This window comes from Muscardinus avellanarius (assembly GCF_963383645.1).
Source record: "Muscardinus avellanarius genome assembly, chromosome: X".
NCBI classification, from domain to species: Eukaryota; Metazoa; Chordata; class Mammalia; order Rodentia; family Gliridae; genus Muscardinus; species Muscardinus avellanarius.
The window spans coordinates 47834965-47907053 of NC_137792.1; the positions used below are offsets into that span (position 1 = coordinate 47834965).

A 72089-nucleotide genomic window follows, 5' to 3' on the forward strand; every position below is an offset into this window, starting at 1 on the left:
CTTCAACTCCTACTTCCTACCCACCCTCTCCTTCACCCTCACCTCTTTCCCAATCTCTTGCTGGAAAACGCATCCAGCTCTGATCTCCTTTCCTTTCAGCATCCTCCCTGAGAAGACACTGTGACCTCGCTGTCCTTGCTGGTGTCACACGTTTCCATGGAGAGCTGGGAGGGTAAATATCTCTTTCAGTTGCCAGCTTTCTTGTTCTCCCTTTTCTCCATCCTTTTCTTCATAGACAGCCCCCGGCCCCAATGTCCACACCCCTTTTTGCCTCCCCTAGAGAGTTAGCAGAACCCGAGTGGATAAATGACCAAGTCGTAGTGTGCTAGCAAGCCTTTTTTCTGGGACGAACGAGGAACTGAAATTGATTCGAGTTGTACCTGCTGCTGCGGGAGACCGAGAGAGGCAGCCGCCAGGGGCGAGGCCGGTTCTCTCCGCCCAGGGCCCCGCCCCACCCCTTCCTTCTCCCTCCGCCTTCTCAGCCCCACCCTTCTCCACCTCCTCCTACTCTGCTCTCTCCTCTAGCGGCAGCTGGTCCCTTTTAAGGAACTCCACCCTAGGTGGAGTCCTCACCATAGTCACACCTCTCTTCTGGGCCTAGCCCGGCGGAGAAAGACGGAATACTCCACCCACTTATGTTGCCCAGAGATCACTTCAGGTTCTGACCCGTGCGGGGCTCGAGGTCCCCAGCTAGGTGCCTCCAAGAAACCCCACCCCAAAGGACCCGCAAGAGTTGCTGCCGTTTTCCGCCGAAGCCCCTGCCCTGGGCTGGTGTTCTCCTATATGTTTCGACCAATCGTCGGCATTTTCTCCTCCCTTCTTTCTTTTTAGGAAGGCGCTGGGGTGTGCGGCGGCAACCGCGGCGTTGAAGGGATCCTCTTGTGGTATCTCCTCGTGGGGAACGTTCCTGCCTTGAATGATTCCTTCTCCGCCTCAACTTTGTGTTCAAGTAGTGTTTGGGGGCTGGGGGCGGTTTTCTTAGCCCCCTATTCCCGGCCTCTCCTTTTCAAGGGTGTGTGGAGTTCAGAGGATGGGTGGAGAGTGGGCTTGGTCGGAACTGAATTGGTGGAGGTAAAAGGGGAGCTGAGGATCTTCAGCGCTGGCTGTTTAGGCCCAGCGAACCCACTTTATTTTTAGCCGAGGAAAGGCTGCAGGGGGAGGATTCTTTTTCGAAGTCTATACTGCCGGCCCCGATTTTGGGGTTGGATGCTTGAGAGCTTTGTTTTCCTTGTTCTGAGGGTGGCCCAGCTGGGTCTGAATCGACTCCCCTCCCTTTTCGCCTTCCTCCCCATTTTCCAGTCGGGAGAAAAAGGGGAGGTGGGGGACCTAGGAAGAGAAGGCGAGAGCGAGCCGCCTGGCGCGCTGTCAGACAGGGGCGGGTGTGAGGGGAACAGCTGTCTTGCGATCAGCTCAGGAGTATGAACCTCCTGGAGGACGACTTGAGCTCCCGGCACTTCAAGAGTCCTCAGCTAGAGACCAGGGCGGTAAGTGACTCCGGGATTAGAACCCACTCACTCTCCTCTCTTCGGTCTAGATCGCACCCCCTCCCCCCCCCCTGCACACCCACTTCTCTTTGGGTTTTAGAAGTGGAGAGGGCGGGGGCGGGAAGCGGAAGGGTAAGAACACTATGTGGAATCAAATGAAACTCAAGGGAAAATGACTTTGCTAAAGGGTTGAGCAAAGACGGGCTAAGAAGGGGAAGGGGCTATTTTGAGGGGAGCTTCGTGGAAGAAGTGAAAGGGGACAAGAATGGATGGATTTGTCTACTTTAGTTCTCCCTGGCTCAGTGCTCTCGATCCTCCTTAAGCTGTAAGGTTCGTCTTTGACTTAACCTCACACAGCCAAAGTCGCAGCCAGAGAGAACAGGATTCAGAAAACCAAGGATCCCAGGTAACCCCCCTAAGCAGTATCGGATACCTAGAAATGCTTCTAAAAAGGGAGGAGGGGTAAAGGATTAAGGTGGGCAGCCCTGGCGGCTGGGGACCCGGATCTCCAGACCCTAGCTAGGAGCCGCAAGGGAGGAGCTGCTTTGGGCGTGCCAGTTCTTTAAGGAGGGGCTGAGCTTGGTAGGAGGAGGAAGCCCAAGCCTAGGCCCTGCCCTGGCCCTTTAAGACGTGGCCAAGGCTGTGGGTTCTTCTGTGTAGGTGGAAGATTGGGCCAAATTGCTGCGATTGCTGGAGCTAATGGACTTGCTCGGCCACTTGGTGGAGCTGTCTTTTTGTTGATTTTTTGACCCTAAGAATTTTGGGGAAAACAAATCGCATCGAACAGGTAGCCAAAGGAACGGTGTCTTATTTGTTTGTCATTGTCTTTATTGTGAAGGAAAACGTTTACCAGGCATGTATGTCACCATGTGTCATAAAAACTGGACAAAGAATAATCTCTAAGCTTGGATTTTAAACTGACAGAAATTGGGATAATTAGCAGGAAAAAATCTACTTTGAAAGCCTAGAACCACCACTACTTGTGTCAACCCAGACATTGTTTTCTGGTCTATAGAATGCAGATTAATAATTCTATCACCAAAAATATTCAGGTGGATTAAATACCATAATGTATTTGTCAGAAGCTGCTGCTTAGTGTATCTTAGTTTCACTTTTCTTACTCAGTTTGGGACTTTTTCTTTGGAGCACTGCTGATAGAATTAGTACTTTGCTGTCCTTAAAACACCTCACAGATGAAGGGAAAGAAGGTCTGGAAAGATTGAATTGGTTGCTCAGAGGCTGAGTCTAGGACATAGGTTTTATTTATTTCTGATTTAACATTGTCCCACAGAACTTTATCACATCTAAGACAAAATGCCACTAACCTTACTTTTCCTTCATTCTTTGGGCAATTTAGCCAAGACGATATAGCCAACAGGATCTTTGGACAACAGAAACCAGTGACTCATAAAGGATCTCATCCAATTTATTCTTCAGAGTTTTAGGGGAAAACTTATGTGAAGATTGTTAATCTTTGGTAACCACTGGGGACACAGAATGGGCTGAGAATAACGTCTTCAGATTACATAGGGGCAGAAGCGCATAAAACATAGGAAGTGAAGAAATGCAATTTCAAAAGTAAAAGTGATCCAGGTGCCGTGGGGAGTGCCTGTAATCCTAGTATTTGGTAGGCTGAGGCAGGATTATAGGTTAGAAAACAGCCTCAGCAGTGTAGAGTTGAAATACCCCTGGGTTCTATCATCAGTACAAAAAAAAGTGACAAATGTATCTAGGCTTAAGACATTCTTAAGACAAAGTTAATGGTTCTATTTTCAAAGCACTAGGGAGCTATGTATCCCTCTTGCTTAGACATTCAGGATATAGTGGGAAATATTTTTGGGGGGTAGGGAGACATGAAAAAGAGTTACCACTACTACCCCCATTGTTCTAATATATGCGTTTATGGGGTTCTTAGTGCTTCAGCTCTCTGAATTCTAATAACAAACTCAGCCTAGTTATCATTTTTCTTTCCAGATTGTCTGTGTCTGACCCACCAGGGAGATCAACCACTCATGCTTTCTGGCAGGGAGGGGGTTTAATATTATTTGATATATTATTTGTTCATCTTTGCCCTGGATCAGTCGTACTTATGTACTGTATCACCTCACAAGATTGCCTTTGGATACATAATTCATTTAGCAAATATATGTTGACACACTATGTGTTAAGCACTGAGGAATTTTTTAAAAATTCATTTTCTATTTCTTCTGTCTTAAATAAATGTCTTCTTTGTCCTCCCATTCAAACCCCAATCTTCCTTTAAGCCCTGCTTTTGGCCTTAGACTCCACAGCAAGTCTTTATCTCCTCAATTATTCTTTAGGTATCTCTGTCTGTTCTGCTTAGTTGATACTTACCACAAATAAACTGCCTTATAATGTATTTGTTTTGTTGTTTCTCCTAAATAGTATTTATGCTTCCAACATCAATCCTAATATAAATGCCATTTCCTTTTTTTGTATGTGGTAATGGGGATGGAATCCAGGGGCATTCTACCTCCGAGCTATACTCCCAGCCCTATTTTTTATTTTTATCTTAAACAGGGTCTCACTGAGTTGCACAGGGCCTCACTGAGTAGCTGAGGCTGTTGGACAACCACAGTTCTCCCATCTCAGCCTCCCAAATGCTGGGATTACAGGCATGTGCCACCACGCCCTGCTATAGATGCCATTTCTATGAAACCTTCACTGACCCTTGCACGGAGAAATGTTCTTTTGATGTCCCATATCACTTTTCCTAAAAACCATATTACTATTTTTCCTGCATTTTATTTGTATACATATCTAAGTCCCTAGCCTTTCTTCAGACTGGATGGGGAACTTGGTGGCATAGAATTTCAGTGTATCTTTATAGTATTTAGTTAATTGTCTTTCCCATGTATATATTTTGCAGGCTTATATGATTGTCTAGTATGACTATTGTCTAATTAGCAAGAGGAATGTGAATAAATGAATAACATTGTTGGGCTCATTTGTAATGTTGGGCTCATTTGTTAACCAAAAGACATGTGAGACTATGTTTGGCTTCCTTTCTGATTTCTATATATTAATTTTTGGATTAGATTTTATACCCAGAAGTCAGATTTCTGATCTATTATCCCCAACTCAGCTTTATTATCTAGCTCCTTTTCCCTCGTCCCTAAAATGATATGGTAATTTGTGACTATAAATAATGTAAGTAAAGTATTGAACTCAGTGCTTGATGCTGGAGACTACACTCCCAGCCCTTATTTTATTTTGAAAGAAGGCCTTGCTAAGTTGCTGAGAATGGCCATGAACTTGCAATCCAACTTGTTGCAGCCTCCCAAGTACTGAGGTTACACAAATGGTAACACATTGTGCAGCATTGTTCTACAACTTGCTTTGTTTATTTAAAAATATACTCTGGAGATCTTTTTATATATGTACATAAAAATGTTTCATGCTTTTGTGTGACTACATAGCTTTTCAATACGTGGACAAACCATGTCTTATTTAAACAGTTTCATATTGATTGACATTTAGTATATTTCCAAAATACCACTGACTGGGTACCTTTAATGGTTGGTACTGGGAATTGAACCCAGAGGCATTCAACCTTTGAGCCAGTTGCTGAGGCTCTCCTTGTACCTATGGTCCTCCAGTTTCAGTCTCCCAAATACTAGGATTACAGGCATGAAAACCCATGCCTAGACTGGCTGAGTACCTTAACAGAAATTTATTTTTTCACAGTTCTAAAGGCTAGAAGTCTAATATCAAAGTGACAGGATGGTCAGATTCTTATGAGGGCTATTTACTTTGTAGATGATTGCTTTCTTACTATATACTCATATGACCTTCTATATTCAAGTGGAGAGAGAGCTCTCTAGTATCTCTTCTTTTTTGTGGTGCTGGGGATTGAATTCAGGGGAAATCTGCCTCCAAGCTACACCCCAGGCCTATTTTATTATTATTTTTATTTGTAAACAGTCTCACTAAGTTGCTAAGAGCCTTGTTAAGTTGCTGAAAGGCTGTCTTCAAACCTGTGATCCTCTTGCCTCCCAAGTGCTGGGATTACAGATATGCACCACCACAACCCCCAGTCTTGATTGTTTCTTCTTGAAAGACCTTTAAGATCAGAGCCCTGCCCATATGAAGGAAGAGTTTTAATTACTTTTCATTCAGCTTTAGTTATTTTCTTAAAAGCCTTATCTCCTAATATAGTCACATGGGGGAGGGGGTTTAGGGCTTCAACATATGAATCTGGGAAGGGACATAATTCAGTCCATAGCAGTATGTTGATTCGCCCAGTCCCAAACTTTTAAAAAAAATTGGCTGATTGCCAACATTTCTGAATAATATCATTTAGAACTCTAGAATTTCAGTTTCTCTTAAATAATTAGAAGATATTAATATCTCATTTTCTCCTGGAAACAATTGGTGTTACTCCCTTTTAGATAGGGCATGTATTCTCTATTCATCAGTTGCTCACCTGGCCTAGGTTACAACCTGTCTGGCTCTTTTTTTTTTTTTTTTCAGTTCTGGGGATGGAACCCAAGGGCATTCAGCCTCCAAGCTACACCCAAGCTACATTCCCAGCCCTATTTTTTGTTGTTTATTTTGAAACAGGGTCTCACTAAGTTGTGGAGGGCCTCACTGAGTAGCTGAGGCTGTCCGTGAACCATGATCCTCCTGTCTCAGCCTCCTGAATGCTGGGATTACAAGTGTGTGCCACCATGCCCGGCTGGTTCTTGTCTGGCTCTTCTAGACATTGAGTTTATGGCAGCTTTGAAAGCAGTTACCATTATAATTTTCTAATATAGAAAAGCTTGCTTTGCCTTCTGTTCTGAGTACTACTGTCAGAATATCTACCTTAAGACATATTTAAAATTATTCCAAAGCCAGGTGTGATGGTGCAAGCTTATAATCCCAGTAATTTAGGAGGCTGAGACAGGAGGATCACAGGTTTTCAGATACCCTCAGCTACTAGTGAGGCCCTCTGCAACTTAGTGAGACTTCTTTTTCAAAATAAAGAATAAAAATAGGATTGGGGGGTATAGCTCGGGGGTAAAATGCCCCTGGGTTTTACCCCCAGAACCTTAAAATAAACTATTCCAAAATTATTCCATTTTTTATGCATAATCGTTTTCTAGGTACCTACTTAATTCCAAGGCATCATGCTAGAAGGTTAGGTTATAGTGGTGAACAATTTAAGTGGGACCCTTTACTGCAGAGAGTATATAGTCTACTTTTCATCTTATCCAAATTTCCTCTTTGCCTCTTCATTTTTCTGGTACTGGAGATTGACTCCAAGAGCATTCTGTCCCCAAGCTACACACCCAGCAATTTAACTTTATTTGGAAATAGGATCTTGCTAAATTACAGAGGCTGGCCTTGAACTTGCAATCCTACTGTCTTGGCTTCCCAAGTGCTGGGATTACAGCCATACACCATCATACCCAGCTTCCTTCCTGCCTTTTCTTGATTAAACTTATTTTTTCAAGGCCCATTTCATGTCATATCATTATCTTGGGATTTTTTTCTAATTATTCCACTCTCCATAATCTCTTCTCACAGCCTCAAGGCTTCAGAGCTTCAAATTGGAATTTAGGATGACAACATCCATATCTTGTAATTTGTTTTATTTATTTTTTGTATTACTAGGAATGGAACCCAAGTACTTGCACATGTTAGAAAAGTACTCCACCACTGAGCTACAGCCCTAGCTACTCTCCCTTTTTTATGATACTGGGGATTGAACCCAGAGGAATTCTCCTTCTACTGCCAGATCTAATATTGTTTTTGAAAAAGAGTCTTTTGCTCAGTTGCTCAGGCTGGCCTCCAGTCTGCCATCCTCCTGTCTCAGCCTTCTAAGAACTGGGATTGCAGGTGTGTGCCACCATACTTGGCTGCTTTTAAATTTTTTATTTTGAAATAGAGCCTCTCTAAGTCACCCAGGCTGACCTGGAACTTGTGTTCCTGAGTTGCTGGAATTACAGGTGTGTGGTATCATGTCTGGCCATTATCTTGTAATGTTACACTTGATTCTATGTGTGTGTGTGTGTGTGTGTGTGAGAGAGAGAGAGAGAGAGAGAGAGAGAGAGAGAGAGAGAGAGAGGATGAAAATTGAATACATGAGCATTCTACCACTGAGCTATACCTCCAGCACTATATTTTTAAATTTTGAAATAGGGTCTTGCTATGTTATCACGCTCTGGCCACGAACCTGGGGTCCTCTTATCTTAGCTTCCCAAGTACTGGAATTATAGACCTGTAACACCACATCCAGCTTGATTGAAACTCTTGTATGTTTCATTCTATCTCACTACATGGACCTGGAATCTTAAATCCATATATCTGCAAATCACAGGAAAATGAGAAAAGTATACATTGTCTAAAGGGAGCAGCTACTGATCACCTCTAGCTAATTTTTTTTTATTTTTAAATTTTTTTTACTGGTGCATTATAGTCGTATATCTTAGTGGAGTACAAGATGGTAGAGGCATACATGCACATGTCACACAATTAGCCCTTTCCCAATTCCTACCCCATTCTGTCCCTCTTCCCTCCTCATGTTTGGCTTAGTGATTGACTTTGATATATTTGTTAATATACATCCTGCATATTAGGGAATTTCCTATGCCAATATAGACTCCATGTTGTAAGGTCTCTCAACTTATTTCAGAAAAGCAAAAATTAAAAAACGTTTAGCTGGGTGAGGTGGTACGCGCTTGTAATCCCAGTACTTAGGAGGATGATACAAGAGGATCGCAATGTGCAGAAAGCTTCAGCAACTTAATGAGTCCTTCTGCAACTTAGTGAGACCCTATTTCAAAGTAAAGAATGAAAAATAGGGCTAGGGGTATAGCTTAGAGGTAGAATGCCCCTGTGTTCCATCTCCAGTACCAACACACAAAAATTTAAGTATATTTTCTGGTTTGTAAAAAATTTTAGCTAATTATAATTTAATTTTTACTATCAAGATGAGAACTAAGCATGTGCCTTGAAGGGGCTGCCAATTTTCTTCATCTGATCTAGACTGCAAATTCCCTGAGGCCAAGACCAGCGACCAGGAATTTTTGTTTTTTTTTTCCATATGTTATTACCTGTTATTTTCCATATGGTATTATGGAAAATATGGACATCTATTCTTCAATCTAGCTGCAAAAATAAATGATGGTGGCATATTATTGTTCTTTTAGATTACAGACATGTAATTGTTTCCATATATTATCATATGAACACCCTGAATGTATCTTCTCTCTCTCTCTCTCTCTCTCTCTCTCTCTCTCTCTCTCTCTCTCTCTCTCACACACACACACACACACACACACACACACACACACAGTATCTGTCGTAGACTTCTTTTTTTGTGGTAATAGTGATGGAACCCAGGAACTTTCTACCTCCGGGCTACACTCCCAGACCTATTTTTATATTTTATTTGGAAACAGGGTCTTACTAAGTTGCTGAGAGACTCACTAAGTAGCTGAGGTTGGTTTCAATCTTGCACGATACTCCTATCTCAGCCTCCCAAGTGCTAGGATTACAAGTGTGCACCACAACAACCACCCAGCCCAAAGACTTCACTAGTAGGGGCTCTGTAAAAGTTTATTATCAGAAAGTTCTTCAGGTTGACCTTAAAATCCAATAAATAATATAGCAGAACTGCTTTTTCCACATACCTACTATGTGCTTGAGATAATTATCAGACTAAATTTCTTTTCTCCTATTTTGCCAAATGTAGCTACACAAATTCCTCAACCTAGCTCCATTTTTATTATTTTTTAAAAATCGATCCTTTATTTTCCTAGAGTTTCTTATGCCCTTTTTCTGTATTTCTCTTCTTTTTATCATTTCCCATCAAATGCAACCTAACTAACAGGTACTATATCCCCAGAAAGGTCTTCATAAGTTCTGAGCACATATTTAACTTTGATTAGTCAGTAATAATCATCCCAGTTCTTTAGTTTCTTCTTATACTGAGATCTAGTTGTTTCATTTTCAATTAAAATGGAAGGATATGGTGTGAATTTATTCATTTTCTTCATTTTTGTGTTGTACTGGGGATTGAACCCAGGGGTAGTCTACCTCTGAGCTACACCCCCAAACCCTTTTTATTTTTATTTTTACTTTTTATTTATTTATTTTGAAAAGAAATTTTGCTAGTTCACTGAATCTATTTTTGAACCTGTGATTCTCCTGTTGCAGCCTCTCAAGTACTAGGATTACAGGCATGTACCACCATGCTTGGCTCATATTTTTTTAAAAAATGAGTTCTGCCAGGTGTGGTGGCGCACGCTTGTAATCCCCGCGCTTGGAAGGCTGAGACAGGAAGATCGCATGGATTTGAAGCCAGCCTCAGCTACTTAGTGAGGCTCTCAGCAACTTAGTGAGACCCTGTTTCAAAATAAAATATAAAAAAGGTCTGGAAGTATAGCCCGGAGGTAGAAAGCCTCTGGGTTCCACCCCCAGTACCACCAATAAATAAATAAATAAATAAATAAATAAATAAATAAATAAATAAATAAATAAATAAATGAGTTCTGGTATATATATTCTACCTCCAAGCTACAACCCAAACTATTTTTTTCTTTATTTTGAAACAGGGTCTCACTAAGTTGTGGAGGGCCTCACCAAGTAGCTGACACTTGTGGCGAACCTGTGGTATAGATAGATAGATAGATAGATAGATAGATAGATAGATAGATATAGGATATATATATCTTAGTTGTTGCTAAAAGAATAAATAAGCTGCCCCCACTATTTATTTCTTTTGCAGCTAGATCCGAGAATAGATGTTTAGAATGGAATTGGTCACTGCATTAATGGGATTTCCTGGGGTGCTTCAAACTACAATGGTCCAGGACCCTTCTAGGATGAATCAACTTAGTGCCTTTTAGCTCAGGTTCTTCAAGAGGAAGTCTTTGTAGCCAGGCGTGGTGGCGCACGCTTGTAATCCCAGCATTAGGGGAGGCCCAGACTAGAGGATTGTGGTTTGCAGACAGCCTCAGCTAATTAGCGTGGCTTTTTACAACTCCGTGAGACCCTGTTTCAAAATAAAGAATTAAAAAATAGGGCAGGGGGGTAAGCTCGGAGGTCGAATGCCTCTGGGTTCCATCCCCAATACTGCAAAAAAAAAAAAAGAGAGAGAGAGATAGAATGTCTACTTATTACACTAAAAACATAGATTAGGACCATTGTGTGTTACTAATTCTTTTGGTTGTTGTTCTTGTTGCAGTGCACCATGTTTAATGCATTTGTTAAAGGAAGCTGTTCTGTGACATTAGGGTATAAAGTGATGGAAAGGATCACATGAGACTTAACATGATGTTGCAGAGCAATGAGTCTTTGCTGCTGTGGCCTTTTCCTAAACTAATGTCCTGGTGTCATGCTAGAATTGTGATTCCCAAAGGTTTTCTCCTATGATTAACATCACAATTCATGGGAATCCTTTAATGCCTTTTTTTGTGGTACTGGGGTTCCTGGAAGCCCTTCTACCTCCGGGCTACACTCCTAGACCTATTTTATACTTTTTTTAAATTTGGAAACAGGGTCTCTTAAGCCATCCTCCTGTCTCCGCCTACCAAGCGCAGGGATTACAAGCATGAGCCACCACGCCTGGCTTTTAATGCTTTTTGAAAATGTTCAATACTAGAGCTTACTGTGAAGATATAAAACACCCACATAAAGACAGTAATGGTTGCACACGCTTGTAATCTTAGTACTTGAGAGGCTGAGGCAGGAGGACCACAGGTTGGCCACAAGCGTCAGCTACTTGGTGAGGCCCTTCACAACTTAGTGAGACCCTGTTTCAAAATAAAGAATAAAAAATAGTTTGGGTTGTAGCTTGGAGGTAGAATGCCCTTGGGTTCCATCCCCAGTACCACAGAAAAAATACAACTACATTATTGTTATTTTCAACTTTACCAAACTATTCCAAAGTATAGGATAGTAACAAATATTTAAAAGGAGAAAAAGAGCTTTGGTATTAGACATCATACTTGTATTCACATTTCATCTCAGTTACTTACCACTTACATGACTTTAGGATTTCTTAATTTCTCTGAGCTTTTATTTCCTTGTGTGTATAATTTAGATAAATAGTAGTATCTATCTCACAGGATGATTGGGAAAATTAAATATGTTCTATTAGGAATGTCACAGGTATGGAATGATAACATTTCTAGAATTTGCCCTAAATATCCATTGAAAGGAGGCAAGTGAGTTGAAGTATAAATAAAAAAGGATTTTCTATTAGCTGAATATAATTGAAGCTGGAAATAGAAACATTGCAGTGTATCTCTATTTTTGTGTGCATTTTAAATTATAATTTTAATGCCAATGGAATGAGACAGGTTTACCTAGTTATTTTTTGGTGAATTTAATTGTTCTCTACATCAACCCCACTGTTTAAGCAAAGGCTTAGATATATACTATGGATTTTCTATGTCCTCATCATAGAAACAGAATGTTTTAACTGGAAGGTCCCTAAAAAAGGGCTAAGTCATTTGAGTAACTTTTTTAATTTTTATTTTTTTATTGATGCACTGTATTCATACATCATAATGGGATTAAAAAAAAAACTTGTGTAGACATACATGCACACATCTTGAGTAACATTTTGAACAATAGGTAACAATGGAACTTAGTCTAGAATCCAGGTCTCCTAACTCCTAGTTAAATTATTTTCCCTTTGTTTCACACTGCTTTCTTTAATTATATCACTTTTGTATTATTTCCACCAGTTTATTGCATTTACTCTTATTATTTAAACATAAATGTACCTGTTTGGTGATTCTGAGCAAGGGGACTTTTTCTAGAAATCAGAAGTTATCTTTCTGCAATATTTTAAAGTCTGTTCTTTCAGTAGATCCCAGGATCCTGTGGAGTGAGGAGTTATTTCTACTTTATACATTAAATAATAAGACTTGGCCAAGGTCAGCCAATGATTTGGTGATTAAACTGGAACAAAAACTCAGGCCTGGAGTTTATCATCATTCCAATTAGCTTTGATTTTTTTTTCCAGAATGAGGAACTTTAGCACATTTTTTTTGGTGGTACTGTGGGTGAAACCCAGGGGCTTTCCACCTCTGGGCTGTACTCCCAGTCCTTTTTTAAATAATATTTTCTTTGGAAACAGGGTCTCACAAAGTTGCTGAGAGCCTCACTAAGTAGCTGAGGCTGGCTTCGAACCTGTGCGATCCTCCTGTCTCAGCCTCCCAAGTGCGGGGATTACAAGCGTGTGCCACCACACCCGGCTAACTTTAGCACATTTTAAGATTTATCATTCATACATACTTTGGGGTTTTTTGTAGAAAAAAGGACTTAACATCATCTGAGAAGAGGACACATGGCAAAAGTACTAGATGGTATGCAGGTGTTACTGTAGAATGTGAACTCAAATGGAGATATATTCAAAATAAGATAGGCATTGTTACTCTAAATAATTTGTATTTTAAACTTTTGTATCTTAAAATTGTGAGCATTAATTTTGTATAGTATTTTGTGGTTTTCTGACAGAAGTAATCCTTAAAATTTATATAGAGTTTTACATCTTAAAAAAGACTTCTTACATGTATTGTTATGCACGATCTTCTTGTGGACAACCATATGAAGCGACAGGGCTAGACTGATGTATCGCCATTTTGCGTATGAGAAAACCGAGACTTAGAAAAGTCAAATGAATCACCAAAAGTCCTGGGACCCTTTTCTGGTGCACTGTAATAACATATCTTATGATATCATACTATTTCAAGTTTAGCTAGCTGTTGTAGTAATATGCAATTTAATTATTTCTGTCACTGAAATTCACACATGGTATGTACTGTCAGCTTGTGTGTGTGTGTGTGTGTGTGTGTGTGTGTGTGTGTGTGTGTTTGTTTTACTGGGAATTGAGCTCAGGGGCATTCTGCCTCTAAGCTACATCCTTGCCCTATTATTTTTTATTTTGAAACAGGGTTTTGCTAAATTGCTGAGGTTGGCTTTGAACCTGCGATCCTCTTGTTTCAGCCTCCCAAGTACTGGTATTACAAGTTTGTGCCACCACACCCAGGAGCCTTCACTTACTATTGTGGTAATAAGTTCTAGCCTTTAAACTCCTGTTCTTTTTAGCTTCCCAGTTGGTCCTTATTTTCTTTTATCTCATTCCAGGTAAGTTGGAAAGGCAAATTGCAAGGATTTCCTGTCTTGGGGTCACTTCTGAGTACTTGCTGTGATGGTTGGACTAGGTACTTCAGACATCCTCTGGCTTTATCTACGTTGAAACCTTTCAGTGGAAAAGTTGTAAGGAACTGCCTGCTGAGATGCTACAAATGGGATTTCTTTGAGGTTGAGTTTCCTGATGATATCTTGGTGACAGGCATGAGCCTGTTAGAAAGAAAGAGTAGAAACTAGAAGATCTTGCAAATTCCTTTTATTGGATAGTTTGTTCTTACTAATCATTTACTCTTGGCTATGAGAGCTACGTTAAGCAGAAGTTAGCAATCCCCCTGGAATCCAGGTCAAGAAGTATTTGAATTTCTTGTTATATTGCTGTATTATATTCTCAGACTGCTGAGGCTCATTAATATTCCCCCCTCTGCCATTCAGTAGTTGGAGATAAACTACTTAATCACTCTCTGCCTCAGTTTCCTCATTTTAACATGGGGACCTTGGTGTAGCTTGGTGGTAGAATACTGACCTAGCATGTATGATGTGTGAGGCCCTGGTTTTCATCCTTATTACTAAAAGAAAGAAAATAAAATGAGGAAATAATAGTACTTATTACTAGGATTTGAGGGTTAAATGAGTGTGTGTATGTATATGTGTCTAATAGCATTTACTGAATACTTTATTTTGTGTGTGGTACTATGGATTGAACCCAGAAGCATTCTACCTCCAAGCTGTATTCTGGCCTGTTTATATTGTTATTATTATTTTTTTTTGAATGTGTGTGTTTTGAAATGGAGTCTCACTAGGTTGCTGAGAATCTTGCTAAGTTTCTGAAGCTGGTCTTGAACCTATAATCCTCTTGCTTTAGATTCCCAAGTATTAGAATTATAGGTGTGTGCCACCAGGGCTGGCCACTACATAGGTAATATATATATCAGTTATTGTTCTGCTAAAAGAATAGTACTTATTAGTAGGATTCTGAGAGTAAAATGTGTGTGTATATTTGTGTGTGAATGGGATATAGGGATATATATGTATATATATATATATATTATAATTCACTGAATACTAGTTATGTGTCAGGTACCATTTTAAGTGTCAGGTATTTTTCTGAGATATATATATATATACATATATACATATACATATATATGTATGTATATATACATATATGTGTATCTCAGCCTCCTAAGTACTGAGATTAGAGGTGTGTGCCACTGCACAAAGATTATAGTTCTATCACTATTCCATTGTTAATGTCATGATACAGAGTAATTTTAATCATGAAGGTTTTCATAAAGCCACATCCCCACACTATTCTCTATTCCTCTGGAAGATATATAATAAAACTGTCTAAAAATATATATGTACTCTAGTCCTTTAATTATTTTAATAATGCAAATATTGGTATTACTTTTCAAAAAAGGCCCTCTGCAACTTAGTGAGACCCTGTTTCAAAATAAAGAATAAAAAAAATAGGGCTGGGGTGTAACTCAGAGGTCGAATGCCCCCTGGGTTCCATCCCCAGACCTGTAAAAAAAAAAGTTTCTATAATTTTGAAAACCCTGAAATGCAGGCTTTCATTTTTAATAATTTTAAAAATAATTTGGGCCTTAAAATTAGTGATCTGTGGTGTGGGAATAATACGAATGCTGGGTTTTTTTTTGCCTCTTTAAAGCTACATTGAAGCACATAAGGTATTATTATTTGCATTATCCAAATGCTGTATCCTCTAATGCACTAGGATTCTTCCGAGGACTGTGAGAATGTTCCCAGTGCCCTGCTTTCATTTTAGTTGTCAGCTCTAATAACTCCACTTTGCTTTTCCTCCTTAAAGTTCTCACTTCCTATCTAGGCTTTGTTTTCCCTTCTGAGATTGGCCAAAGGGTAGAATGTGATCTTAGTGAGCCACCTCCTTCTGTCCTTTAGATACACTGTTCACTTGTATAAAACAAGTATTTCATTATAGGAAATGCCCCTTGGATAACAAATTTAGGAGCAGGACAAAAGTTATACAATCTTATAAAAGTCCTATAGCCATAGTCTCTGGAATATGGTTTGTTACCCACTAGACATCGACTCAATTCTTCTCGATTTCCTTCTCCAATACTCTTGCTTTAGAGTACGTGTGTGTGTGTGTGTGTGTGTGTGTGTGTGTGTGTGTGTGTGTGTGTTATTGGGGATTGAACACAGAGCTCACGCATATTGGGCTATTGCCTTACCACTGAGCTACATCCCCAGTCCTACCCTTGTCTTTAGGAGAAGCACCAGAAAGTCTAACTCCCAGACACAAAAGCTTGGAGAGTCAACTCAATCAATTATAGTTATTACCTTAAGTGTGTAATTTTCATTTCTTCCTTTTTTTTTTTTTTTTGCTGTACTGGGGATGGAACCCAGGGGCATTGCACCTCCAAGCTACTCCCCCCAGCCCTATTTTTTTTTAGTTTTTTTCTTTTTAAAATAGTATCTCACTGAGTTGTGAAGGGCCTCATTAAGTAGCTGAGGCTGTCTGTAAACTGTGATTCCACCGTCCATGTCTCCCAAATACTGGGATTACAAGCGTGGGCTACCACACCCAGCTTGTAATTTTCATTGCTGATGCATGTATAATTCACAACTCAATGGCCCAGGCTACATGTACTATATCACTTTTGTATATTTCCTTACTTTCCCACACTGGACACTTCTACACATCTGTCTGGCCTCTCCTAAACACTTTGAGCTGCAATTCTAACTCTAGAGAAAAGTAAGAAGCACTTTAAAAAAAATGACCTTTCTGTGTGCACGTGTGCACATGCGCGCACGTGTGTGTGTGTGTGTGTGTGTGTGTGTGTGTGTGTGTGTTATACTGGGGATAGAACCCAGGGGCATTCTACCTCTGAGCTATACCTCCAGCCCTATTTTATTTTTATTTTGAAACGTAGTCTTGCTAGGTTGACAATTGTTGCATTACTTGCTGAAACTATCCTTGAGTCTGTGATCTTCCTGCCTCAGCCTCCCAAGTACAGGATTACAGGTGTGCTCCAGCAGGCCCCACAAGAGCCTTCTTTATGACCTTCTGTGGACCCTAATTCCTTTTCGTTTTCTATTTTTCCTACCTAAATATTAAAGATTCCAAATTTTTATTTTTTTTATTTATTTATTTTTTTTGGTGGTACTGGGGTTCCTGGAAGCCCTTCTTCCTCCGGGCTACACTCCCAGACCTATTTTTTTTTATATTTTTGAAAGGGTCTCTTACGCCAGTACAGCTGGCTTCGAACCTGCGTGATCCTCCTGTCTCCGCCTCCCGAGCGCGGGGATTACAAGCGTGCGCCACCATGCCCGGCCAAAATTTTTAAAAGAGAAGTTTATGCACATTTCTAAGTAATGTTCTCTAAAGTCATTCCTACTAACATTTAGATTGTAGGCGAGATATATCTAATGGCTGTTCCATTTGACTACTTTTTTGGTGAGTGAGCTTTAGCCAGTAATGGCTAAGGTTTTTCTAATTGTCAGTTATCACCTTTATGCCATTTGACTAAAGTATTTGTGATAATAGGTAGGGCAAGAAGTATTTTTTAGGCTTATTTTTCATTTTTATTTTTATTTTATTTTATTTTTTACTTTTATGTGGATCTTATTGAAAATGGCATACATTCAGACTGTGCTTGATGCCCTCTCCTATCCTCCCCCTTGCCCTTCCAACAATGAGTGTCCAGGTTGACCATGCTATATTCATACTTTTACACATATTTGGATGTGGCTCCTCCATTAATCAGCCTCAGCCCTCTTCCTACCCTTCCATTCTAGCTTTGCTGAGGTTTCCCCTCCATTATCTGGAGTCCCTCTGGTATCCCCAGTGCGGCATATTAGAGAGAACTTATGCCCCTTCTCTTTCTGTGCTTGGCTGATCTCACTTAACATAATATTCTCCAGGTCTTTCCATCTTCTTGTGAATGTCATAATTTTGTTCTTCCTTATTTCTAAGTAGAATTCCATTTTGTGTATTCTGCCTAATTTTGCAATCCATTCATCTGTTGATGGAGACATAGGTTGGTTCCATATTTTGCCTATTATGAGTTATGCTTCTATGAACATGGGTATGCATAGGTTACTGTAATTCTCTGATTTCAACACCTTTGGAAAGACACCCAGGAGTGGTATTACCAGATCATATGGTGGATCCATTCACAGTTTTTTAAGGAATCTCCACACTGATATCCATAGTGGCTGAACTAGATTGCACTCCCACTAGCAGTGTAAAAGAGTTCCTCTTGCCCCACATCCTTGCCAGCATTTGTTGTTATTCTTTATGCTTTCCACTCTGATTGGGGTTAAATGGAATGTCAGCATAATTTTGATTTTTGATTATTGCTAGCAAAGCCTTTGAAAATACACAGCTGTTGTTCAGAATACAGCTCTAATCTTCCTCATTCCCATGATCATTCATTCATTCATTTATTGAACATTGGGGCATAGTATGTATGAGATACTCTGCTAAGAGATGGGAAACAGAAACAAAACTAGATAACCTGAGAAGTTTAACAAGTAGTGAAGGAAATAAATAATGCTTCTTTGTGCCAGGTACTATTATATATATATATATATATTTTTTTTTTTGGTGGTGGTACTGGGGTTCCTGGAAGCCCTTCTACCTCCAGGCTACGCTCCCAGACCCATTTTTATATTTTTGAAACAGGGTCTCTTACGCCAGCGTGGCTGGCTTCGAACCTGCGCGATCCTCCTGTCTCCGCCTCCCAAGCGCGGGGATTACAAGCATGCGCCACCACACCTGGCAGCCAGGTACTATTTTAAACACATATTAACTTAATCCTCACAATAACTCTATGAATTGATACTATCCTTCCCATTTTACAGATGAGAAAACAGACACAGGAAGCTAGAAAAACTTTGACTAATGTCGTACTGTTTAGAAGGTGTCATTCTGGGTGTGGTGGTGCATACTTCTAATCCCTGAGCTTGAGAGGCTGAGACAGGAGGAGCACAGGTTTGAGACCAGCTTAAGGAACTTAGTGAGGTCCTCTACAACAAAGTGGGATTCTGTTTTCAAATGAAAAATAAAATAGGGTTAGGTGTGAATCTCAGAGCTAAAATGCCCATGGGTTCCATCACTAGTACCCCCCCCACAGAAGTTGTTGACCCAGGATGTGACCCTAGTTTATTACTCCTGAATTAACACATTTTACCATAGTTGGTAGCATATGGAGTATAATAGAAGGGGAAGTGACTGGAATATGATGAAGGGATAGGTTTAAGAGATATTTTTGCAGGAGAATTTGTTACAACTGATAACCAATTGTCTGAATATTGAGAGAAAAGAGTCAAATGTGAATGACCCTCAGATTTTTAGCTTGATCAACTGGGCTAATGTTGATGCTAGAAATCAAGATTGGAAATACAAGATATGGGACAGGTTTGTGAATTCATTGAGTGAAAAGGACTTGGTTGATACCCAAGAGATAGTCTTCTGGACCAGAGCTCAAAATTCTGAGGTCTAAGGATATAGCTCTGGTAGAGTGCTTACTTAGCAATCATGGAGTCCTGGGCTCAATCCCAAGCCCAGTAATAATGATATGGTGATAATAATAATTGATAACTTTTTTATATTCCAAGAATTGTTTTGAGTGCATTTATATCTATTTACATGGAATATTCACATTGACACCTTTAAGGCAATACATTTCTCCCCTTCTTGGCAGATTAAAAAAAAAACTGAGATTCATAGAGGCCAAAAACTTCGTCGGTGTCATTCTGCTTGTTCAACCTGGTCTTTTCGTAATCCATAGGAATTAAAGAAGGCCTGATAGAAGAATGCTCTTGTAAACCGACCTGGCTAGAAATATGAGGCCTAGCCTAAGGTGTGAATGCAGAGTGATAACTGAATTCTCATCATAATTTTCCTATAGATTGTTCTGGCAGCTGTTGCACAAGCTCTTCTAGCTTTTTGGTGCCCTCCTGTGGACAAGAGTTATCTGACCAAACATTTCATTTCCCGTCCTAGGAATCAGAAAACACTTTGCTATCCTCTATGGCACCTCTAAATTCACTGACATCTGCCATATATAAACTCTGAAATTTTTCTTTCAACTATTTTCCAATTTCTGTACTTGAGAAAACATTTTATTGCAATTTTTCTCTCACTATCATGAAAGACCTTTAGAAATTTATTTTGTACCTACTGTGCATCACACAATATTCTGGGTACTTGGAAAACATCAATGCAAAAAAATAATCAAGGAAACTAGAATTTTCCAAGTTCTGGCTTTTATTGTTTATATATTTTTTTACTATACTGCTTCCATATCCTTACCCCTGAGAAGTCACAGAAACCTTCAATATATGCAAAAGATAGTTAGAAATATCTTGATTCTAGATTATCTTGATTCTAGATAAACAAGCTGAGCCTTACAAAGAAAATGGCCTTGTCAAAAATTATAATATATAGCCAGACATGGTGGTGCATGCTTGTAATTCCAGTACTTGGGAGGCTGAGACAGGAGGATCTCACAGGTTCGAAGCCAGCCCCAGCTACTTAGTGAGGCTCTCAGCAACTTAGTGAGACCCTGCTTCCAAGTAAAATATAAAATAGGTCTGGGAATATAGCCCGGAGGTTTCACCCCCAGTATTATATATATATATATATATATATATATATATATATATACATGTATACATGTGTGTGTGTATGTGTGTGTGTGTGTGTGTGTGTGTGTGTGATATAGTGGAACACTTTGGTATATCCCTGTAATTCCATTTCCAGTATTTGTAAGGCTGAGACAGGAGTATTGCAGATTCAAGGCCAGCATATGGTAACTTAGACCCTTTTTCGAAATACAAAGGGCTTGAGGTATAGCTCAGTGGTAGAATGTCTCTGAGTTTAATCTCCAGTACCACATACATAAAAAATTATAAGATGTAATTTCTGGTCATCAACTCCCAGGTCTGTGCCCTCTGCTACTTTTGCTGTCTCTCCACATGTTGACTGGCCTAGAGCCTAAATTCATAGTAATGTGTCTAGTACAGTTCCTGACACATAGTAATTATGAAATAAATGTTTGGTGACTGAGTGGATGCATATGTGAACAGTTTTACTCATATATCTGGATAAAAGAAAAATCATTAATTTTTAAATAAAGCTAGACATATAGTCCTTTAAAGTATCAAACTTCTCTAATCTTTTACTAGCTTAAGAAGTCTTCCTCATATTTCCCATGGAACTTTCCTTGTGTGTTGCAGCTCTTTAATTAGGAATGATTTCCTGAGTTTCTACCTATAAGTAAAGGAATTGTATTTAAGTTTATCTTTTACTTTTTTGTGTTGCTATGTTATAGCTTTGTATCCCTGCTGATTGTATACTTGTTGTATTTTGGCTACATTAAAAATTAAATGGCTAGCCGGGCGTGGTGGCGCACGCTTGTAATCCCCGCGCTTGGGAGGCGGAGACAGGAGGATCGCGCAGGTTCGAAGCCAGCCATGCTGGCGTAAGAGACCCTGTTTCAAAAATATAAAATAGGTCTGGGAGTGTAGCCCGGAGGAAGAAGGGCTTCCAGGAACCCCAGTACCACCAAAAAAAAAAAAAAAATTAAATGGCTATTGTGATGTGACCTTTAAAATTAGTACCTCTGTGGGTAAATGTATTTGACATCACTAGCAATTCAGATTTATGGACTACTTTTTGAAATGCAGCCAGGTCATAGTCAAGGGAATTAACCATAATTTACTTGGGGATATATAATACGAACTGAAATCTGACCAGTCAAGTAAGCTGTGAATTGGACTTCCTTACCTTATGTTTTCTAGTATGATTGGACTGTAGTTGGGTCAAAGGAAATCTAGCTGAAGTGGAAAATTTGGTAGGTGTTTCTGTTAGAAAAAATTGGGATGGTCTAAGGCAGCCAAATGAGGCTGCTAAGTTTCTTATTTCATAAAAATAACAGTTATCACCAGGCGTGGTGGCGCACGCTTATAATCCCAGCATTCAGGAGGCTGAGACCAGAGGATCATGGTTCGTAGTCATCAGCTACTTAGTGAGGCCCTCTGCAACTCAGTGAGACCTGGTATTCAAAATAAAGAATAAAACAATGACAGGGGGTGTAGTTCGGAGGTATAATGCATCTGGGTTCCATCCCCAGACCCACACACAAAAAAAACCCCACAGTTATCTAAAGAGTAGAGAGGACTATTTTTATTAACCTCACCTGACTTGTAAGTTAAAGAGAGACAGATAAAATTCTTCTTTGGAGAGCTTTGGATTTAATGTATAAACATACTTATGTTTATGGGGAAACATACAGGAGCTTAGAACTCCTTAGAACAAGAACTGGACCAGGAGGAGAGGATTCTGGAAATTATGAAGCTATGCTGATACTCCTAGAAGGTTGTTCTTGTTGAAGAAGTTGAAACATCCATCTGTGCAGAGCTTTGGGGTTGTGAACAGGTATCATTGTTGGGGACAGAGCCATCTTGATGAGTAGAATAAACCAGAAGAATGTTTCAGTGACATATCAGTTATGAAAAAGTATGTTCAGAACACAACAGTTTTAACCATGAGTAAATGGAATGCTGTATATATAGAGTGGGTTAGATCTCGTTTAAAAGTTACCTTTCCCTTAAATGTTTTCCAGATATGGATCAACTCATAAACAACTTGGAGGTCCAACTTAATTCAGAAGGTGGTTCTATGCAAGTATTCAAACAGGTCAGTCATCAGGAAATACGATACAAATATTCAGTCATAAATGTGCTAAATACCTAGTAAACATTTTAAGACAAAGCTCGTTTTTCTTTTGAACAACATGTTTGGGGACTGTGAAGAGATTAAGGAACATAGATTACCACGGTGTATCTGAATGCCTGGGTTTCAGGTTCAAATATGGAGCAGATCTGACTTGTTGGGACCATAGTATACCTTTGATAGACAATAGCAACATTTGTGCACTCTCCCAAATTCCAGATATGTGAAGATTAAATGCATTGTCTTATTGAATCATCACGATAATCGTGTTGAACAGTGTATTATTCAGGGTTTTCCAAGGAAACACAGAGGTGGGGGGATCAGGCCTAGTAAATATAAATATATAGAGAGATTTTAAGATATTGACTCATATGATTAGGGTTATGGAAAGTCTAAAATCTGATGTGATGGGCCAGCAGACTGGAGATTCAGGAGTTGCAGAGTCCAAAAACAGACTGTTGGTAGAATTCTTCTTGCACTGGGGAAATCAGTCTCTGTTTTAGTAAGACCTTCAACTGATTGGATGAAGCTCATCCATATTGTGGAGATTAATGCGTTTGACTAAAAGTCCAGGATGTAAATGTTAGTCATGTCAAAGACAAGCAAGCAGGACTGGGCATGGGGGTGCACACTTGTAATTCCAGCATTCATAAGGCGGAGACCAGAGGATTGCAGTTCGTGGACAGCCTCAGATACTTCACGAGGCCCTTCGCAACTCAGTGAGACCCTGTTTCAAAAAATATTAAATACTATAAAATAGGATTGGGAGGATAGATTGGTGGTAGAATGTCTCTGGGTTCCATCCCCGGTACTGAAAAAAAAAAAAAAAAAAGCAAACAACCACCCACAACAGAAACTAGGATAATGTATGAGCAAATATCCTGCACTGTGGCCCAGATAATTATCACATAAACTTAACCATCATAGTCTAGGATATAGCTCAGTGGTTGAGCATTTGCCTAGCATGTACACATCCTTAGTTTTGAGCCCCAGTACCACAGAAATCTTAGCCATCACTATTTTCAGTGTTCCCATTTGAAAGAAAAGTGGCCTTGACCAGTCTGAACAAGGGTTCAAAACAGATTATCTGGCTTTCACAGCCAAACACTCTATATTGAAGTTGCAACTTATCAGTCATTGCCTAAGTAAAACCCAAATACAGTCAAATTTTAACCTTGAAAATCCTTTAGATCACCTATAAACTAGAGTAGCCAGTTTTGTATATGCTGTACTTAACTGTCAAAATATCTGGGATATATTTACAAGTCATATTTTTTATTTTTTTATTTTTATCATAAACTGTTTGACTCATGGTATATAATTGGATTTAAGTTAAATATGCATATGTGTGAGCCTCTTTTGTAGTGTTTTAATGATAATAAACTCAATTTAATTCCTTGTTTACCTTACCTGTAGCTGTTGCCATTTAGAAACTATTAGCACATCAAAATTTGCTAATTGTTGCAAAACATCTGCTGATTGCTGGAGCTTAGTGATAGTTAATACCAAGAAGAAGCTGTGTTGAAGTAGTGTTAGATACAAAACTATTGTACAAATGTAGTCAAGCATGCATAGCTACTTTATTTTGTAATCTCATTGCACATAAGTATAAATGTAGAACTGTTTTTCCATGCATGTTTTATGTGTACTCAAGTTCTAGAATTTTGCAGACATTTTGAAATTGATTTAGTAGGTAGAAAATTCTGGATAATTGGGTGATCTAAGAACTTTTTTGTTTCCTGCCATTTCCATGATTTGCTCTTTGTTTCTAGTTTCTAATTGTTTCCTAGAAGTAGAATTTCTTGGTCGAAGTGTATCAACAGCTTTAGGATTATTGTTGCACCATATATATCACCCCTAGACACTTTTACTGTTGTGAAAATTTGAGCACACACTTACCCAAGTCTCATATTTTCTTTTACTCCTCTCTCTCCCATTTTTTTCTTTTTTTTTTTTTTTTTTGTACTGAGAATGGAACCCCAGGGGGAAAATACGTCTGAGCTACATCCCCAGCCCTAGTTTTTTTATTCTTTATTTTGAAATAGGGGTCTCACTGAGTTGCAAATGACCTTACTAAGTAGCTGAGTCTGTTGTCATATCACAATCCTCCTGTCTCAGCCTCCTGAATGCTGGGATTACAAGAGTGTGCCTCCACGCCCAGCTCCATTTTCTTTTAAAAGTAAACTGCATTAAGAAACTTCTCTAAATAACTCAGCTTGCATCACCTGCAAATAATGACATTCTCCTACATAACTACTTTAGTATTGTCACACCCATGAAAATGAATGTATTTCTATAATATCTAATTGAGTCACACATTTGTACAAGGTTTTAAGTGCCACCTTTTCTCACATTGAATTTTTTCCCTGCATTATGCCTCAGTCACCTTGACTAATTTGCTCACTCCCACCACTTACCATAGGGCCCAAATTCCAATTTAATTATTCTATAAGACTCCCATTGACAACCCTAATGCTCACAAATTTATGATGCACTTGCACTCCTGGGACTCTCATTTTTCTGTATCATCACTCATGTACCTCTGCTCAGTACTTGTTCTCCATTGTCAACTGCTTCATCTACCTGCCTGTCTATGTACCTACCTACCTATCAACCTACCTTGTCTTCCTAGTGATATTTTTCACCTCAAAAACTTTTATTGTTAATTTAATGCCTTCAAAATGTTATGATGCCCCGGTGTGGTGGTGTATGCCTGTAGTTCCAGTACTTGGGAAGCTGAGACAGGAGGATTGCAGATTTGAAACCAGCCTCAGCAATCTAGTGAGACCTTTAGCAATGTAGTAAGACCCTGTTTCAACATAAAAATTATGGCTGGGGTGTAGCTCAGAGGTAGAATGCCCATGGGCTCAATCCCTAGTACCACAAAAGAAAAAAAAAAAAAGAAAGAAAAAAATTATGATTTTCATGCCATCACTATTATTTACTTATTTTTTAATTAGCTAATATAAGCATAAAATATCTACATCAATTTCTCTGAAGAAATCTGGAAAATTCTGGTTTTGATATGAAGCATTATTATTATTATTATTATTATTATTATTATTATTATTATCATCACTGTACTGGGGATGAAACCCAGGGTCATTCTACTCTGAGCTACACGAAACACTTCCAGCCCTATTTTTTATTCTTTATTTTGAATCAGGGTCTCACTGAGTTGCAGAGGGCCTAAGTAGCTGAGGCTGACCGTGAATCTGCGATCCTCCTGTCTCAGCCTCCCAAATGCTGGGATTACAAGTGTGTGCCACCACACCTGGCTCTGAAGTATTATTAATTTAAAAGTAAGCTCCATCAAGATTGGTGCAGAAAATTACCACAACCTTGATGGTTTAAAACAACAGAAAATGCCGGGCGTGGTGGCGCACGCTTTTAATCCCCGCGCTTGGGAGGCTGAGACAGGAGGATCGCACAGGTTCGAAGCCAGCCTCAGCTACTTAGTGAGGCTCTCAGCAACATAGACCCTGTTTCCAAATAAAATAGAAAATAGGTCTGGGAGGATAGCCCGGAGGTAGAAAGCCTCTGGGTTCCACCCCCAGTACCACAAAAATAAATAAATAAATAAATAAATAAATAAATAAAATAAAACAACAGAAATTTGTTCTCTTACTATTCAAGAGGTAAAAAGTCTAAAATCAAGGAGTTGCCAATGTCACAATTCATTTGGCGGTCTTATTGGAAGATCTGCTGCTTGCTTCTACCTTCTGGTAGATACATGCATTTCTTGTCTTGTAACTCCATTACTCCAGTGTCTGTTGTGTCTTTTGGGCGGGGGGTAACTGGAGATTGAACCCAGGGACATTCTACTTTTAGTCTGTACCCCCAAACCTATTTTATTATTTTTTTTGAAACAGGATTTTGCTAAATTGCTAACAGTCTCACCAAGTTGCTGTGGCTGTCCTTGAACCTGTGATCCTCTTGTCTCAACCTCCCAAGTACTGGGATGACAGACATGTGCCACTGGCTTTCCTGTGTCTTTACATCACATTCTCCTTTTTTCTGTCTTTTTTATGTATCTCTTGTAAAGATATTAGTCACTGAATATAGCTGCCCTCCCAGATAATCCAGGGCAGTGGCATCAAGATCTTTAACTTATTTCTGAAAAGTACCCTTTTCTGAGCAAAGTAATGTTCAGGGATTCTGGGAATTAGAATATGAACAGATGTGTTTTGGAGCTTACCATTCAGACCACCACAATATGTTACATATATTTTTAAAATATGTAATAAGTAAATATGACTCAGCTATACCACTCCTTGGTATATTTCCAAAAGAATTAAAGTCAGAATATTATAGTGATACATGTATACACTGTTTATAGCAACACAATTCATAATAGCCAAATTATGGTACCAACCTCGTTACCCATTAACAGATGAATAGGTTACAAAAATATGGTATTTACAGGCAATGGAATGTTATCTATAAAGAACAACAAAATTATGTCATTTGCAAGAACTGGAGAACGTTATGCTAAGTGAGATTAGCCAGTCACAGTAAGTCAAGGATCATAAGTTTTATATTTAGACACTAGAGAGAAAATTTGAAACAAAAGTGACTTTAGAGAAATGAGGAAAGAGACCAATAGATTAGTGGAAGGGAGGTGGGGGTGTGGGGAGAGGAAAAAATGAGAACTGATAAAAGAAATAATTCAAATAATGATATGTACATATATGAAGGTATGGCTACCAATTTTACTATTATATACAGGAAAAAGACAGGTAGCAGAGAGGAATCTGGAAGGAAACAGGCCAGATGCTCTCTGCATGTATGTCTATATCTGTCTCAACCTCATTAGGATTTGTAGTTAAAATGCACCAATAAAAGTGTAAAAATAGCCGGGCGTGGTGGTGCATGCTTGTAATCTGCGCGCTCGGGAGGCGGAGACAGGAGGATCGTACAGGTTCAAAGCCAGCCTCTCTGGCTTAAGAGACCCTGTTTCCAAACAAAATAAATAATAGGTCTGGGAGTATAGCCTGGAGGTAAAAGGGTTCCATCTCCAGTAACACCAAAAAAATTTAAAAACAAATATATTATTATTAGACTAAAATAATTTCATTTATATATGACCCCCAAATGATCTTAGATGCTTTGAGAAAGGTATTTATTTATTTTTAATATTTTTCAATTTCATAATGTTTTCAATATTTTCAATATTTTCAATATTTTCATGTATCTCACATGAAAATATTTGTATCTCACATGAAAATATTTTCAATATTTTCATGTGAAATACAAAGCAATTAATGAATGAATATGTGCATTTACATACATATATACACATGCATGCATACATATGTACATTTCTGATCTTATTTTCCCTGGATGTGATTGCTACTATCCTAGCTCCTTAAGAGTACCTAGCTCATTATTTTGTACAAATTAATACTTTTTTTGTCCTACAGCACTTTATTGCTATTAAGATGGTTGCAATATGGGAGGGACTTTAAGGAAAAGAGAAGGGAGACCAATAGAATAGTGGGAGGGGACTGGGAGAAAGAGAGAGGAGGGGGAAAAGAGGCTTGAGAAAGAAAACAGACCAATTAATGTTATGTTTGTACATGAATGTATCACTATCAATAATATTAGCATGTATATGGAAGAAGGAGGGGAGGAAATTAGAGTGTGGAGGGAAACATACTAAATCATATTGTGTACATATATGAATGTATCACTTTGAATCTCACTATGATGTGTAACTAAAATGCACCAATAAAAAAAACTATAAACTAAAGGCAAAAGCAAAGGAAAACAAAGGAAAATTTCTCTAGGTTTGGATTATGTCTATTTCCCTCCATTCACTTCTCTTTCCTCTAATATGCAAACACATGATGTCCTTATTGGAGAAGGACTGGAGTTTCAGAGGATTAAACTGACTCTGTGTGACGTAAACAATGAATGTGCAAAATATATGTGTGTATGCACAAACATGTGCACCCAGGCATGAAAATGATTAGTCTAAACCCAGAGCAAAGCTAGAAAAGACCTGTGCACAAAAACAGCTTTCATCTTTCTGGTAGGGAGGAGCCTGGGCTTTATCTTGTTACCATGACAACACTCCTTCCTCTCCTTTCCACCTACTGTGCTGTCTGAAGTATTTTGTTCTTTCATTTTCTTTTTAGTCTTGCCTTCCCACTTTCAAGCTCCACATCAGAGCTGTTTCAGATAAGTGGAATATAGAAATTTTGTTTTTAGCGATTGATTTATCTGACCCTTTTGGACCTGAGACTTTTCTACCTATCATCATCACCAAATGCTCAGGAGCATAAATATTTGTGACATTGACCACCCTTTCTCTGGATTTTGTTCTAGAATTGGGGGGAGGGTCCTAAGTGCCTCTTTCTATCATCTTTGTAATACATAATGAAGAGCATAATTTTTTGCCAACTTAAATAGGCTTAAATGAGTCTGACTAGGATTCTGGAAATGTGAGGTTATTACTATGGAAATTAAAGCTTCTCTTCAATCCACTCTGTATTTTCTTTTCATACACAACCTTTGTCATATGCACAAAAATTCTAGAAAGCTGCAGCTTGGGGTTTTAAAATAGCAAGTGGGGAAAGTAGCTATTCTCTCACTCCCCCTTTTTTTAAAGGAAAGATTGTGATTAACTAAGGCATACTTAAAATATAAAGCCATCCCACAATATCCATGTTAGTTTGCTTTTTCCTGCTACGACAAATACTTGAGAAAAAGCAACTTAAAGGAGGAAAGATTTATTCTGGCTCACAGCTTCTATAGTTTCACTCCATTGCTCAGTTTCAGCAGTGGCTCCATTGCTTTTCAGCCTGTAATGAGGCAGACACATATTGATGGAAGGGGGAGACGGAAGAAAGCTGTTTACTTCATGGTAGCCAGGAAGCAGAGAGAGAAAGGTCCAGGGATGAGATACAGACCCAAAAGCATGCCTTCAAGAACCCATTCCTCCTAGTTCTACCTACTAGATTCCCAATGACCTCTCAAAAGTCCATTCAAATTGGGAATGTATCAATGGATTAATACACTGACAAGGTCAGAGCCCTCATGATTCAATCACTTTCCCCAAACTCCAGTTCTAAACATTGTTCATTTGGAACCAAGAAAGCCTTTAACATATGAGCCTTCAAGGGGCAATCCAGACCCAAGCAATGACAATATTGAAGATGAAAATAAACAGATGACCTAAAGCAGATCCTCCAGATCACACCCTGCACTCCCCTCCCTCCCCTCACATGTTAGTGAGATTGGTCGTGGCACCTACATATATGGACGTTATTTGATCTGTTTCTCTTACCAGTATTTCTACTAAAATGTTTTGATCACATTAAAAAGAGAATTCTCAGTGCATACAAAAATTATTCACTCCATTAGTTTGTAAATTTAGAAAGCTTGTTTTTAGGCCATAAAGCAGTAGCATTAAGATCAACTTTTAGAGATGCTTTGAAGTATAGTCTATTTTCTTGACAAAGCTTGCTTGCAGAAGACAACACTGAAACCCAGAAAATGCTTGCTGGAGGCTAGATTCACTTAGATATAGTAGGAACACTTGAAAGTGACTGTGTGTGTGTGTGTGTGTGTGTGTGTGTGTGTGTGTGTATGTGTATACATACACATACATATACAGAAGAAAAATATAATGATATGCTTTGAGGAAGTTTTTATTATAACACCAAAACCTAAACAAGTAGCCTTCTATCATTTCTATCAAAGCCATATGATGATAGCAGGAAAGTATAATATTTGAAGTCCTGCTGCACTCAAGAGTTTTAAAATTTGTCAGACCACATGTCAGATTTAATTTTAAAAAAGACAACTCAGAATGGTTTTTTGAAGCCAGGCCTTGTAAAATCATAATCTCCTCAAGACAATAAAAGTAATTTATGTGTTCTTCAGTTTCTATATTTTCATTATTTAGTGTCCAGAAAAAAATATGCTCTCAAAAAATGAGTAACTGTAACCGGGCGTGATAGTAATCCCCACACTTGGGAGGCGGAGACAGGAGGATCATGCAGGTTTAAAGCCAGCCTCAGCTGGTTTAAGAGACCCTGTTTCCAAATAAAATACAAAATAGGTATGGGAGTATAACCCGGAGGTAGAAGGGTTCCATCTCTAGTACCACCAAAAAAAAAAAAAAAAAAAAAAAGAGTAACTCAAGATTGAGTACTTTGCTTTTTTGGTGCCTTTACACATTCCCAGCATACTGTAAGAGTTTTATAAATGAAGTAAGAGCAAGAAGACACTGCCTTTCCATACTCCTCATCTCTTCTGAGATCAGGCCCTTATTATCTCTCACTTAAATCTTTAAAACTTTATTTATCACCATAATGTCATTATCGCACCTTAAATTTATTCTTTTGTTGTACTGGGGATTAAATCCAGAGGCATTCTACATTTGAGCTATACTCCCAGCCTGATTTTAGATTGATGAGAATCTCACTAGTTGCTGAGGCTGTCCTTAAGCCTGCGATCCTCCTGTTTCAGCCTCCCAAACACGGGGATTACAGGAGGTGTGCACTGCCATGCCCAGCTATTACATGTTAAGTTTATAATAATTCCTTAATACCATTCAATATCCAGTCAAAAGTCAGATTTCTCCAATTGTCTGATTAATGTCTCACATGATATTTCTACTTGATTCCTTTCTGGTCTTTTTGAATCCAATCTTATTCTTCTTTCACTCTACCTTCATTGAAGACCGAGTCAAATCTCATAAAAATAATTCTGCCCATGTCACTTCATTCTTCCAAAGAATTATGTTCTGTCATCCAACCTTCTCTCATCTTCCAAATATATAAAAATAATAATGGTTCTATTTTATATAAAGGATGAATTTTAAACATTTCTCATAATTTAAAACACCCATAACTCAAATATGTTGATAGAGAATAGAGATTTTTTTAATTTAGTCACTAAAGACATACCACCATCTCCAAAGCCATATTTAAGATCCAGAGTGCTGTTTTGTAATTTTACTCATAGTACAGAATCTCCATGATGTTTGAATTCATGGACTTCTTAGTCATTTTATGTATATAATGATTATTAATGTTTTTAATTATTTAACTGACATATAAAAACATAAAAATTTTACATGATAATGAGTATCATGCAATGTTTCAAAGTATATATACATTGAGTAAGTTCAAATCTGGTTAAACATTATATATATATATATATATATATATATATATATATATATATTATTGGTGCACTATATTCATACATCATAGTGGGATACAAACTTTCGTAGACATACATGCACACATCACCCAGTCAGCCCCCACCCGATTCCCACCCCATTCTCTCCCCATCCCTCCTTCCCATGCTTGGCTTAGTGGTTGACATCTAGTATTATAGCAATTTATCCAAAATTTAAAATGATAATCTCACATAACAGTTTCATTTGAATGATACCAAGCTTTTGATGACTTAAAGATAACATTTCAATATTTCTTTTTGCTTTCTTTCTTACCAGAGAATATTTTTTTCTATTTTTTTAGGTGAAACTATCATATATTTATATATTTATTTTTCAGAAAAAATCTATCCTAATATGGAATATGGATTCTAGATACCCAAAACGATCTTGAAAAAGAACAAAGCTAGAAGATATATATTTTCTGATTTCAAACCATATAAAGCTACAATAATTGAAACAGTGTAGTACTATTCTAAAGGCAGATATATAAACCATTGGAGTTAAGAACAAGCCTAGAGCTAAATTCTTCCCTATATTGTCAAGTTATTTTTGACAAGGACTCCACGAACATTTGGTGGTGGAAATAATAATCTTTTAACTAAATATTGTTGAAAAATTAAAATTACACGGAAAAGAATAAAATTGGACCCTTACCTAATCCCATATACAAGTATTAACTCAAAATAGATAAAAGACCTAAATATAAATCTTAAGACTATAAACTTTTAGGAGAAAATCTGGGTCATAAAACCTCACAACATTGAAACTCGCAGTGATTTCTTGGATATGATTTCAATGGAACAGGCAACAGAAGAGTATACAAACTTCCTAAAAAATAAAAAAAATATTGTATATCTAAAGACAATGTAAACAGAGTTAAAAGTTACTAATAGAATTGGATAAAATATTTCCAAATGCTATATCTGAAGGTATATTAATATTCCAACTAGAAATCCTAAAAATTAACAACAATAAAGGCAAACAATACCATTTAGAGATAGGTAAAAGACTAACATAAATAATGAATCTCCACAGATAACCAATCTTAGTTGTCTGTTGAATGGAGAATCTTGTTTCTCTGGTACTGGTGTGTGTTACCTATTTCTTCTTTGTAGTTAATCTCTTTGAGAATTTTCTCTAGCGCTGGTTTTGAAGACATAAATTCCTTCAGTTTCTGTTTGTCATGGAAGCTTCTTATTTCTCCATCTAATGTCATAGAAAGTTTTGCTGGGTAGGAAATTTTTGGCTGGAAGTTGTTTTCTTTCAGAGTTTGGAATATGTTACTCCAAGCCCTTCTGGCTCTCATGACTTGGTTTGGGAAGTCTGGAGTGATTCTAATTGGTTTGCCTCTGAATGTCACTTGGCCCTTTGCTTTTGTTGCCTTTAAGATTCTCTGCTTGGCTTCCACATTGGTCATTTTGACAATTATGTGGCGTGGGGATCCTCTTCTCCGATCCTGTCTAAAGGGAGTTCTATAAGTTTCCTGGACCTGTGTATCGACCTCTTGCTCTATGTCTGGAAAATTTTCTGCTATTACTTCCTTGAAGAGATTGTTGATCCCTTTGGTTTCACTTTCTTTTCCCTCCTCTATTCCAATTATTCTTAGGTTAGCTCTCTTAAAATGGGCCCATATTTCTTCAATGTCAGATTCCTGCTGTCGGATATTTTTTCCTAGATTAGAAACTATGCGTTCATTTTTGGAATGATCATCTTCTAAGAGAGAGATTCTGTTCTCCATGTGTTCTAATCGGTTGTTTGTGCTTTGAATTGAGGCCTTTACTTCATTAATTGCATCCTTTATCTCTTTTTGGGTCTCTCTGAGTTCTTTTCGAAGCACCTCTATTATTTCTACAGTTATTTTCCTGATTTGATCTTCTAGAAATCTCTGATTTTCTGTTTTATCGGGTTCTGATGTTGTGGGGTTGTGGGCATTCATTGCTCCATTGTTATTCCTCTTTCCCATGATTTCGGAGGTTTGTGCCTTCTCTGGGTTCTTCCCTGGGTCACTACGGCTTCACTTAAGGTGCTCTGGATCTCGAGTCTGTAGTATATCAGACCCCACTACTCCTTTACTGGGTTGTATCACAGAGTCTCCGACCCAGGGAGTCGATAGAGGCTGCTTTAAACTATGGGGGGGTGCCAGGTTGCACGTTGTCCTATGGTGTGATATCTCTGCCACCGCCCCTCCCCCACTGGGTCAAGTCCCAGGAGGTACAGTACTGGGATTTCTCCTCTGTGGCCCGCAATTTGACTCACTGTTCTTGAGTACGCAGATGTAGCTGCACTGGATTCGGTGAATTCTCTGCTGCTGCCGCCGGTGGCATTATGGCGCCAATGCCACGCCCTCGGCCGTGAGGCTGGCGTATTTCTTCTTGGTTTTGATTTCCACTCTGAATCCCTGCAGCGTGTGCTGAGCTCAGCCACTGGGAGCTTTAGATTTTACCTGTGGCAAGAAATCCCGCCTGTCTGTTCCACAGCGGCTCACCTTGGCTTGCTGTAGCCGTCCGGTGAATTCGCCGCTGCCGCCGGCAGTATGGCGCTGCTGCCGCGTCCTGGGGCGTGAGGCCGGTGTATCTCCTCTGTGGCTCTGAGCTCTGTTCTCAGTCCGCTTTCTCTCTGGAGCCTGGTGATTTTTTTGTTTCTCTGGTGATAGTGTTTTCTGGCTATGAAAGGCGCTGATTTTGTGGTAATGGAGATTGGTTTTTAGCGGGGCCCTTAAGCCCCGCTTTTCTCGGTCGCCATCTTCCCGGAAGTCCTATACACACACACACACACACACACACACACACACACACACATACATACATATCCACATATATATGTATATATCCTCAAATATTTATCATTTTTTCCAGTACCTGGAATTGAATCCAAGGGCAATTTACCACTGAGCTATATCCCCAGACCTAATAATTTTTTAAATTTTGAGACAGGCTCTCACCAAGTTGCCAAGGCCAACCTCAGACTTGTAATCTTTCAGCCTCTGCTTCCTAAATCTTTGAGATTAGAGATGTGTGTCACCATGCACAGCAAATATTTACAATTTCTTTATGTTGATAAAACTTTCAAAATCCTTTCTTTTAGAGTTTTGAAATATACATTAGTGTTGTCTATAGTTATCATACTTGCTGGGTGTTGTGATGCATTCCTGTTATCCCAGTACTTGGGAAGCCAAGACTGAAATTTTCCAGGTTCAAGGTCAGCCTCAGCAACTTAGTGAGACCTGTTTCAAAATTAAAAACAAAACAAAACAAAATTAAAAGAGCTCAATATGGCACCAGAAGTCTGTAATCTCAGTACTTGGTAGGCTGAAATAGGAAGATCACAGATTTGAAACCAGCCTCAGCAATTCAGTGAGACCTTCTGCAACTTAGTGATGCCCTATTTCAAATAAAAATGTAAAAGGGTTAGGGGTGTAATCCAAAGGTAGAATGCCACTGAGTCCAAATACTGGTATTAAAAAAATTAAGAAGAGCCTAGAATATATCTCAGAGGTACAATGTCCTTGGATTCAATCCTGTGTATGTGTTTATGTGTGTGCGTGCATGCACATACATGTGCCTGTGTATATATGTGTGGTCAGCATACTTTGCAACAATAGCACAAAACTTTTTGCTCCTAAGTGTAACATAATACCCATTGATCAACCTTTCCTCATCCTCCTCCATACAACCTTTCCTTATCTCTTCTGCTTCCAGTAGTCACTGATCTACCGATCTACTTTCAATTTCTATGAGATCACCTTTTATAAATTCCACATATGAGTGACATCATGTAGTACTTGTCTTTCTGTGCCTGGCTTATTATGTCCATCCCTGTTGCAAATAGCTGGGATTTTATTCTTCTTGTGAATGATTAATATTCCATTGTGAATATGTAGCACATTTTCTTTACCCATTCACCAGCTGATGGAAATGTAGTTTGTTTTCACTTGTTGGCAGTTGTGACTAGTGCCTCAATGAGCATGAGAGTGCAGATGTACTATTGACATACTGATTTTATTTCCTTTGGAAATATATTCAACAGTAGATATTTGTATTTTAAAATATCCCATGATTTAGAAGTGGCACAGTTCACAGTTTTGCATATAATATAACTATAATGCATCAATCATCCCTAAACATTTTTTCTATTATTATAACATCTCTGAAGACAGAAGTATCTTTCTTACCTCTTTCTGCCTAGAAAATTACTATTATTCTCTAAGACTCATCTAAAATGTCACTTTCTTCTTGAATTCTTTTCTGCCTAGATAGAATGAATCATTCCATTTCATTTTTCCAGAATATCTTATATGTCATATCACTTATTAAGCTACTCACATTATTCTATCATTATAGTTAGTATGTTCTTATGAACTCCTTAGGTATAGCCTATTCATATGTCCTGGCTCCAGGCTTGGCATGATGCTTTAGTGGATGTACAGAGTGTTGACTTTAATTAATATTGCAGGATTACTATGAAAATTAAATTGATTTTGATCAATTGCTTGATATATTACCAGTTCATAATGGTATTTACTTTTTCCTTCCTTTTTCTCCTTCAGTGTTTTTTCTCATTTCTTTCAACACCATGTCTTTTTTCCATGATATGAAAATACACTTTTTTTCTTTCACTGCTCACATGCCTCTTTAGATATTGACTCTGCTTTGCATCTCCCAATTGTTTATTTATTTTAGGTCACTGGCCCTGTTCAGATCAGAGATCTCCCTGAGACAGCAGACAGAAGGAATATGACATCTCCATCTCTCCTGGACACCAGCCCCATGGAGAACCCAGCATTGTTTAATGACATCAAGATTGAACCCCCAGAAGAACTTCTGGCTAATGATTTCAGCCTGCCCCAGGTGGAACCAGTTGACCTCTCCTTTCATAAACCCAAGGCTCCTCTCCAGCCTGCTAGCATGTTGCAAGCCCCAATACGTCCTCCCAAGCCACAGTCTGCTCCCCAGTCTCTTGTGGTGTCTACTTCAACAGCTGACACAAGCACTTCAGCAAGCATTCCCACTGTCCTGACTCCAGGCTCGATTCTGGCCTCTTCTCAGGGGACTGGTGGCCAGCAGATCTTACATGTGATTCACACCATCCCCTCAGTCAGTCTGCCAAATAAGATGGGTGGACTGAAGACCATCCCAGTGGTGGTCCAATCTCTGCCCATGGTGTATACCAGTTTGCCTACAGATGGGGGCCCTGCAGCCATTACAGTTCCACTCATTGGAGGAGATGGCAAAAATGCTGGATCAGGTAAGCATCAATATTTCCCTTTTCCTGGGTCTCACCACCCTCCATCTGTTCCCTTTTTTATTCATTCTGTTTCCTATGCCTTTCACCCCTTCTAATCTTTCTGGTACACTGCTTCAAGACTAATCTTTCATAAACATCATTTTATTGTGTTTCCTTAATGTTTAAGAATGGACAATGAATCTCCATTGCTTAGACCATGTTTCTCAAAAGGGTATGCATATCCTTGCATGAAACATTATATATATTCTTAGGGCTCTTAAGTTAGTTGATATTCAATAATTTAAGGTACTATGTATTTAAAATGTCTTTATTTTAGAAAAAAACTATGAAATTCAAATAAAAGAAATCACAAACTTCAAATGTACTTTAACATTACTAAGGTACTCACCCTGGGCCTCTCCGGGAGAATGTGCTTATTCTTCTATGCCATTAGGGATGCTTTGGTGGGAAAGTTGAGAACAACATTTCTATCCCTACCATACTTAACCAACTTTAGTTCCTGCCTCTATCAACACTGTCTCTTTTTCTCTTCCCTACAAAAGCTAGTCTCTTTGAAATATTGATTCCCACCTGAACTATAAATTTTTCAAGAATAAGGCTGTCTAGCCATGTATGGTGGCTCACACCTGTAATCCTGGTACTTGGGAGGTTGAGACAGGAGGATGACAGGTCTGAGGCAAGCCTCTGCAAATTGGTGAGAACCTCAGAAACTTCACAAGACCCTGTTTCAAAATAAAACAATAAAACTAGGGATGGTGTCACATGCATGAAATCTGAGTACTTGGAAGACTAAGACCAGAGTATCTCAGGTTTGAAGCTAGTCTCAGCAATTTAGTGAGGTTCTTGGTATTTTATTTTATTTTATTTTATTTTTTGGTAATACTAAGGGTGGAACCCAGGGGCTTTCTACCTCTGGGCTATGCTCTCAGACCTATTTTATACTTTATTTGGAAACAGGGTCTCACTAAGTTGCTGAAAGCCTTACTAAGTAACTGAGGCTGGCTTCAAACCTGTGTGATTCTCCTGTCTCAGCCTCCCAAGCGCAGGGATTACAAGTGTGCACTACCATGCCCAGCGAGGATCTTCGTATTTTAGAGACACCCTCTTTCAAAATAAAAAGAAAGTCGAGTGTGGTGGCACACGCTTGTAATCCCAGTACTTGAGAGGCTGAGACAGGAGGATCCAGGTTCACAGACAACCTCAGCTACTTAGTAAGGCCTTCTGTAATTTAGTGAGACCCTGTTTCAAAATAAAGAATGCAAAATAGGTCTGGTGGTATGGCTCAGAGATAGAATGCCCCTGGGTTCAATCACCAGTACCAAAAAGAAAAGAAAAAAATTATCTTGTGTGTGTGTATGTATGTGTGTGTGTGTGTGTGTGTGTGTGTGTGTGTATGATACACCTCTCCAAAAACAGTGCTAGTCTCACAACTCATAGTTTGTTGAACAAACTTGCTTGAAAATTTGTCCAGGATAGAATTCACAAGCCATAACCTTCCATTTCATTTAAATAAATATTAAAGTATATTCAGATTTCAGAAAGATATATGTCTCCCCTTTACTACTATCCCCAACAACCCTGATCCCTCCCAGAAGTATATCTATTTTAGTTTGTAATTGAGCTTGATCAACGAAAATTATATGGTCTTAGAAGTACTTCAAGATATTTAGCCTCAGTACATCTGTAGTATTATAATCAGTTTAGTGTGTTGTACCTTAGGAAAGACATTGAGAAATTGGAGTGTAATCAGAATAAACAGGATAATAAGAGATTTCAAACCTATGTCAGATAGAAAGATGATGGTGTTTAGTAGGAAATAAAAAGGCCAAGGGAGGTCTACAATGTTCTTTTGAATAAAAATACCATTATAGGACAGTGTTTAATTATGGTAATAAGTAATAATAAATCTTATTTTTGAGATATTATATTTCTATATAACAGAGGAGAACCAAACCAAGAAAAGCAGGAAACAAATTTCCTGTGTGAAAGTTTTCTGAGGTAATACAATGGGAACATCAAAGAGCTTTGATGCACCAGAGCCACTTTATACTGTATGTATGTATGTATGCATGTATCTATTCGGTACTGGGGATTGAACCCAGGGACACTTTACCTCTGAGCAATAACCCCTAACCCTTTTTGTTTTTGACTTCAAAACAGTGTCTCACTAGGTTGCTGCGAGTCTCATTATGCTGCTGAGGCTGTTCTCGAACCTGCAATCTTCCTGTATATATCTCCCAAGTATCATTATTACAGATGTGCACCACCATATCTGGCTACCAGAGCCACTTAAATATAAATAAAGCTGGGCGTGGTGGCGCACACTTGTAATCCTAGCATTCGGGAGGCTGAGATAGGAGGATCATGATTCGCGGACAGCCTCAGCTTCGTGGTGAGGTCCTCTGCATCTTAGTGAGACCCTGTTTCAAAGTAAAGAATAAAAAGTAGGGCAGGAGGTGTAGCTTGGAGATCAAATGCCCATGGGTTCCATCCCCAGACCCTAAAAAATAAATAAATAAAATAAACTGTAAATGTGTTCATTATAGTTCCAAGCTAAGGACATTAACTCTCTGGTCTCCAAAATGAGGTGCTTAGATCTTAGGAGAGGTACCCAAAACAATTAGAGCACAATATAACATATTACCAATGTTTTAATTTTTCTACCCTTTCCATGTCACGTTTTGTTTTTTATAATGTACACATTTTAGTGAAACATATATGATCAAAAACTATAGAGACAACTGTACCAGCCAAATATTCCCCCCTCATCACCTTACACCTACCCTTAAGTTTCTTCTCTATAGAAAATTTCAAACATTCATTGAATTCAGGAGACTGCTAACCACCTGATTGAGTTTTGTTAGGATTTAAAAGCATTAGTGCTTGATAATAGGAATATATGAGGATTTATCCCAACATAAGTGGAAAGGAAGGGTACTAACATGTGTCAAGGTGCTAGGTACCAGTTTTGTCTCGCTGACTTCAACTTAGTAGCACAATGGCCAAAGGAGATGTTCTAACCTCTGGGATAATCCTAGGAGTTACTTTAGAACAGCAGGGGAATTAGAAAGTTCAGTTCAACAAACACATACTGAATCTGACTTTTTAGCAACCCTTTTTTGTGACAAGGAGATAAGAGAAATTATGCTAAAAATAAAAAGTTATTTTCATCCTTCTACACAAATACATTTCTCCCATTTTCCTTTTTATATTTCTCTGTTTGCTGCCATTTCTCAATATTGGCCAAAACAAGAATTCTGAAAATGATTGCATAGACAAATACATTCATTCTGGCTCGTACTACTCCCTTTTCTTGCTTTTAGTAAAAGTTGACCCCACCTCCATGTCGCCTCTTGAGATTCCAAGTGACAGTGAGGACAGTGCAATTGAAAGTGGATCCTCCGCCTTACAAAGCCTGCAGGGACTGCAGCAAGAGTGAGTACATTTGTGTTTGTTTCAAATGTATGTGTGTGTGTAGTGTGTGTATGTGTGTGTGTGTGTAGGTGTGCACACTCGAGTTCATTTAGATGAAACTGATTATAACACATGATGGTAAATTTTTCAGGACAACAAAATACTGATAAACTGCCTTCCCAGAGAGAGTATATGAGTTGTGTGCATACATGTACATATATGACCATGTTAAGGTAGAGTTTTGTTCTAATTGTAGACTATCACTTTTACCATTGAAAAAAATCTTCAAATTACCCATAAATTATAGTTGTACATTATTTCTCTCTAAAATGGCCTGGTCTTCTTTTTTTGACTTGTCTTCTAATGTTGAAGCTAATTAGAAGTAATTGGCTTGTATTTAGCAATACAACATGTTGTATGAAAAATGTGTTTCTCTAAGCATCAAAATGGCACTTATTAAAGTGAAACTGTTTGAGAACATAACCATTCAAAGAAACATTACCACCTCCCTTGCTTTCTTAGGGATCTGAATTTACTGAATAAAATATACTATTTGAGAGAATTGCTTGCACTATTCCAATTATTTCTTCTCTTGTGGAGCTGGTATTCAATTTGCATAAATTAAAAACCTGTGTGAGGTGCCACTGCTGTGGAAAAGTCTATTTTTTAGTCTCTACTTTAAACTAATTTTTCGGCATTATCTTTCTTTCTTTGATTAGACCAGCAACAATGGCTCAAATGCAAGGAGAAGAGTCACTTGATTTGAAGAGAAGACGAATTCACCAATGCGACTTTGCAGGATGCAGCAAAGTGTACACCAAAAGCTCTCATCTGAAAGCTCACCGCAGAATCCATACAGGTTGGCCCACCTATCTCACCCCCAACACACACAGGCATATGTACACAGTTTTGTGTACACACATACACACACACACAATCTCAGAGCTAGGAGTAAGTTAATTTATACTCATGGGCACAGGCCCTACTCAGGGTTTATATCTTTGTCCTACTCTCCTACTTTAAGACAACTTTTATAAAACCAGTCTAGTAAAACACAAAACACACTGAATTCTGAGATATCATCCCAATTGAACACCTGTTGGTTTTTCTTTGGGAAGCCACAACAATGAAGCAAAAATTAAGCCAGCTAAAAGCCAGGTGTGGTGGTACATGCCTGTAATTCCAGTACTTGGGAGGCTGAAACAGGAGGATCACAGTTTTAAGGCCAGTCTCAGCAACTTAATGAGTCCCTCCCAATTTAATGAGATTCTTGTTTCAAATTTTAAAAAATGTAGAAAGGACTGGAGGTATAGCTTGGAGGTAGAATGACCCTGGCTTCAATCTCCAGTACCCTCCCCCTTGCAAAAAAATATTAAGGTACATAAAATGTTTTCTCTTTTGCTACCACAGTTCTACCAAGTTTGTGTGTATGGTACTGGGATGAAACCCAGGAGCATTGAATCTCCAAGCTACACCCTATACCTATTTTTAATCTTTTAATTTTGAAACAAGGTCTCACTGAGTTGCAAAGGGCCTCCCTAAGTAGCTGGGCTGCCCACCAACCATGATCCTCAGGTCTCTGCCTCCCAAATGCTGGGATTACAAGTATGCACCACCACACCTGGCCTCTACCAGTTTTCTGTTTTTTTTTTGTTTTATGTTTTGGGGTTTTTTTGTGGGTCTGGGGATGAAACCCAGGGGCTTTTGATCTCGAGCGATACCCCCTGCCCTGTTTTTTATTCTTTATTTTGAAACATGGTCTCACTAAGTTACAGAAGGCTGCTATGTATTTGGGGCTCTCTACCAGTTTTAATGAGCATGGAAAAGTAGAAAAGCAATTTTTTAAAATACTCAACAGAATATATTTTCTATTCCAACAGATGTGAATTAAGTCATACTGTACAACTTCAAATAAATACCAGCCTTACATTTTATTAAGTTCTCTGATAAACACTGTAAAGTGAAGCACAATTTGCATGCCCTCTCATCAATGCCTTGGTTTGCTACAGTAGTATAGGAAAGAAGCACATAGCTGCTTTTTTCCCATGAGGGAAACCTTATTTTTTTAAGTATATACACATATTTTATTTATTTATTTTTAAACGCAGAAGGTTAACTCTGACAATCTAAATGCACCTAAGGATATGAGAGAGTGCTAAGCCAATTGATTTCTGAATAGCATTGAGTGGGTCAGCATGAAAACTCGCTTATTCACTTCAGCACGTGCCTCACAGTATATGTATTATACTCTACTGAAATGTTTTATAACTACAATTTTAAATAATAAAAAATAAAAACTCAAAGCAACCGCAAAGAGAATGTACAACTATGTTATGCATAGCACGCCGCCTGTTCTAAGGGGAAGCAGGTGAGCATCTCAGTTTATACAAAAAGCAGGACATAACTATGTGGTTCTCAGTGCATCCTGATGAAGGCAACTTCTGCCTTCAGTTTCTTTGAAAATTTATTATAAGCTAGATGCTAATCAGAAAATATTTTGTGTTTTTTAAAAATTTCTTTCATACATGATAAAGACTTATTGTATTATTTCCCCAAATAGTGGTTTAAGCATCATACAAAGTTAAATTTCAATAGCATGCAGTTATTTATGATTTTTGTATGAAAAATGTAAGGAAGTTTGTTCAAAACCTATGGTTATACTCATTTTTCTTTTTTTTACCACAAACATATTTATAAATGAAAATGTAGCGTCACCATAAACAGCTGAAGCTAGACTATCTACAGACAAAATTAGCAACGAATCTGATGCACTGTAAATTCAAGTCCTCAGGACAACAAAAGTGATTAAGCAAAACCTCAAATAACAATGTTAATGCCATTTACAAAGGAAAAAACTGATACAAAAACATTCAAAACCTGAGCATCACTTGGCATGTAAGGGGAAAAAAATCAAATTAGCTGAAAGGTTCATAAACACAAGGTCTTATTTACATTACACAAAGCTCAGGTGTTAGCCTTAAACGTAACTTTCAAAATACCTTCAGATATATCCAACTCAGGTCACTTTTGCCGATTTGCTGCAGTACAAATCATGTGCAACATCTTTTTGTTCCTTAAGACAAAACAATTCTTCAAACAATACTGCAGGTACATCACTAAACACCATGAGCTCTATCTGAAGGGATTTCTTTAGGAAGAACAGATCTTCCCCCATCTCTTAGTAATTTAAATTTCTTGCCTGCTCTTATATATTCTTTTGTAAATTTTTTTTATTTGTTTCAAAATCACAAATCATTGTGAGCCACCTATCACATAATAACCAGGATGATCAGACGTGCCACTGGTGATTACAAAAACGAAACCAGCAGTGTTTCCCTCATTGATTCCATTCCTTTCATACAAAGATCTCAAAAATATTTTCTACATCATAAATCTTTCTAAATTTTCCAACCACTGCAAATTTCCTGGTAAATTTTTAAATCTTACTAGGTGTCATATGAATAGATTTCTCAAAGTATTCAAGTCAAAATATTTGTTCCAGGACCAGTAAAAAGTTTCTCCAAATTTTCTTTTTTATAAAAATAGATGCTGTTTTAAAACCCACATCAAAGAGTCTCTTATCTCTTTGGCAAGGTACTGCTTTGTGAAAAGTTCTCCAGTATTCTTACAATAAGCATTTATAATGTAGCCCCCTTCCCCAACCCAAATCATAATTACAAAATAAATACTGTTTGTAACTTCATAAATAAAAATGTAAACTTCAAAATACTTAGACATAACAGCAATGCTTCAAATATAAACTCAACACAAAGCTAATCAAAAAAAGGTAAAAAGCGCCGGGCGTGGTGGCGCACGCTTGTAATCCCCGCGCTTGGGAGGCAGAGACAGGAGGATCGCGCAGATTCAAAGCTAGCCGCGCGCGCTGGCTTAGGAGACCCTGTTTCCAAATAAAAATGTAAAAATAGGTCTGGGAGTGTAGCCCGGAGGTAGAAGGGCTTCCAGGAACCCCAGTACCACCAAAAAAAAAAAGGTAAAAAGGGGGGGAAAAGACACAACCAACTAAAGAATTACAACACAAAGCCTCAATATTTACTCACAGGTTCAAGGCAGTTATGTAAAAAGAAATGTCTTCCCTTAGCTGAAACACTTTAAAAGGTCCACCTTCTTCAAAGAAGGTAATAGAATGCAGTGTGACAGGTAAAAACCCTGTACCTCTTGTCCATATTCAATCATAAAAGATATTTAAGAAGTTTTAATTCAAATACTAGCAATAAAAAATCTCACATATTTCTTAGGATGCTAAGTAGTTGTTTTATCCCCATCTCAGCACTGACTTACAAAGACATTTACTAATGTATAAAGTTTCTCTTAACTTGCATTTGTTATATAGTTTTCATATATAAATGGACGAGGACAAGAGCTCATTAGGCTTTGTGCATTTTGTTTGTCCAAAAGGAGACCTGCAGTACTCTGTCTCCCAGACGGTATCCATTGAGGCTACCTCTCGTCATGGCGGCCTCATCATAGTTTGTCATAGTCACAAATCCAGAACCTTTGCATTTATTGGTGTTAAAGTCACGGATGACCTTCACGTTGGTGACAGCTCCAAAAGGCCCAAACATTTGCCACGGGATACTCTCATCTGCCAGGCTGTACACAAATATACACCACCCTGTTCCAGGGTGCCCAGGGATATTAATTCCAGCCAAACTGGTCATTCCGTCAATGGTCATTGGAGAAACTTACTAAAACACTGTGCCTGCTGAGCTAGCGGTCCTGGATACCTTCTGTTTGGAGACTGGTACAGCTTGGAAAGGATGGCCTGATTGGTTTTTTGGCTTGAATTATTATCAAACTTTACAGTGATTGGCTCTGTGGCACCAGGAGGTTTCTGGCCATTTAGGTCTTTGATAGCTTCTTCTGTCTCAATCCACTTGTCAAATTGAATAAACCCTACACCACTTGATATGCCAGTGACCTGGTCAACAAGAATACGAGAAGTAATAATGCACCCATATTGTAAAAACAGCTGTTCCAACTCCTTCTGGGTCATTGTTTTCAGAAGTCCACTGACATATAAGTTGGCATCTCTGATAGAAGCTGAACTTGGGCGAGCATAAGAAGCTTTTATTGTTTTGGTTTGAAGTCTCAATCCATTCAGGGTGTTGATAGCTTTCTCTGCATCCTTGGGGTCAATGTAGTTCACAAAGCCATATTCCAGGCTCTGTCCTGTTATTTTGTCTCTTACAAGCTTACAGGACTCTATTTCACCAATGCTTCCAAACAGACTCTTTAGCTCCTCCTGTGTCATGTTCTGAGGAAGGTAGTTGATGATGAGGTTGGTCTTGCTGTCCTCTGTGTTCCCAGAGTCAACTGGTGACAAGCAGTTGTTGTTTATGGTGGTTGGACCATTGGCTGTGTTATTGCAAGTTGGCCCATTAGACAGTTGTGTTTCCATGGCAGCAATTACCTGCTGTGTGGGGTGCTATACTCTACTTCAAACACAAAGTAGGAAATTCTGCACTCGACTATGCCAGCGCCTGCCGTCAGCCACATCCTCCCAGTGCCCCCACGCAAGCCCAGCAGCGGCCAGCTCTTCTCCGAGGGGGCGTCCCACCGAGGCTCTCGCAGTAAAGCAATTTAATCTAAATGAAATTAAAGCAGAGTTCTGGAGCTTAGCATCATCTACCAACCTCTAATTATTCCTGTTCACATTAGATGAAGGATACACATAAGTAAAGCAGAATTTGGAGAGAATTGTGTCAGGGCATATGCATATGTCTCATTTGAAGAAGGAGAGTTGCCATTCAACTATAGTTGAATATTAGAAAATATCCTAATTGCAGAGAAAAGCAGAAAATTAAGATTATGTGAAATGTTTTAGATTTAGAATGTTGGTGTCTAGTTCAAAACAATTCTCCAGGAATTTAAAGGAACCTCCTTTGAAGCTGGATGCCTCATGTTTGTTATTAATTTGTGCCCTTTGCCTTGGTGACTCTTCAGTAGCAATTTCCAGGTTAGAATTGGGACTCAAAAGCCAGACATGGGGGTACACACCTATATAACTTTAATTCCAGTACATGGGAGACTGAGACAGAAGATGGCAGGTTTGAGGCCATTGCACAGTAATGCAGTAAGACCCTATTTCAAAACAAAAAGAAAAGAAAAGAAAAAAGGTTGGAGGCATAGCTCAGAGGTAGAATTCTCCTGGATTGAATCCCCAGTCATAAACACACACACACACACACACACAGAGAATTGGGATTTCGACACCTTGAACAAGGAACAAGAAAGAGGCTCTCTTCTTTCTTGTAAACATCTCCTGTTTTACATTTACTGTATTAGTACTCTTGTAGAATGGCCTAGAGACTTAGTGGCTGTGTTTTGAGGCTATAAACAGGTGACTGGTGTCTAGGCTGCATTGTCGAAGCATTCTGATAAAACTGTTCTTTTTAGTAATATATTTGGTTGCTTCTCCATGCAGGTGGATGCTGATTCTGCTATTACTAAGTATTTATTTATTTATTAAAAATTGTATTGGTGCATTGTAGTCATACATCTTTATGGGATGCAAGATGGTGGAGACATACATGCACAATTCACCCAATTAGCACTTACCCAATTCTCACCCCATTCCCTCCACCTCCTTCCTTCTCATGCTTGGCTTAGTGATTGACTTTGATATGTATGTTAAAGTACATCATGTGCATTAGAGAAGTTCCCTCTTCCCCCTTCCCATTCCCTCAGTTGGGTCACCTTATTTGCTCATCTACAGAATCTCCTTCGTCATCTAGAGTTCCTCCTATGTCCCATTTTCTCCCTAGCTTTCACATATTAGGGAGAACATCTGATTTTATACTTTTTTGTGACTGACTAATCTCACTTAGCATAATGTCTTCCACTTCCATCCATTTCCCTGTAAATTATGTATGTTTTTCTTTATGACTGAGTAAAATTCCATTGTGTACATAATCCATTCATCTGTTGATGGACATTTTTGCTGGTTCCATAGTTTGGTGATGGTGAATTGTGCAGCTATGAACATAGATACACATACATTAGTTTGGTAGTTCGGTTTCCTTTCTTTTGAGTAGATAACCAGAAGTGGTATTACTGGGTCATATGGTAAGTTCATTACAATTCTTCTGAGGATTCTTTGTAAGTATTTAAATCTAAATTTCAACATGAAAGTCAGAATAGCTTACTGGATTTTGATTTTCCCTTTCATCCACTTTCAAAATTAGTACATGACTAATTTTGTTTCTTCTACACTCCCACCAACTCCCCTCTTCCCATTGTATTATATTGAAGCAAATGCCAAACACCATATCATTTTAGTAAGTAATACTCTGAAATGCATTTTTGATAGACATTTTAAAAAATAACTATAGCCAAACATTGTGGTACATGCTTATAATCCCAGTACTTGGGAGGCTGAGACAGGAGTATGTCAGGTTCACCACTAGCCTCAGCTACTTAATGAGACCTCCCCCACAACTTAATGAGACCGTTTCAAAATAAAGAATAAAAACAAAATAGGGCTGGGGGTATATCTCAGAGGAAAAATGCCCCTGGGTTCAATCCCCAGTAACACACACACACACACACACACACACACACACACACACACACACAAAACATACTATAATTAGCAAATAAAATTTATTATATATAAAATATTTCTAAATATGTAATAAATTTTAATAAATTATGCAAAATAGTATTTAAACAAGGATCATTTCTTGAGTTTAACTAATATTTTTCTTAATTATCTTTTAAATTTTTAATTGCTCTTCCTTTTTTATTTTCTTTGGTGAAGAGCCTGGATCATTTGTCCAATCCAGTGTGACATGTTTTTCTGATTACATCTTCAATGTGTCATTTTAACAAATGCCATGTCCCCTTAATTCTTGAAAAACCATAAGTATATCTGGAAGACTAATCAGATTTAAATTCAGTTTTTGATAACAATATATCATAAAAGGTGCTGTACACTTTCTATTGCATGAAATTAGAAAACACATGCTACTTGGGTGTCTCTGTTCCATGTTAATATTGATTGATGGGCTTCAGTTTCTGATTTATATTTTCTAGATGATTTTAAGGCTAGAAAGAAGATCTGAAGGTTGTTGAACGAATTTGTTTAGTGAGAGGCAATGTGGCATAGTCTAAGCATACATATTACCATAGATGTGTTGAGATAGCATTGACTTCACATGTCCTTTTCTTATTGCAGTCTATTCTCATACTCACAAAGACATCAGATCATATTGGTCACTTATCCACCATCTAGATTTTAAAATTATGTTCCCTGAAGGTATTGAGGCAAAAACGATGAATAGAGAGTTTAGAATACCTGAGTTCTAATCCCAGTTCTCCAATTACATCTCTGAGTTCTCATCTCTTTAATCTCAGGTTTTCTTAGCTGTAAGATGTGGGGTTTGGGCTAGCATAGTTGGGCATATTGAGTGTAATGGTGAGTGGGAAAAGCTTTGAAATGCAATGGTGTGGTGGAAGCCAGTTTTGAGGGGGAGAGACCCTTTAAGAGGCTTACGTAGTAATCTAGGCAAAAATGATCATAGCCTGAGTAGGATGTTGACAGTAGAGGTTAACAGAATGATATATACTGAAGATTGAGGGGACTAGGATGACTCTCAGATTTCTGTTTTGGATTGACTGGATAGATGGAGGTATCATTTACAGAAATGGGTAGCTTGCCAACAATTATACAGATTGTAAGTAGAAACACTTTTTGGAATGAAACTTTGATATGCAATATAGATATTCTATATTTTAGTATTACACACATTTCTTAAGACTAAGGCAGTCACTGAAATGTCTGATCTATTGCTCTCCAAAGACTGCATTTCATTGCTAGGGTTCCTAAAGAGTGATATCCAAACTGAGGATGGTGGTGCATGCATGTAATTTTAGTACTTCTGACACTGAGACAGGAGGATCACAGGTTTGAGGCCAGCATCATGAAGAAACTTAGTGAAACCCTATTTCAAAATAAAATAACAAGTAGGACTGGGGATGTAGCTCAGATGTAGAACATCTCTATGTTAATACTTAGTACCATGGATACAGTACCATTCATGTTATGGTAGGTATTCTTAGAAGAGAGTCATAAAGCTCTTGGTCACCTGAAAAACTCCTCTAGCATGAGTCCTTCATTTTCTCTAAACTTGCAATCATACAAAGCTGGAAATACAGATAAAAGAGTTTCTATCAAACATACTGTAAAGTCCCAAGATTTGTTTTATAATGATATCACCCATGATCAAAATTAATCATTTATTTTAATATTATATTGTTAGTTATTCAACAACAAAAATTGTTTATTTTGAATAACTTTTTATTGGGGGATATAAATATAATGGCCAAGGAGTTGTATTGTGAAACTGCTGTCAGATTTGACATCTCATCTAGGATAAAGCCTGCCAAGTGGTGTGTGCATGTATATCACTATCACTATGAAATGTATGATGATATGAGACTACAATGCACCAATAAAAGTATAAAAAAGAGACTTGATATCTCAGTCTACTACTAATTGCTAAAAGTTATTCACCACCTTTTACTTTTTTTTCCTAATCTAGGAATCGTAGTAGAGTAGCAAACTTAGAATAGTATCTGACATATAGTAAACACTCAATACATTTTAGCCATTATTAATATTCTTTCATTTCCTGTTCCACAGTTACCCCTTATGTTTCTTCTTTTCCTTTTTCTCTCTATTTTTTATAGTACTGGAGTTGGAACCCAGGGGCATTCTACCTCTGAGCTATACCCCCAGCCCTATTTTTTACTCTTTATTTTTGAAACAGGATCTCACTGAGTTGCAAAGGGTCTCCCCAAGTAGCTGAGGCTGTCTGTGAACCACGATCCTCCTGTCACATTCTCCCAAATGCTGGGATTACAAGTGCACGCCACCATGCCTGGCTATGTTTTTTTTTTTTTTTACATCTATTCTTCATGCCTTTGTCTTGCCAACAAATAATTAATTTGATCACTTTGGGTCATTAGCCTCCTATTCATTATATATTATGCCTAGATCATTTAATTACAACTTTGACCAAGTCACTCTTTTTAATTTTATTTTCTATTTTTTTGGCACTGGCAATGGAATTCAGGGATATTCTACCTCTGAGCTACAAATCTAGCCCTTTTCATTTTTAATTTTGACACAGAGCCTCTCTAAGTGCTGAGGGTCTTTCTAAGTTGCTGAGGTTAACCTCAGACCTGTGATCCTTCTGTCACAGCCTCCCGAGTACTGGGATTACAGTACTGGGATTAGTGCTGACTAAGTCACTCTTGAATTAAAAAGATATTTGGTGTTACCCCAGCAAATATCTCATTGCACTGTAGTGTACTGAGAAAGGGAAGGCAATGGGAGGTCTTTGTCCTAGTAGGAAGGAGTATCATTGACACAACCTTACCAGACCCTGATGCCAACTAAGTGGGTCACTCTTTACCTCCTTCTCCACTTATCTAAACCTACCCATGCTTTCTTCTCAATGACTTCATAGTATTCCAGAGATTATTATCTAGCTTTAGAACCTATATCACACTATCTTTGTCTCATAATGTGTGGGTAATATAAATTTGTTTTAACTATGTATGTTTTGTTCTTCAAATTGGATAAATTGGTGGGAGTTAATAGGCTGTGTCTTATAAAGTCAGTTCAAATAAGATCTTGTTCAGTGATAATAAATGGTAGATACTGTGTGTGTGTGTGTGTGTGTGTGTGTGTGTGTGTGTGTGTGTGTGTGTTTGGTGGTACTGGGGTTCCTGGAAACCCTTCTACCTCCGGGCTACACTCCCAGACCTATTTTATATTTTTTTAATTCGGAAACAGGGTCTCTTAAGCCAGCGCAGCTGGCTTCAAACCAGCATGATCATCCTGTCTCTGCCTCCCAAGCGCGGGGATTACAAGCGTACCCACCATGCCCAGCAATGGTAGATACTTTTGAAATAGGAAGCAAGGTTCTTAGATGCTAAGTTCCTGTATAGTCATTTGTGTGCTCTAGCAATGAGCCTCCATCACCACAGGATGTCACTACTTTACAAGTCAAATTTTCTTCATTTGGGTGTAGCAAAGATATGAATTCTCAGGAGAAATTTTTGAGAGATGGCAATAAAATTTATAGGTAAGACATAGATATTGTATACAATTATGTAGAACAAAAAGTAAAAATCATATTTATATACTCTGTATACCCTCTAAAATCTCATTCCCTTCCAAATGCTCTAATAATTTTCTATGTAGCCTTTCAAATCTTTTCTCTTTGTCTGGTATGAGTGTGTGTGTGTGTGTGTGTGTGTGTGTGTGTGTGTGTGTGTGGTCATTGCATAGCTTTTTCCTTTCATTTGATAAACATTTCGTTCGTCATTTTTTGGTCTCAGGACATCAAGCTCTATCTCGCTTGTTTGTTTGTTTATTTATTTATTTATTTATTTATTTTGTGGTACTAAGGGTGGAATCCAGGGGCTTTTCTACCTCCAGGCTATACTCCCAGACCTATTTTATATTTTATTTGAAAACAGGGTCTCAGTAAGTTGCTGAGAGCCTCACTCAGTAGCTGAGGCTGGCTTCGAACCTGTGCAATCCTCCTAACTCAGCCTCCCACAAGCTGGGATTACAAGCGTGCGCCACCATGACCGGCTCTATCTCACGTTTAGTCATTAATGCAGCAATTTCTGAATATCGAAATGAACAGTGATCAACATCTTTAATATCAAAATTGTTGTCTAGGTATGGTCCAAAGATGTGAGTCAGGCTGGATTCTATTCCTTTGTGCATTATCTAAAAGCTATAAAGTTAATTAGTGAATATTTGGGAGAGTTAGTGGATGATAAGTAGTAAGTTTAAAAACATTATGTGCATATCAGATTGCCATTGGAATTTAAAGCAGCAAAAATTTAAATGTCCTGGAAAATTTATAAGGAGAAAGGGAAGCAAAAGCCAGAAGAGATATCATTAGTATACTAATGCATTTTGTATCTTTATCATTGCTTTTTTTATTAAAAATGATACATGCTCATTATAGCAAATAAAAACAAAAGTGTATTAAGAAAGCAAATATTACCCTTACTCCATGATGCTGGGTTTATCTGCAGGGATTATTTATTTATGTTCATTTAACTTACATATTTTTATTGTAAATATCTATCATTGTGATCTTTTTTTTTTTTTGCGGTACTGGGTATGGAACCCAGGGGCATTCTACCTCTGAGCTACACCTCCAGCCCTATTTTTTTATTCTTTACTTTGAAACAGGTCTTATTGCGTTGCAAAGGCCTCACTAAGTAGCTGAGGCTGTCTGTGAACCGCAAACCCCCTGTCTCAGCCTCCCAAATGCTGGGATTACAAGCATGTGCAACCATGCCCAGCTTATTATCATGATCTTGAAGGATTCAACCTGTACAAAAGGATGTAAAATAAAAAAGAAATAGTCCTCTTCCCAACCATCTCCAGTCCTCACTTTCCTCACTGTTAATTTTATAATGATTTACATTTAAGTGTGTTGGTGTTGTCTTTTTCACTATATCTTCTTTTTACATATTTATTTTACTTTGACCAGCCTTCTATTTTTTGTTTTAATCACCTTGCACTTATTAAGTCAGTTAATCTTTACAACTCTATTTCCCAGGGAGAAAACAGATTGAAAAATCAACAGCACAGGAGACATTATCGTTTCCTCCTCCTCCTTTTCCTCCTCTTCCTCTTCCTCCTCCTCTTCTTTCTTTTTCTCTTTCTCCTTCTTCTCCTTCTCCTCCTCCTTTTCTTTGTCCTTCTTCTTTTTGTGGGGCTTGAATCCAGGGGCATTCTATCCCTGAACTATACCCCCAGTCCTGTATTTTATTTCTTAATTTTTAAACAGGCTCTACTAAGTTGCTGAGGGTCTTGCTAAGTTGCTGAGGCTGGCTTTGAATCTGTGAGACTCCTGTTTCAGCCTCCCAAGTACTGAAATTACAGGTATGCAATGCCACACCTGTCAGCCAGGCTTCTATTTTAAAGTAATTTTATTGGTGCTTTGTAATTATATATCATAATAAGATCCTTAGTGATACATTCATACATGGGTGCTACATCACTTGGTCTGTTTCCCTTCCCACACCTTCCTCCTCCCCCTCCTACCTCTCTGTCCATAATCATGAAATTCATAGTTATTAATTCAATATATGTGCATAACAATAATTAGTCATTTTTTCCAGAAACCTCCTTCTCCTCCCCTCCTCTTTCCTCCTACCTTTTCTACAACTCTACTGGTCTCTCTCCTTGGTATTGTCTTTACTCTGAGTATACCAAAGTATAGTAATTAGTGACAATAATATGTTGTATTAATGTTTTTGTACTACTTCTTTCTATTTTATCTCTCTATCTTGATTATATTCTATATATAACCCAGATGCAACATGAAGATTCTCTGAGCATGAAGCTATTGCAAAAAGTTTGGCTGGACGCCCCATGACATTTGAAGCACTTCAGTTTCTGACCTTACACAGAAGGCATGTTAGCTTTAGCTGAGGGATATTTCTACTGAATCATACATTCTTGTATATAGCTCTATATTATACTGTTCTGTGGAAGGTATTCGATAAGAGGATATGGTTACTACAGTGTGGTAGAGTGGAAAGTGTCAAAGACCTAGGTTTGGATCCCACTTTTATTGCTTACTAGCGATTTTTTAAAAAAAAATGTTTTGAATAACCCTGTGAGATGTTTTTACCTCTCCTTTAGTGATGGAAAAACAGACTCAGCCAGGGAATAGTCATTAATATCACACAGTCAGTGTGATAGAGCCAGGACTTTAACAAAGCCATTTCTATTTTACCCTCTTTTTTCTAGCCTGCCCTCTTTTTTTCCATTCTGTCCTTTAGTCCTTCCTTTTGGACTCCTGTAAATAACAACATATAGTGTGATAAGAGTAAATTTTAAGTGTTCTCACCACAAAACATAAGTATGTAAAATGATATTTATTTTAATTGGCTTGACTTAGCCAACCCATAATGTGTGTAATATTTCAAAACATTGCATTGTTCATAATAAATATATAATATTTATTTGTCAAATCAATTAAAAAGGTGAATAAGAACATGCCTCCAAAGTAATCTCCTCTTTGACTCAAGCTTTGGTAGAAGTTACAAATTCTGTTATCTTTCTAGAAGCCAAGCTTTTCCTCTAATTCTCTGTTTTGTCCTATTCCCTTTTCAGGAGAGAAGCCTTATAAGTGCACCTGGGATGGCTGCTCCTGGAAATTCGCTCGTTCAGATGAGCTCACTCGCCATTTCCGCAAGCACACAGGCATCAAGCCCTTCAGGTGTACAGACTGCAACCGCAGCTTTTCTCGCTCTGACCATCTGTCCCTGCACCGCCGGCGCCATGATACCATGTGAGCACCACAAGCCACACTAGAGGAGCTGCGCTGGTCTCTTTCCAGTGTGTGTATGCTGAGGTCAAGACTGTATTTTCCTCTTTGACTTCAGCTTGCCTCTGGGATGGGGTTGGAGCAGCCTACTGAGCCAGGTTGAGAAGACTGGAGAAAAAAATAGATGGTCTCCCATGGGGCTCTTCATATTCCACCTTCACCTCTCCACTGTCCAGACTGCAGTTTTTTCAACCTTGTATGGGTTGAATTCCAGTGCGGCACCCATGGCTGCCCCTCCAATTTCCCCTTCTCTGAAATAGACATTTTTTTCCTACAATAACAAAACAGGAATCAAACTCAAGGCTGTGAACAAACATACGCTGCTTTCTCCCCTATTTTTCTCTTGTTTTCTAGAACTTTTATCCATATATATATATATTTTTAATCAGTACTTAAAGGCAGTTGGTGGTATCCTAAAATGAGTTTTCTCAAGTTCCTAGGTGGAAGGGCATAACAATGTAGCTGATTGGTAAGATTTACAGGGATTGGGGCCCTATGTATAGGGCACATTCTCAGTGAATAAGGTAAATCTCATACCAAACAAAGTTTTATAAATCCAATCCAATTTCTTCTTAAAGTTTGGTTTTCAGACAATGCTGGTGCTTCTTCTTAAGTCCATCAAAAGGAATGAAGGGATCGTCTTGTCCTTCTCCTCTCCCTCCTCCTGCTCCTTTAAGATTCAGGCTTTTGTGGCACAATTACATTCTTTGTTAGGTTAAATTTGGATGGAATATTCAAAGCACACAAAGACAGGTCAGTAAGGAGAAAAATGCCCCAGGAAAATATGTTGGGCAGTGACAAAAACAAGCAAACCTGGGAGGATCCTGAGAATAGAGGGTGACTTACATTTGGACAGAATATCAAATGTGCTGTTAATCACAAACCTCATTCAAATGCCATCCTGTTGAGACAGTGTCTTCAGGGGCTGCACCGTACTGTTTATTCTTTTGTTTACATAAAGCAACTATTCAATATATTACATGGTGAGAAATCACACATTCAGGCCATGTTATACAGAGGTGAGGAAGAAAGGAGTTGTGTTCACTTCATGGCATTATCGGCACTCATTTTTGTGCTTTCAATGGAATATAAGAGGCTTTTTGAAAACTGACAAAAAGCAAAATGATGTTTTACAATTGCTATAAACACCTAAGCCATTTCTTTTAGCCACTACAGCAGGTTGTGTAATACACATTTGGTTGCCCAATCAGACTGTTTCATAATATTTTCTGGGTCATAACACCCCTGTCCTGGCCCTGGACCTCAGATCTACCTCCACATAGCATAATTTCCCTCCCTGGGGTAAGAGGAGGGGGGCTTTGTATCAATTGGATTGAACTCAGCCTCTCTACTAAAGGTCATCTGTATGTTGAATCCCTTTTCCTTAGCAGATACTCAACCAGTTCCCGCTTGAACACTTTAGGTTACTACCTCTTGAGGCTGTCCATTCTCACTAAATCATAGATACCTAGCATCAAGAAGGGATCCTATTAGCGAGCTAGTCTTAACCATCCCTCATATTTTTCAGACAAGACAAATACGGGTCAGATTTTTTCTCCAGATGTTTCCTTGAGGCCTTATAGACCTGCACACTCATTCTCCCAGGGCTCACATAATTAAAACAAATTTTTAAAAAATTATGTGATTGGTTGCAATATTTGTCCAATTTTATGTTATACTTAAGAAAACATTAGACCATTCAAAAATCATTTGCAGTTGATGACATAGTAAGTAAGTGTGCTTGTGGTCATTGCCATCAATTAGGCACACAGTTTTTCTATTTAAACATTTTAAAAAGTCTACATTTGATTTACCTCGTTTCAACTTGAAGTGTCTTTCCACACCATAAACCTTCTGTAAATTGAAGGACCACTTGTATTTTTCAAAATGACATGTAAGTTTTTACTATTGTCATTGTTATTTTGATATAGGCTTTCCCCTGACTTTTGGTGTGCACATTGTAAACTGTCTACTAATTACTACAGCACTAGGAAATATCTAAGGCCAGCCTGTTAATGGGGACCTCTATGCAGCTGTAAGGCAGATTCCTTAAAGTGGATTACCATCATACATAGATTTAAGCTTATAATTGTTTTGTTGGTACAATATTTTAAAATGGAGCCCAAAGGCTTATTCATTTTCTCCACAGTTTGGATCCTAAGATTCCTTTTCCAGAATTCAGAATTGACCTGTGCCCTTCAAATCTCAGGATCTTTTGCATTGGCATATATGACTTATTTATAAATAAAGACTATTAAGTATACTGTTATAACAATCAGGGTGATTAAATTAGGAATCCCCAATACAGGTGTCCCTTATTCTAATTTTTTTCCTGAAAGTAATGAGAAGCTTTATACTTCTTCAGTTGTCATAAGTTAAGCAATTCTAATCCTATTGTCCTCACTTCTTCAAAAAACAAAAAATTAAAACTCTCCAATTACATAAATTTAAGAAATGTGTCATAATTCGTTAAAGGAATTTCACAGAGTACATGGATCCACTTACAGTACAGTACAGAGTTGCTGTACTAAAAGCACATAAAACTTTGCTAGATAGTGAGGTAGAAAGGAACTAAAATACGTCTCTTGCGTAGCATTTGGGATTTAGTTAACTTTGATGTGCTCATACCAGCTAAGCACTTGTAGTGTGATAATTGCTAGGACATGTAAATGGCCTTACTTGAGAGGGTTATATGATGTTATACTTGTAAAATTTAGGAAAAATATGAGGAATGTGAAATGGTTGGGAAGATTAACTGAAGTGTATTATGGGTAAGACAATGATTTATGATAGGAACTTAAACTTTCCATTTTGGAACATGTTCAGATTTACAGAAAAATGGCGAAGATAGTAGAAAGTTCCCATATAATCTACATCAAGTTTCCTCAGTTATTAACATCTTACATTAATATTGTATATTTGTTATAATTAATGAAATATCAATACATTAATATTACCTAAAGTTCACACTTTATTCGGCTTTCCTTAGTTATTACTTAATATCCTTTTTATATTTCAGCATCTCATTTCCACATTACATTTAGTAATTATATCTTCTTAAGATCCTCTTGATTATGGTAGTTTCTCAAGACTTGCCTTGTTTTCAGTAACCATGGCAGTTTTGACGAGTATGTTCTTAAGTTGAGATTTATCTGATTTTTTTTTCATTAAGAAACTGGGGTACTGGGTTTTGGGAAGAAAGACCACAGAGGCCATGTTGTTTCTATCACATGATATTTATATGACTTCCTACTCTTGATGTTAACCCCCATCACCTGGCTGAGATAGCATTTTTCAGGTTTCTCCCATGGATTCTTTTTTTCCCCTGCCTTCCATACTATAATACTCTTTGTAAGGAAATCACTCTGTGTAGCCCACACTTAGGGAGTGGTGATTTATGTACCACATCCTTGATAGCAAGTTTCTACATAAATTATTTAGAATTCTTCTGCATGGGAGGTTTGTCTTTTCTCCAATTATTTATTTATTCCGTCATTTATTTATATCAGCATGAACTCATGGATATTTATCTTATTCCTTAGGTTATAATCCAATGCTAGTTTATTTATTTTATTACTCAAGTTGTTCTGGCCCTTAACCATTGGGAATTCTTTTGAGTTGAATCTCATGTCCTTTTGACATACTCCCATCATTTTTTTTAGCATGTTTTTACTTTCTGGCACTAAAAGATGTTCCAGGCTCATCTTGCATATTTTTTGGCCCACTACTATAATCAGGTATTTTTTCAAGGTTTCTTTTACTGTAGACTTATATCCCAGTATTCTTGTTGCTGCTGGGGTATTGTTGCTTCAAGGCTTTCTTAGCTGACATAACAAGGAAATATGTGTGTACACAAACTTATGTGTATATACATCTATAAATATTTCTGTATGTAATCATCATATCTTTATTTAACTATACATGAGTTCATATTGATGTCTTCAACTCTAATCTATTACCACATGAGTCCCTCTATTTTTCCCTTATCTGTAGCCCCCCCCCATTCCAGTGAGAAACATGGCTCTTACCTTTTGCCATCTTTTTGCTTAATTGCTTGAATCCAGTATATACACATATAACAACCAGTATCTGAATTGTTCACCTGTAAATCCATAGGAACCAACTTTATCAACTAGAACCTAGTGCTTATGTACATGATAGTAATATGTTTAGGATTCCAACAGTTTTTGAAATAAAGTGGTCTGCAACATTCTGGAATTAGAGATTTTTGTGATCTGAATTCTCAGAATCTGGGATCTATACTGCCCCCACCTGGGATCTATACTGCCCCACCCCCAATTTTTTTCTCATGACTATGGTAAATGAAATTCCATTGAGAACTAACCTAACCTTGAATAAACCAAGGGAACTTACTGATCTTCAACAGTGTGCTAATTCCTATATGAGGTACTATGAAGGGATGGACATAAAAGAAACTGGGTGGACCCACTTTAGAGAAACACTTAGCACTGTCTTCTCACTGATAAATATAGCTCTCTGACAACGAGGTGCTACCCTGCGTTGCCTCTCTTCTATCTTTTCCCCATTCTCTTACATGGATGACTTTAGGCAAGTCACATCACCTTTCTGTGCCTCAGTTAACCCATCTGCAAAATGGGGGTCCAAATATCTACCTCACAGGAACGTTGTGAGGCTTCTTATCAATAGATGTTGGCAAAAATGATGAGAGATCTTTACATGAACAACTAAGTATTATAATCATTTCTATGATGATAATTATAATATCCTATATTTACCCTAGGACAAGGAGAGGGTTAGATCTCCTAGGTGATGAAGAGCTAAATTTGAGTCAGTAAGAAAGATAATTGAAGAGTGGCTAGTGGAAGCAATATTATTTCTTTTCTTATTCTTCCTTTCCCTACATTCTTTTTATTACTTACTATAGGATTACCATATGTTTCCTTACTTGAAACAGAACCTAAAGTAATAGGCAAAAACCATTGATTCAAAGATACTTTATCCCTTTCTCCCTCTGTCTGGACCACATTACATGTCACCCTGAGAGAAGCACAAAGACAGTTTCTTAAAGCCTTGTAGTCTTTGGCCAGTTCGTTTTCACCAGTTATATTTTCTCTTTCTCTGCTTACCATACTCTAAACAGTAAAGGTAGAGGAGGGAAGTGGAGTGGGGTGGTTGGGGTGGGTGTGGGTTGGAAATGATTATATAATTGGCAGAATATTTGTTTCTCCAACACTGTTTTTCACTTTCCTTTTCCTTTTTCTGGTGGTGGGTTGGGGTTAGGGGAAGAGATACTATTTTGTTAACTGTTAAACTCTCCTTACCTTCCAGTAGATGTTTCCTAGGGTCAGTACCAGTAGCTGTGTTGGACATTATTACTATGTGGTATGCAGTGCTGTTTTCATTGTATTCTGAAAAAAATGAGGAAGAGAGTCTCTAGTAATGTTTATACCTGTTTTTTGACAGGAGATCACAGCGGGAGAGTAGTGCCAGAAACTGACTCTCTTTTTTGTGTTGGGGAAAGGAGCCTGCAGTGAAGGGATTGATTGGATTTTTGTCATTGTTCATTTGTTTAAAGAAATGATTAAACAGTATATTAAGCTTTAGTCTCTATAAATCTTATGTTTTTGCCTTGTTATTTTAGTGCTTTAGAGCAGCACCCTGGTTTCCCTCTATTTTATACTAGTTCCTTCTCCAGAGGCATGGCTTTGAGCAATCTCTTATATATATGTATATATATAAGTTTGTCATGCATCTGAAGAGCCTCAAGAATTGCTTCAGTTAGCATGACCGCTAAGAGGTTACTCTGTTCTAGCTCAGTGGGACTCTCCCGTTGTGACATCCAGTCAGGGTGTGTGCTTGGGTAATAAGCGATTTGTTCAGTTTGATTATTGTACTTTTTTATTAATAAAAATATTTTAAACTTCAAAAACCATGGCTATTATTTTATGTCTCTTCAACATGGCATGAGTAGATCATTTTCCTTCTAGCTGAGTAAAGCTATGATGAGATTAATAATATTGAATCATGAGGCACCAAAGGAAGTTGGGCTGTCTGAAACAAAATAATAATGTCTCCTGTTTAAGCACACACAGTCTTGGTACTGTATTCAGTCATGCTCATGAGCGGTGCTCCATGAATACCATATGCTATATAAAAGATCTCACATAATAGTGAGATAGAATTGTGGGATACAGACTCCGTTGGCTAGGTTTCTTTACACATCCCTGTTAAGATCATTTTGGCTTTCTTCTTAAGAAGTAAAGAGGAGGAGCTGAGTGTAGTAGTGTATGGCCGTAATCCCAGTATTTGGTAAAGTTAGACAGGAGAACCACAGGTTCAAGGCCAGCTTCATCAGCTTAGCGAGACCCTCTACAACTTAGATTCTTTAAAAATACAAGTCAGGAAGGAAGAGTAGGGGAGAAAGAAGACTGAGTTTCATTAATAGAAAATCTACAATCCAGGCGAGGTGGTGCACGCTTGTAATCCCAGCATTCTGAAGGCTGAGACAAGAAGATCATGGTTCGAGGACAGCCTCAGCTACTTAGGCCCTTTGCAACTCAGTGAGACCCTGTTTCAAAATAAAGAATTAAAAAATGGGGCTGGAGGTATAGCTTGGAAGTAGAATGCCCTTGAGTTCCATCCCCAGTACCAAAAAATAAAAAATAAAAAAAATAAGCCGGGAGTGGTGGTGCATACTTGTAATCCCGGTATTTGGGAGGCTGAGAAAGGAGGATGAAGGTTGGCAGACAGCCTCAGCTACTATTTAGTGAGGTCCTTTGCAAATCAGTGAGACCCTGTTTCAAAATAAAGAATAAAAATGTAGAGCTGGCGGTGTAGCTTGGAGGTAGATTGCCCCTGGGTTCCATCCTCAGTAACGAAAAAAAAAAAAAAAAAAGAAAAAAATAAGGTACATGTGACCATGTGTATACATGTGAACATAAAATTGTTAACCTAGACACTCAGTATCAGGAGGGAAGCAAATAGGGAAGTAGGGGAGCACCAAGTACTGTGTGAATATATGCCAGTGTCAACATGATCCACATTATGATGTGAGACTACAGTGCACCAAGAAAAATAAATGAATGAATAAATACAATGGGGTGGGGTTGTAGCTTGGCAGTAAAACACTCCTGATTATGAAGAAAAAAGAGAAGAAGGAAAAGGAGGGGATGGAAAGAAAGGAAAAGCGGTGGGAAGAAATAGAGGTAGAAAAGGGTTTGGGGAAAACTTTGAATTCCAAAGAAATCTCAATACAAATACCAGCACTGAGTGGAGAATATCAGAAGTTGGTATATGTGAAGATTTTGTCTCTCATAGAAATGTTGAGATAAAAGTAGAAAGAGGGAAATTCTATAAGTAAGACTGAGGGCAAGACCTGGAAAGACAAATTGAAAGTGACTGTTTTCCAGGGATGCCAAAATGGAATTTTCACTATGAATGATAAAAAATGATAAATATCAGGGTTTAGGGGTTTCTGAGAATATTTTACTCACTTATTTTGTGTAAATAAAATGTTTATGTGACAGAACTTCTGATTAATTTATTCCTTCTTATCTCCAACCTATATTGTCCAAACCTACTTATGGAGTTGATATGTGGCGCTCTGTCCCTCCTCACCCGCCCATCAGTGAGTGCTGAGGCAACACTGTCATTGCAGAACTAAATTTATACTCACTGATGTGAATTTTGTACCTGGGGATGGTGACATAGCTGTAGTAGGAACTGCTGGCCCTGCCCTCTCACCTGAAAAGCATGTGGACCGATCCAGTTTGCAGTACATTTATAACATAAGAACCTCAGTCAATGTGCTGGGGGTGGGGGGGTTGCAAGTGTCTACATCATGACGGCAACTTCTCCCTCCAATTGCCTTTAAGCATGATGTACTTGACTTGGGACTACAGGATCTGTGCTAGGGAATCAGTGCTTTCTACCAGACCCTGTCTCACCATTCCTGTATACCAGCCCCAACCCATATCCAGACCAGCCGTGCAGGGTTTTTTTTTTTTTTTTTTTTTTTTTTTTTTTTTTTTTTTTTTTTAGTAATGGATGTACTAATTTACATTCCAACCAACATTGCATGGGAGTTCAATTTTTTTGCATCCTCACCAACATTTTTTATTTTTATTTATTTATTTATTTATTTATTTATTTATTTATTTATTGGTGGTACTGGGGTTCCTGGAAGCCCTTCTACCTCCGGGCTACACTCCCAGACCTATTTTTACATTTTTATATTTGGAAACAGGGTCTCCTAAGCCAACGCGCGCCGCTGGCTTCGAACCTGCGCGATCCTCCTATCTCTGCCTCCCAAGTGCGGGGATTACAAGCGTGCGCCACCACGCCCGGCTCTCACCGACATTTTTTATGTTTTGTCTTTTTGTTGATAGTAGTTTTAACTTGGGTGAAATAGTATCTCATTGTGGTTTTGATTTGTATCTCCCTGATGATTAGTGAAATTAAACATTTTTTTCATGATCTTGTTAGCCATTTTTATGTCTTCTTTTGAAAAGTTACGTGTGTGTGTGTGTGTGTGTGTGTGTGTGTGTGTGTGTGGTACTGGAGGTTGAGCCTAGGGGCATTCTAAAACTGAGTTACACCCCAGCCCTATTTTTTTGTTCTTTACTTTGAAACAGGGTCTCACTCGGTTATAAAGGGCGTAAGTAGCTAAGGCTGGCTGCAAACCTGCAATCCTCCTGTCACAGCCTCCCAAGTACTGAGATTGCAAGTGTGCACCACCATGCCTGGCTTGAGGAGTTTCTGTTTAGTTCTTTAGACAATTTTAAAATTAAATTGTTTGACTTTGTTGTTCAGCTACTAAGTTCCTTGTATATTTTCAATAGCAATATTAATATAATTGTCAAGTTAATAGTTTACATTTTCTCACATTCTGTAGGTCATCTCTTAATTCTACTGATTATTTATTTGACTATATAGAAGTGTCATAGTTTTATATAATCTCATTTCTCTATTTTTGCTTTTGTTGCTTGTGCCTTTTGGGTCCTATTTAATAAATCATTACCTACATTAATGTCTTGAAGTATTTCGCTAAGGTTTTATTATAGTAATTGCAGTTTCAGGCTTAACATTTAGGGGTTTTGTGTGTGTGTGTGTGTGTGTGTGATATTGGGGGTGGAACCCAGGAGCTTTTCTACCTCCGGGCTATACTTCCAGACCCATTTTCTATTTTATTTGGAAACAGGGTCTCACTAAGTTGCTGAGAGCCTCACTAAGTAACTGAGGCTGGCTTCAAACCTGTACAATCCTCCTGTCTCAGCCTCCCAAGTACAGGGATTATAAGCATGTGCCACCATTTAGGTTTTTGAGCCATATGGAGGTGGTTGCTCTGTGTGATGAAAGGAAGGGATCTAATTTCATTCTTATGCATATGCATAATCAATTTTGCTAGAATTATTTATTAGACACACTGGCTTTTCTCCATTGTGTATTCTTGGTGCCCTTGTCAGAATCAGTGGGTTGTATAAATATGGATTAATTTCTGCATTCTCAATTCTTTTCTTTTGATCTGTGCATTTATTTGTATTCCAGTATCATGTTGTTTTAGTTACTATAGGTTTGTTCCATTACTGAATTTTGTTTCCTAAAGTTTTGCCCATGAATATAATTGTTCTGCAATTTTCTCTTTTATATACTATCCTTGTCAGGTTGGGGGGGTCAATAATTCATTGGATTCATAAAACAAATTGGAGACTACTCAAACTTTTCTCTATTTTGGATGAATTTGTGTAAGACTATAGTTATTTATTTCTTTAATATTTCAGAATCCTCATGCAAAGCTAACAAATAACTCAATCAATAAATAGGCAATTGAACTGAGCTAATACTTCTAAAAAGAAGAAATACAAATGACCAACAAATATGTGGAAAAAATGTTCAACATCTTTTCCAGAGGGAAGGTCCCTCAGGTCAGGAAATGCAAATTGAAACTACACTGAGATTTCATGTAACTGCAGTTAGAGTGGCAATCATCAGAGGAATGGATAATGAAAATGTGACACAATGAAATTTTACTCAGCCACAAAGAGGAACTAGATTATGTCATTTGCAGGAAAATGGATGGAACTACAGAATATTTTGCTAAGTGAGATCAGCTGGTCTCACAAAGTCAGGAGTTAAATGTTTAGTCTCTTTTTTTTTTGGGGGGGGGGGTCTGGGGATGGAACCCAGGGGCATTTGACCTCTGAGCTACACTCCCTGCCCTATTTTTTATTCTTTATTTTGAAACCAGGTCTCACTGAGTTGCAGAGGGCCTCACTAAGTAGCTGAGGCTGTCCGCGAACCGCGAACCTCCAGGTCTCAGCCTCCCGAATGCTAGGATTACAAGCATGCGCCACCACACCCGGCTAAATATTTGTTTCATATGTGGAAGCTAAAGATAAAATAGGAAACAAAAAGGGCCTTTAGAAAATTGAGAGAGACCAGTAGAATGGTGGAAAGAGCTAGGGGACTGGGTGGGGAGAAGAAAAGGAAGACTTGATTAAAGAAACTGTTCAAATTGTGCTAGGCCTATGTATGAAGGTGTCACTAACAATCTCACTATTATGTACAGGGAGGGGTGGGTAGCTGGATGGGACCTGCAGAGAAGTACACCAAGACCTGTGTGCAGGTTTGTTTGTATAAATTTGAGCCTCACTAAGATGTATAACTACAATGCCCCAATAAAAGTATAAAAGAGAAATGCTGGCAAGGATGTGGGGAAATAAGAACTCTTATACTTCGTTGGTGGGATTGTAAATTAATACAATCATTATGGAGATCATTAGGGAGATTCCGCAAACACTAGGAATATATATTTCTTCATATGTATTCCAAAGTTTCTTCAAAAAACCAGGAATATTACCATATGACCTAGGTATTCCACTCCATGATGTTTTTCCAAAAGAATTAAATTCAGAATAATATAGTGATACATGCTTACCCATATTTATAACAGCACAATTCACAATTCAGCCTAATTATGGAACCAACCTAGGTGCCCACTAAAAAAATGGGTAACAAACATGGTATATATGCACATTGAAATGTTACTTATAGAGAAGAACAAAATAATAGTAGAAGGTTTTTTATGTACTAACTTAATTTTTTAGTTTTTTGTAACTTTTTGAGTCAATTTTGATATGATATATTATGGTAATTTTCTGATTTCACTTAAATTTAAAATTGACTGACAGCATAAAGCGGGTAATTGCCTCATTATTTCGATAATTTATTTTGAACATTTTAAACCTTGCTGAGTAGAATTATGTCATCTGCAGGAAAATGGAGTGACCTCAAGAACATTTTGTTACGTGAGATTAGCCAGTCACAGAAACTGAAGGGTCATATGATTTCTCTCATATGTGGAAACTAGGGAGTAATAGAGATTCAAGAAGGACTTTGAGTAATGGAAGAGAAACCCCAATGGAGTGAGAGCGGTGGTCTAGGGTAGGCTGGAGCGGGGGAGAATTAATGAAGGAAACACTTTCATTGACATTATGTATATATATGAGAATACTAATGCCAACCTCAATAACCTGTATGATAAAGGAGGGGAATGGGGAGGGAGCTGGGGGAAAGCTCACCAAGGGCATATACGCACAGTGCATGTATGTCACTATCACTCTGAAACATAATGTGAGATTCGAATGCACCAATAAAAGTATAAAAAGTTCTTATATGTACAATATTACATATTAGAATTTTAAATTATAAAATAAAATATTAATTAAAAAGAGAAATTTAAACCTATAGAAAATTTAAATGATTACAATGGACACCCATATACTCTACATCTAGATTTAACAATGGTGAACATTTTGTCATGTACCCTATATGTTACATGCACACACACACACACACACACACACACACACAACCACAGAATATATTTTAACCATTTAGAATTGACTTGAATAGCTCATGACAACTCACACTAAGTATTTCAGTATAACATTTAAAAAGTATACTCTCCTAAGACTGGGGATGTAGCACAGTGGTAACAAACTTGTCTAGCATGTGCAAATCCTTGGGTTCAATCCCCAAAACCATATACACATACAAGTTGAATCCATTAGTAAATTAATAAAATAAAAATAAAACTCCAAGTATTAAAAATATATTATCCTATGTAACCATAATATTGTTTCAAAGTTAAGGCAACACATTTTCATAATTTTACCAACAATAAGTTCATATTGCAAAGTATCCAACTATACCTAGAATATCTTTGTTTTTGGTATTGGGGATTGAACTCTACCACTAAAGTAATCTTCAGCCCTTTTTGATTTTTTTTTTTGAGAGTCTTGCTAAATTGCTGAGGCTAGCCTAAAATTTATGATTCTCTTCCCTTAGCCTCCCAAGTTGCTTGGATTTTAGGCATACACCACTGCATCCAGCCCACTAGAATATCTTTTATAGTCTTTGTTTTAGAACCTAGAACCCAAAGAAGTTTTATGCATTCCATTTGGTTATGTCTCTGTAGTATTTAATATATTTATCCTGATATTTTTATTTAAAAAATTGAAATGAAATGTTCAGGCCAGTTATCTCACAGAATGTTCCACCTTACTGGTTTTTCTGATTATTTTATTACAAAGGCAATCAGATAAAATCATTTTGGTAAATCTTACATTAGTTACAGTGTGTACTTCAAATGTCATCTTACCATGAGGTACATTTTGCTAGTTTTGATCACAAGGTTAACTAACTTCTCAAGATCTTTCTTTTGTGAAAGTACATTTTCACTATGTAATTTGCAATAAATCAATGGAATGAATATCCTGTCCTCCATCATTTTTCTCTAGGATAAATGTTCAAAAGTACTATATCTGAGAGGAATGATAAGTACCCACTAAGATTTTAATCTCAGTTTTATGTTTGTTTTTAATGTGTAGACATTTCTTTTGGTTTTTCTATACATCTGCTTGGAGTGTGTGTGTGTGTGTGTGTGTGTGTGTGTGTGTGTGTGTGTGTTATATTGGGGGTTGAACCCAGGGACATTCTATTTCTGAGCCATTTTACTTTATTTTTTTAATTAATTACTTTATTTATTTATTTTGTGGCACTGGGGTTCCTGGAAACCCTTCTACCTCCGGGCTACACTCCCAGACCTATTTTTTTATATTTTTATTTGGAAACAAGGTCTCTTAAGGCAGCGCGGGTGGCTTCGAACCTGCGAGATCCTCCTGTCTCCGCCTCCCAAGCACAGGGATTACAAGCGTGCGCCACTACGCCAGGCTTATTTTGTATTTTGAAACAGGATCTCACTAAGTTGTTGGGGGCTTTGCTAAGTCGCTGTCCTTGAACCTGTGATCCTCCTGTCACAGCCTCCCAGGTACTGGAATTATAGGCATGCACCACCATGCCTGGCTTGCTTGGTCATTCTTTATAGCATACTATTTATTTCAGATATTTTCAAATTTATATTTTATTTCTTAAATGTAGCAGAGATAGTCATTTTATATTTCATATCTCAGAATTTCAATATCAGAAGTATTTCTGGGTTTTTCTCTGCTATCAGTTTGTTTATGACAGTTTTTCCTCATTGATTCTTATTTCCCTATGACCCGTTTATTTTTATGGTTACCAAACACTTTTTTGAAGATTTATTTATAGGATTTTTTAAGATTTAGGATTATAGAAAGGCCTTCCAAAGTAAATTGATATTTGCTTCTGTCAAGTCCCTTGAATGTAGGACAACAGCTTGAGACATTTGGGGCCACCTAGATGCTGGGAATTTGGGCTGAAATCCTCACAATGCTTGCCTTAATTTATCAGATCTCATAGTTGGCTTTAGCCACTGTGTTGCTTAGCAACCAGGCAACTTTCTTTGAAGTCCTTTGAAAACAGGTATAGGTTGGCTATGTTTCTTTTTTGTCCTTTTGATGAATTATAGCTCTTAGTGTTCCAAATTTTAGAGAACAGGGTTTCCTATTAGAATTCCTATCTTGTATGGACCTTGAACTTTGTCTTCTGTTCCACTGGCCTCGATCCCATGAAACCACCATTCAGTGAGCAAAAGTGACTTCAGTGTTCCTTTTATCCATATGGATTCCCACATTTCCTATATTTTTGGCCTGATAAATATATATTGATTTGACATCTCTTTGTAATTTAAGAATAATTGGCATTTTATTTGTTTCCAGCATAAGGCTTAGTATGGATATCTAGACTGCTATTTTGCTGGATTTGGAAGACATATGTAGGTACTGCCCCTCTAGCATGCATTATGATTAAAGTCTTGGTCCTCATTGTGGTGGTGTTGAGAGGTGGCAGAACATTTGGAAGGTGGGGCCTAGTGGGTGGTTTTTGGTCATCAGGGACCTGACCTTAGAAGGAATTATGAGCCAGGCATGGCACACACTTTTAATTCCAGCATTTTGGAGACGGAGATCAGAGGATCGCAGTTTATGGACGGACAACCTCAGCTACTTAGTGAGGCTCTCTGCAATTCAGTGAGACCCTGTTTCAAAATAAAGAATAAAAAATAGGGATGGGGGTATAGTTTGGAGGTAGAATGCTCCTGGGTTCTATCCCCAGTCCTGCAGAAAAAAGAAGGGATTATGATATTCAAGGTTTTTTTTTTTTTTTTTTTTTTACTTTTTGTAAATGTAAGATCTTCCACACATATACAGGATCCCAGTTATGTGCTGCTTGCCATCTGCCACCATAACTAGAGGCCAAAAACTGGAGATGCCCAATCTTGGACTTTGAACACCCAAAACTGTGAGCTAACTAAATCTTTTTACTTTATAATTTAGTTTCCTCAAACATCTCATTGTAGTGACGAAAAGATAACTAGTACAAAAAACTGATACAAAGAAAGGACATTGCTGAAATGATAACTCAAAATGTTGAAGTGTATTTGGAATTGGCTTACCGAAAGTGTGCCAAAATAGGTTAGCCCACATAGAATGCAAATTTGTCATGATATCCCTCTGCTTATTCACATAAAGAAGGTAGCTATCCAGAGGAACACCGAGTATTTTTTTCCTGAAAAGGGAGCAGTAAATCAAATAACCTTGAGACTTCTGGAGTCCCAAATGCTATAAATGGAGCATTACAGGTGATTCTGATGAGAGCTGAGAAGACCAAAATGCTGAAAGAAATGCAGAGAGTAAACGCCATGTTGATAAATTTTCCGAGAGAAAAGAGGATTGGAAATCAGGATAATGGCAATTCTTATTACACCATGACAAAGAGTCTGGATGCTTTGTGACCATTTTCAGACTGTGTGGGTGAAAGAAATCAAGAATGATGAACCAGTTCATTTGGCAGAAGATATTTCTTTTTCTTTCTTTTTTTGTGGTACTTGGGATTGAACCCAGGGGCATTCTACCTTTGAACTACACCTCCAGTTCTATTTTTTTTAATTCTTTACTTTGAAACAGGATCTCACTAAGTTGAAGAGGTCCTCACTAGGTACCTGAAGCTAGCCGTGAACCTGCCATCCTCTTGTCTCAGCTTCCCAAGTACTACAATTACAAGCATGTGCCACCACACCCGGCTGGCAAAGGGTATTTCAAAATGGTAAGAATTTAGGCTGCAGCATTTGTATTACTATCTATCTACTTCTCATCAAACTTACACTGGGTTCAAATCACTGCTTTGCCCCTCTTTGTCAATTCAGGTGTCATAAACCTGCTGAGTTTTACTTTTCTCACCCCAAATGAAGATAGTAACACCTACCTTGCAGAGGTTTTGCATAAGTTACATCAAATAATGCATTTAAGGCATCTGGAATATCCCTGCTGTTCAATACAGGTGACATATAATTAAGAGATAGAAGAAATGGTAGAAGACTTTAGTCTCTAGAAGAAGTGATAGAAGACTTTAGTGAGACTGTGTGTCATAACTTGTGTATCAAACTATAATTAGACTATGTCACTCACCTTGAATTTAATTTCTGTGTTGTTTCTCACTTTTTTTACAAATAATTTAAGTTTATGGAAAAATTTCCATAAACAAATAATTTAAGTTTTTACAAATAATTTAAGTTTATGGAAAAATCTTGTAAAACAACAAACTAGAAACTAAAAACAAGATACTGTGATTAAGAAAAATTTAAGAATTGGGAGTCAACTGGAACCCATAAAAAAGATGTTCTTCAATTTTTCATCCAACAAAAGTTTACAAGAAGAATAAAGTACCATGTAAGAGGCACTGTGCCTTTAAAGAGTGGATTGCCGACATTATCTGTTTAATTTTCACAATGAGTTGATGAAGTACTAATTTAATCAAGATTCAAAATTTCAAGTTACAGATATCTAATTTCTTCTAACTTGAAGAAAAAGAAAATATATTCATTTACATAATTTGAAAATTCAGGGGTGGATGTAGCCTCAGTGTCACCAGACTTCAAAAATATCAGTTTATTTCATGACTTTTTCTGTTATGCTAGTATTTTTGTTGGTGAGAATATAGATTTGACTGCTATGCAAAGACTATCAATATAAGAGTTTTTTAAAAAATATTTATAGTTCTGGCCAAGATGGCGGCAGCCGTGGCCCCAGGAGCAACAACAATTGGTAGTGTCTGAAAAGGACATGTATTCCTTTGAGAAACCCTGGACAACAGATTTTGGTTTAATATCTGATTGGGATAACATACAGAGACATTTCCATTAATGACTTCCTATCTAAAATATAAGAGAGAGAGAGAGAGAGAGAGAGAGAGAGAGAGAGAGAGAGAGAGAGAGAGAGGGGAAAATGGTGGAATTAGAGGCAAGATGGCAGCGTGGTGCCCGCCAGTGCAAGCATGATTTTTTTTTTTTTTTTTTTGCAAGAACGTCCTGGAAGAGATAAGAAAGTAGACTGCTCCTGCCACACATGCTTAGGAATTTTTTTTTTTTTTTTTGCGGGTCTGGGGATGGAACCCAGGGGCATTCGACCTCTGAGCTACACTCCCTGCCCTATTTTTTATTCTTTATTTTGAAACCGGGTCTCACTAAGTTGCAGAGTGTCTCACTAAGTAGCTGAGGCTGGCTTTGAACCTGTGATCCTCAGGTCTCAGCCTCCCAAATGTTGGTATTATAAGCATGCGCCACCAGGCCCAGCACCTCAGGAATTCTTAACAACATATTCTGTAAGAAAAATGTTCAGGCCCGTTGGAGGGAGGATGCAGAGCCTCGTGTCCCAGGGGCCTCGGTGTTCCTGGCTGCCATGCTCCTGTACGCCACAGTGGGGCCCTTGTTGCACTCAGAGCAGCAGATCCCACTTTCCTTGGTGAAGCTGTGGGCTTCTGCTCTTGATGGGGAGATAAAATCCATTGCTGCTAAGTACTCGGGCTCCCAACTTCTGCAAAAGACACATACTGATTTTTTTTATTAAAAAATATTAAAGAGGAGAAACCAATATGGTGGCGGCAGCAGCCAGTATTTGGGAGAGGCAGACAGATCCAATCCAATCCACCTTGGAGTTTTTAAGAAATCTCCCCAAAAGTAGACTGCTCCTGACTCACATTTTCAGGAATTCTGAACAACATTCTATGTAGGAAAAATGTTCAGGGTGCATCAGAGGGAGCCCCGGATGGCTGGG

At 38.1% G+C, this 72089-nt stretch overlaps 2 protein-coding genes across 2 annotated transcripts; one reads left to right on the top strand and one right to left on the bottom strand.

Moving 5' to 3' along the window:
* Positions 1-22218: 22218 nt before the first annotated feature.
* Positions 22219-54544, top strand: KLF8 (KLF transcription factor 8; the record flags this gene model as incomplete). The annotated part of the gene is made up of 5 exons (XM_080718656.1): positions 22219-22290; positions 36202-36766; positions 40090-40201; positions 40900-41039; positions 54363-54544. 5 exons carry the CDS (start codon positions 22219-22221, stop codon positions 54542-54544), a joined length of 1071 nt encoding a protein of 356 aa, XP_080574782.1.
* Positions 44566-45608, bottom strand: LOC308278705 (ELAV-like protein 2; the record flags this gene model as incomplete). Its single annotated transcript, XM_080718657.1, is given in 2 exon segments — positions 44566-44883; positions 44886-45608. Coding segments are annotated over 2 exon segments (1032 nt in total). The 5' UTR covers positions 45600-45608.
* Positions 54545-72089: the final 17545 nt, after the last annotated feature.